The following is a 72,089-nucleotide window of genomic DNA, read 5'->3' on the forward strand; positions in this document are numbered from 1 at the left end:
GCTCACGCTTCATTCGCTTACGCACCGCTTTTTCCCACATACGTACACAATCAAACATATCCTGTCTAGACCTGCGCTGAAACAAACACTGCTCCACGTACTGAACCTTTCGTAAATCAAATTACCCATGCATTGGCCAGCGTAACTCAGGATCCTTTCTGGTGTAACGATGCCATAATGTACTATACATTATGGGAGGAAGTCCAAATTTAACATACATTTCCCTATTAGGTGCCCCCTCTGGGGTAGCCGGCTGTGATTCATTTAGTCGTAAACTGATACCACTACAAAAACAACACATCTTTCGAAATGTGCTGAGAACAGGCATGTCGAAAAAACTATTGCAAAATATGTAATAATATACGTAAAGTAGCACTTAAAGTATTTCACATACCTTGTGCCATTCAAACAAATATACAATCAGAGAAATATCTCCACATTACCTGCCTATGTGAGGTGCACTCCACATATGATACAAAGCATAGATCCAAACGTTAGCTAACGCATACAAATTCAAAAAGCCACAGTAAGTGTCAGTAGACTACCTTACCAATCAAAAGCTTACCGATCATCCCAACCGTCCAGATTCCAACTGCCAAGTTCCCGAATTGACCAAACAGTCACTGCACAGCAACCCAATGATCAAGATCTTAGTCGAGGACCGGCGCCACCTGGAAGGCCAGATCGGAAAGAAAGGGAAAACGCCGTAGATGCCAAGACTCGGGTCTCTACTGGCAGCGATCGCATCCAGGGCGAGTTTCCAATCCTTCGTCTCGACCAGTCCTTCGGGCATCCGAGTCGCCGATGAGTTCCTATTCGGGCGCCAATTTTTTGTATGGAGTTTTAACAAACCTACATACACTGCAAATGACTCACGATACCTTAGAATAGAGGTTGGCACGTAAACTGGAATACAAAAGATACGTTTATTAAGACCCCATGGGGTGGTGGTACATTTGATAGAGCGCGCGAGGTCACCCAGCCAATGATTCCGCCGTTTCCGGCTTCAGGGCCCATATACTTTCAATTCACACTATTCATTGACAGGGCGACTTCACGGGCTGCTACCAATTGTGTGTGTTCCCTACTGTTATCACTCAGTGTACCCGACTTACCATCCACCGACACGGGTACCTATGACCTCAAAGGATCAGGGGCCTAGCTGTAAAAGGAAAGGCAGCAAATGCAAATTCAAATGACATTCAATACTGTTGTAAAATGACCACGGACAACTGGAAGTTTTAAAATGTTTATCTAAAGTTCGTTTCCATCAAGCATCAAACTTACAAGAATAAGGCAATCAATAACCAAGATAATGAAAAGTACATAACTATAGAGAAATAAAGTCAGGGTAATCATTCAAATGCAAATATGAGAGGCAAGGGAAATATGCTATGCATTCAAGGCAAAAACTCTTTAGAAAATTTAAGTAAGGCTGTTCTAGACCATATCAGAAAATGACAAACTGCAATGCAAAATATGATTTCTAAAAGGTAAGATAGCATAGGAACAATTTAAGAAAATATGCAATTGACTTTATGATTCAATAGTTTGCGGCAAAGCATGGAAAATCAACATGTGCAAAGGTGTGTCTTTATTAAAGCAAAAGACAGAAAATAGAAAGGTGCAAGTTTTAAAGAACTTAGAGCAGTATTTACCTAGACTGGTGTGGAAACCAAACCCTGGCCACGGGTCAGTTTAAGGACAGGAAAACCCTCAAGGAAGGATACCCCTCAAAGGACAGCAGGTGCAGAATGGACACCCAGGACAGGACAGGATACCCTCAGATTAGGAATCAGGACAGGACCTCAGGACAGGACAGCAAACCCTCAGGACAGGACCGCTCAGGACAGGACCGCACCCGCAGTTTGGAAGCAACGCCTGCGCTCCACCCTCTCTGCAGCTATCGATCAAGACCCCGATTGGGTCAGCGAACTCCCAGCAAAGTGCTTCGCCAGCACTTTAAGGTTCAGTAGAACCTTAGTCTATGGTCAATTTCGGACAGAGTGCTCCGCAGCGCTCTGTATCTTCAGTCACCTATTGAGTACGATGGGTCAGTGACAGGTCAGCTAAACCAGACAAGTCGGACAATTTCCCTAGGTGAACCCAGGGTAGATATACTGTTTGGGACAGGGTACCACCCCCCAAATGTTGCAAAGTGTCAGAATCCCCAATTTCGATTGGTCCTAAAGTAGGATTTGAGTAACACACCAATCATAACACACTATTTGGATGCTTCATTTACATATCTGGGTACCGCCTAGCAAGATTGGGGTTCCCATGAGAAACTGCATAGAAATACAATAGAGATATTTCATTGTTTCGGAATAAGAACATGTGATTCCGTCCTGCTAGGGTTGCAGGTCAGTTCTCAGGAGCATCTTGCCCATCACTGCCAACTGGCGGTGTTCCATCAGCCAAGGTTGTCGGTGCCCCAGAAAGTCGCACATGCGTAGAAGGGACCTCCAAGATGGCTTTTGGTGCAGTTAGACCCCCATTCCCCGCAGTACATGAAAAGTAAGCGAAAACAAATTAATACATAGAAATAACATTATGAAATCACATCACAGGGCTTGTACTTTCAACTTATCACTATAAAATATACTTATGCAACCTAAATGTTAGCTACATATTAACAGACACAAGAGCAGTGGCACGAGCAGTACCACGTTACTGGCAAAGCTATGTATTACGCATGCGCATAAATTTCCCTCCAACTCTGCAGACACGTCAGGACACGTGAGTGTGACTGACGCATGCGCAGTAACTAAATACAAGCAGCGGCCATGTTAAGTGACTCGAGTGAATTATTTTAGTAAAACACATATGCAAGCATCTAGAAACCTCGTTCAAACATAAAATAACGTTAGTAAAACGTACATGTGATTACCTTGTTACACGTATACGAGGTTCATGAATACGGCAAGTCGCAAAATATGCGAAGCTTTGCTTCATCAATCCCCTCTTTGATGATATTTACAATCATCACAAAATTTTAATGGAACCAGATGCCAACTTTCTTTCACACTTTGTACAACTCTATCTCTTCCAGCAATTTCTCCAGCTTTTCCCTTTCAGTTTTGGTAGGGTGAGAATTCTTCACCTTTTTATAGATCTGATTATTCACTTCCTCCAATTCGAGCTCATCCACACTTCGTTTCACCCCTCTTGCATTCACTTCATGCTTTCTGGTGTGCTTACGGCATTTGCAACAGACAAATATGAAAAATAGGATGAGACCTATAATTCCAATTGGCATCAGTACTTTAAACAATAAGCCTTTACCTATGCTAGCAAAGCAATGACCTACATTTGAGAGATCATCTACCAGTCTCTTCCAGGCACTATCAACCTCGAGTGGTCTGAGTTCCTTTGCCAAATTAGTAATGTTTCTCACATATCTTTTGAGCTGCACACTTTTGTCCGGAATATAAGTGCAACAATGTTGCGCCTTCAACATCCGGCAGACTCCACCCTCTTTCGCCAATAAGGTATCAAGAGCAAGTCGATTCTGCAAAACCATTGATCTGATCGCAACCATTTCGGTATTGACCAGCAGAAATCCATGAGCTGTCTCAGTTGACAACACATCCACTATAGTGGACAATTTGCAAATTCTGTGAGTGTTCAGAACCACTCCCACTCCAGGTATCAGTGCACTGAAAATACTACCCATTATTTCACCTATACTTTCTCTTTTACTACGCACTAAGCCATTAGTATTTTCACTGCTTCCAGCAACTCCATTCACATGGTATATTTTCGGGAAGACAATGCCAAAATAGCAACTTCCATACCAGTGATTCGGCAATTTGAAATAAGCCTTGTCCCCACAAATATAATAAATTCCAGGAAACACAGGCTCTGACCCATTTTTGAAACCCCAACCTCCAATTACCTTGTAATTATGTTCGCATTCACTGGAACCAATGAAAATGTTATTATAATAGCTAGTCTTCTCGCGGTGAAGACATAGCTTGCCTTTCTTTTCAAAATCCAGCAACAGAGCAGGACCCGCCCCACCAGTTGAGGTGCCTTCCATGTTCTCTGCCCACCTTGGCTTTTTCTGACTTTCGTCATTAGCCTTCTTTTGTATTTTAATTCTCCTTTTCTCTGCCATGTTCAGGAACATCTTTTCCTGCTCACGCAAAGAACAAGTCAAGTTATCTCTGTGTGCTTCACCTATGTCAATATCACCAATAGTCAGGAAATAATCTCCCATATATCGTATCACGTCGCTTTTGGTATGTACAGGATTCAAGTTCCCACGTATAGGAAGCTCAGAAAAGATCACGTCATTATTAGAGTAATAGTACTGTAATGGTCCTCTTTTGTAAAATAAACTAGCTAAAATGCTACAGGAAATTCCGTATGTCAGCGGCAAGTGATGGTATGTCACGCCTTCAGCTACAGAGGTAGGTAGCTTCATGCAGACATAGCAATCTTCAATTTCCATAGTCTCTACATAGTGTATTAATAAGTTTGCGAAAACATTTAAGCGTGTCCTGTTTTTAATTCCATGATAATGTAGTTCTCCCTCATCTGATGCTTCTAAGTTTTGTTTTGTTTGTCTCAGTGATCTCTCATGTCTAGCTACACTCTGTGTTGTCAGCTCCTCACTGTCAGTATTTACAATTTCAGTAGGGACAATATTAGTATCTTTGCTTACAGCAAAGGGAATGAAAATTGTTAGTCCTATCCAGAGTAATATCAGGACAACTATACTACAGACAAATACCTTGCAGCAAGTTTTGCAACCGCTGCGACTAGGTCTACCATTCACGTTTGCATCAGACATTTTGGCTCAGTAGAAGTTTTTTTTCGACCCCTCTTTGTGACTTTACACGAGTATCTTACTTTGTGCAAATTCACGGTGGCTCTTCTTCTTCTTCGTCAGAGTACTCAGGGACGGGCTCTCCGTCGCTTACGTCAGTTATATCAAGATCTTCAAGTTCTTCCAACACAAGTGTCCATTCAGGTGACTTGTACTTTTTGTTTTGTCTCTTTATTCGATCACTCCTTCTTTTGGAAGTGTCTTCTGGTTGTTCTGCTATGCGAGCACTTCTCCTTTCTTCTGCACGTTTTTCTTCTACCGTTTTTATTCTCAGTCTCAATTTCTTTACGAATCTAGGCTCAAGATGCTTTCTTTTCTTAAGTCTTTTGGTTGGCACTTGGACTTCGTTTTCTTCTCTTGCCCTCTTATTTTCATTAGCTTGTGGCAATTCTGCTTCAGTTTCTTCTTCTTCTATCTGACTAATTCCAGGGCTAGCATCTGTTTCTTCTGCCTGGGTACTAATCTGGCCTGGTTCAGGTAAATTGTATGTTTGCTCTTCAAGTGTCTCTGACTCTGTTTCCTGAACACGTTCTTCTAATTCTATCTGATCCTGTTCAAGCACTTCGATCTCTGGACTTTCTTCTGTTCGAACTATTACACTATGTCTAGTCTGTCCCTTCCCGATATCAGGTGTCAGTGGAGGAGTATCAATCACTTTCTCTGTATTCCTCACTGGTTCATAATCCTTCACTTGTTCAGTATCGGGCACCGGCTCTGCAGTATTCACTTGTTCTGTATCAATCACGTGCTCTGTCCCTGTCTGACCTTCTCCTTCCTCAGTTTTGATGTGAATCTCAAGAGTCTGAGGTTCTTCGCCTGTGCCTTGCTTTTCCTCTCTAGTCCACTCTCTACCTTCCCAAAGTCGTTCACTTGTTCGAATGGGGTCTTCAGTGAGATCAATCAAGGGAATCCATTCCTCTGGCCATATGCTCGGCAGCTCGTCTTCAGCTACTTCTGGCTCAGCTTCTTTGACCCCTTCAGCAGGCTGGGCTCCTGGTAGTTCGTTGTCAACTATTCTTGGGCCAACGTCTGCTGATTCTGTAGCTCGACTGGTACTGGGCTGTACGTCATCAGCTACTTCTGGTCTGGCTCCTGCAGCGTCCTCTGCGGGACGTCCTTCTGGTTCAGGCACCTCGTCTGGTGGTACCTTCTGGGTGTGGCTGGCGTGTACCCAGCGTGGAACTCCTGCACACTTTACTGCTGTGGTAGTTACCAGGATCACCTGACGTTTTTCTCCCCACCTTGGCTCCAGGCAGCTCTTCCGAGTATGCTTCTTTATCTTCACCCAGTCCCCCGGGACCAGTTTGTGGAGAGGAGTCGTTGGATTGAGGATGGCGTCTTCTCCGATCTGGCGAGAGATAGAACGCACTTGGTCACCCAATCTCTTGCAGTATTCAAGTACCAAATCATCAGTAATACTCAACAGTTTGCTTCCAGGCACCCATGCTTGTCTCATCACTCTTCCCATAATGATTTCATGGGGACTTAGGCCTGTTTTGCGATCAGGAACACTTCTTAGTCCCATCAGGACCAGAGGCAGGGCCTTCACCCAGGTCAATTTAGATGCATCACACAGTTTTGCTAGTCTGTTTTTGATAGTTCCATTTATTTGTTCCACTACTCCAGAAGCCTCTGGACGGTAGGCACAGTGAAGCTTTTGTGAAATTCCAAAGGCCTTACAGAGTTCGTCGATCACTTCATTATGAAAATGTGAGCCTTGATCTGATTCAATAGTGACTGGAACCCCGAACCTAGGTATCAGTTCTTTTAATAAACACTTAGCTACTGTTTTTGCGTCATTTTGTGGAGTAGGGAAAGCTTCCACCCACTTTGAAAATAAACAGACCATGACAAGGACATACCGCTTCCCTTCACAACGGGGCATGGTGATGAAATCAACCTGTATTCTCACAAAGGGACCCCCTGACCTCCCAATTTTTCCCAGTTCAACCACCGTCTTCTTCCCTGGGTTCATCTTTTGACATGTCAGGCACCTCTGGCAGAGGGACTCTGCTACTTTCCTGAACTTTTTACTGTACCAAGTCTGTTGGAACACTAGAATCATGGCGTCCCTACCAATGTGTGATCCTTCATGTATCAATCTCGCCATTGTGCTAAGTAAGTGTCGAGGTAACACAGGCATACCAGTTGGACCTATGATGACACCATCCACATGTCTTGGTCTACACCCATCGTCCTTCCTCTTCTCTCTCTCTTGCCAAGGTGCCGCCTGCTGCCACTCTTTCACTTCATCCCATGTAGGCACTTCTTCAAACACCTGAAGTTGGCAGCTGGTTCCTGGCCCCCCTCGCTTTAGATTTACGATATACCGATCTCTGGCGCACCATTGGGCCACTCGATCAGCAAAATCATTTCCCAGTGATACAGTGTCCAGGTCCTTCTTATGGGCGACACACTTTACCACAGCCAGTTCCTTGGGTAACTGGATTGCCTCTAAAAGGTCTTGAACAACTTTTCCATTTCGAATTGGGGTACCTGATGAAGTCAGGAACTCCCTCTGTAGCCACAACTGGCCAAAGTCATGCACAACCCCATAACAGTACTGACTGTCAGTATACACTGTTATGCGTAGGTTCTTCCCAATTTGGCAAGCTTTTATCATAGCAATCAATTCAGCTACTTGTGCAGACTTTATGTGATATAAATAACCTGCTTCTTCAATTTTGGTTAAGGAGACTACCGCATAGGCAGCACTCAGGCCTCCTTGTTCATGTCTCAGACATGAACCATCCACAAATAATTCCTTGTCATGCACAGGCAATGGTGTTTCTTTAATGTCTGGACGTGGCTTGGTATTGAATTCTGTTAAATCGATGCAATCATGCTCATCATCCACCCCACCTTCCATATCCATTGGGTCGGGGAGTAAGGTGGCAGGGTTCAAAATACTGCACCTAACAATGTTTATGTTTGCAGCACCCACCAGAATCCTCTCGTATTTAGTCAGCCGACTAGGGGTGAGATACTGAGTCTTTGTTCTGGTCAGTAAAATTACCACTCCATGTGGGACATACACAGTTACCGGATGTCCCATGACAATGGACTCACTCTGCTCTAAACTTGCGCAGGTAGCAGCTACTGCTTTCAGACAACCTGGTAATCCAGCAGCCACTGGATCCAGGGTGGCAGAGAAATATGCCACAGGCCTTCTCGTTGTGCCATGATCTTGTGTCAGGACTGATAATGCACAATTATCACGAGTGTCACAGAATAGGGCAAATTCTTTGGAATAGTCTGGCATTCCCAATGCAGGGGCTGTACACAGACAATCTCGCAGTTTCGTGAAGGCTGTTAAGCTTTCATCATCCCATTCTACAACATCTGGTGTTCCTCTCTTGGTCATTTTTATCAAGGGCCTAGCTAGGACTGCAAATCCCAGAATCCACTGTCTGCAGTATCCTATCACTCCCAGGAACATTCTGATCTCTTTCCGAGTACGGGGTAACTGCATCTTTTGAATTATTCTCACTCTTTCTGATGTTACTTTCCTGACCCCTTTCTCTATCTGGTGCCCCAGATATTTCACTGATTTTGCACAAAACTGTAATTTGTCAGGGGCCACTTTATGTCCCTTTTCACTCAGGTGATTCAGTAGGGCAATGGTGTCAATCACACAATCCCTATGACTTTTAGACGCCACCAAGAGGTCGTCTATGTATTGCACTAGGACAGAGTTCCCAGGTAAGACCAAAGTTTCCAAACATTTTTTCAAGATCTGATTAAAGATAGAGGGGCTCTCTGTGTACCCTTGAGGGACCCTGTTCCAGCAATACACGTGACCATTGAAGGCAAATGAGAAAAGAAATTTGCTATCTGGATGCAAGGGAATGGAAAAGAATGCATGACACAGGTCTATCACAGTGAACCACTCAGCATCCCAGGGAATCTGATACAGAATCACTGCTGGGTTCGGGACAATAGGGCAACAGGGGACCACTATCTTGTTGACTTTTCGCAGGTCCTGCACTACCCTGTACTTGCCGCTAGGCTTCTTAATGCCCATAATCGGGGAGTTACATGGGCTACTCATTACTTCCTGTATGATGTTTCCTTCTAGCAATTTCTGTATTTCCAGAGTAACACCAGCTTTCACTTCTGCATTCATTCTGTAGGGTTTAGTATTGGGGTATACTGCATTGTCCTTGATGGCTATCTGTATGGGGTCCACATTTTTCATTAACCCTACATCTTTCCCAGTAAAGTCCCACACCTCTGGCTTCACTGCTTCTTGGAGTTCTTTGGGTAAATCCTGCATGGTCATTCGTTTAATTTCCGAGTCAGGGCGGACTAACATTATTTTATAAATGCCGTCTTCATCTGGGGTCTGAATTTCAACACCCTTTGGTGTGCAAAAGATGGTACAGTTCATTTTGCACAGCAAATCACGTCCCAGCAAGTTCACTGGACTGGTGTCGCAAACGACAAATCTATGCATTTCCTTAAAGTTTCCAATTGAGATCTCCATGGGCTTGGTAACAGGAGTACTAATCAATTGATTAGATACACCTACTACTTGGATGGCTTCTCCCGAGAGGGGTAGGTTTGGAACGTCCACTGTTCTCACAGTAGAACGGGTAGCACCAGTGTCCAACAGAAAAGTGACATCATTTCCGTCAACCTTTCCTTCAATGTATGGTCCGGACTGGTCTACCGGCAAGGAGGCGCCAAGTACGCACTCCTCGTCCTCCCCTCTCAGGCCCCGTCAGTACTGGTCATCACAAAGGAAGGTATCATTTAATAGATACTGCGAAGTTGCTGCATTTCTGTTCTCATTGCTTTCCCAGACTTCTATCTCATCTCCCTCTGTTTGTTTTCCCTTGTATACTTGCTTTGGTGCTCGGGGCACCTGAACTGTTTTTACCTGTGGTTGAGTCTTTCTTGGTCTTTTTTTCTGCGTCTGTGGAGTTAAATCAGGTGTTTTGGGGTTATCATCCGGCAAGTAAGGACACTCGTTACGCCAGTGTCCAATTTCGCCGCACTGATGGCAGGGAAATTTCTTCATAGCCTCCTCCCTGCTCATTTTGGGCCGGGGCTTACCTCCTCCCCCACCCCCAGTACCTTGGTTCTGAGTGTTCTTGACCATGTTACTCAACTGTTTTTCCTGCTGTTCTGCGAGCTTCACCTGAGCCCACATCACCTTCTCCTTGAGAGCCTTTTTCTTTTCTGCCATCTCGTCCTCGCAGTACTTTGCGTACCGCAGGACCTCGTCTACCTTTTTGGTATGCCAACAGATTTTATTATCTTTTATCCACTGACAAATTTCAGGCCTTAAACCGTTTACAAACCTGTAAATGAAATGCGTCATATCCTTCATCTCGATGTTATCTATACCACTGTATGTTTTAAACACCTGCAACAGCCTTTCATAATAGGAGTGCACTGTCTCCTCTCTTTCCTGCGTTGTTCTATCTATCCTGGTCCAATCAGTTTCCTTTGCTGGCACCTTGTTTTTCAAATGCTGAATCACTTGTTCATATTTTTTCATCACTTCAATTGACGGCTCCCCTGTGGCGGAGTCCCTCGGGTACTCCTCACTAGGCCAGCCTATGCCTATTTTACACTCGGTCCATAGATCGACCGGGACCACAATATCGAAAAACCCATCCAGGTCTTTCCACAGGCATTTTTGCACCTTTACGAACCTTTCCACTTGCCGGTACCATTCAACTGGTTTTTCGCGCAACTTCGGGAAATCGTTAGTAAAGGACACAATATCCTGTCTGGACCATGGAACGTGCACATACCTCCCACCTGGCACTTCACGCATGGGGCATAATGTTTCAGGCTTGTCTGCTTCTCTTAAAGGGAACTCAGGGGTAGCTTGTCTGGATCGAGCCTCATCTTTCTTTCTTGCCCACCTGCTTCTCCACCTTTCCACATCTCCCCATTTTTGCAAAACTGCAAGCAACTCTTTAATCTGCACCTTCTTCCCTGACACATTCAGGTTCTCTAAATCCTTGTCTGAGAATTCAGCTCTGTAAGGCTTTTGTAAGGGCTTGGATCTTGAAATATCTACCCCCATACTAGCTGCGGTGTCTGTCAGCTTTTCGTGGAGCACCCTGGTACTTCTGGTAAGGCTTTTACACATGAACAGCAACTCTTCTTCAGAATAGGTGTTTAATCTGTCTAACCCCACATTTCCTGCCATCAATTCCTCTATTTCTACCCTCAGCTTGTAGAGGTCTAAAGGTTTCGTTTGCGGAGCCTGTTTTTCTAAATCACGACTCCAACTTTCAATCTCTTCCGGCGTTACCAAGGAAACACTCCTAGTCCCTGTTGCTGATTCCAATTTAATTTCTTTCGCATCAAAAGGATTATGCCTCTTCTGCACTCCTTTCCCGGTCTGTTTGTTTGGCAGATCCAAGAACACAACTTCGGACTCGCACTCACTGGACTGATCGTCTATCAGTAGGGGCTCTTGCCTCGGCGGGGCCATTATCGGGTTCATAACTGGAGGGTTCGGACTTCCTTGACTATTCCCATACAACGGGACTACTGGTCCGATCGTTACCGGAATAGTCAAAGCTTCAGGACTAGTGTTTAACTGGGAGATTTTCTGAATTATTTCTGTCCTCTGTCTAGCTAGAACTTCTTGCTCCCTCTCTTCCAGTATTCTTCCTAATGTTCGTTCAGGCATTATCTGTGGGGTCAGGTGAGGAGTAAAACTTTGGGCAGTAGGATGCGTTTCACTTGGTCCTCCACCATAATTTGGTTTTGGGAACATAGTTCCTGCACCAAATGACCTGCGCTCTTCCCCATATGGAGGCTGCAAAAAGGGTACTCCTGAACCTACTGGCTTTTCTTCGTTTTCATACAGAGGTCTGGGAAAAAACGTTCTTTCACGGGAATATTTTTCCTCTGAGCTCACGGGCATTCTAGGATATATATCGCGTACCTCTGCGGGTCCGGGGTTCTCAAAATAGGGCAATACCTGGCCACCTCCCCCCTACATAGGGATCTGTCCTCCTCCTTAATAGATGGACGCTGGGGATTCTCTCCTGTACTGGAAGGTCGGGCTCCCTCATTATAAGGGGGTGGACTTCTCGTAAAGATGTCATCTAACAATTCATCGTCTGACTCCCCAAGGGCCCCCCAATGCTTACTCTTTTCTGTCCTTTTCTCTTCCCCAGAAGGGTTACCTGCTGGCATCATGGGAAACAGACCCTCAACAATCATGCTCTGCGTCCACTGTTTCATCCTCTTGTCCCTAGTCTCCTGTTTCAGCCTTGGGTACCACTTGGTCAGACCTTTGTCCATCCGGGGTTTCTCTCTTTCAAAAGCCTCAATCTCCCATTCCTCTAATGCCTCATACTGCGTTAGTCTCGGTCTGGGATGCAATTCATTCATTCGGGTTCTCAAATTAAATAAAATTCTGCCATTGAAAGTACCGTCTAACGGAAAAGCCAATATTCCGTCATCTTTTGTGTACTTTACCCAATTCTCCAACCACACACAGGTATTGTACCCTCGGTCAAACATCATAAATGAGGCGGGAGTATTCGGTGGCGGGATAGTAACGCCCTCTCTAGACTTAATCGGTTTGTCCGTTTTGAAATAATTCTTTACCCTATTTACAAGGGACATCTTTCTCTTAGCTCCGTACATAATATCGTATCTATTAGCTTTCCACTGATCCCTTTCAAACCCTTGGTTTCTTGGATCGGGTCTAGTCTCTGGACAATACGAGTGCCACATATAATTTCTACGCTTAACTCTGTTTACAAAGTCACCTCCAATCAGAACGCGTCTTGCAATTCCGTGCGACCAATGGGTTGCACGCGTTCAAATAATTTCGGCCAATGGGTGCGCGGCCCCTTCGTGAGACTGTCCTCACGCTCCGGCGCTTCACCCCTCCTTTACAATTCCAGCCCCGCTACCCGCCCGCTGCTTCTACCAATCCCAGCGCGGCACGGAGTGACGTCAGAGGCGCTTCGCGACTGACTCCCTCCCTTCACAAGGTAACGGAAACTTTCTTTCCTTTTAAAGTGCTCAGTGCTTAGTTATTTTACAACAAATACACATTCGCCACAGTGCTCAAGTGTCTAGACAGGACAGCATTGTTTTACTGGAAGTAAACTACTTCCATTTACTTTTCACGCGCTGCGGGCAGATCTCTTCCGCCTACCCTTCACTCTAGCATCGGTGCACCTGTTATTCCCCTAAACTCATCCACTTCTCCGGGATATATCCGAGTCTAAGGTTTCCCAGCGGACCCCTCTGCTTTCACCCTAGCTCCGAGGAACCTGCTACTCTTCCGATGTGACCCTTACTAGGTTACGCCACTATGGGAATTTTGCCAATGAACCTCGTTACTGACATTTATTCACACATGTATTCAGAAAACCCTAGTTAGTGCTTCCCGGTTATCCTAACCTGCACCTAACTTTCCTTAAGCCTGTGACCTCAGGACAATGGATTCTATTCACCACTTGCCCTTTCAATTCCCCGGGGAGTTCGGACAACACTGACTGACACGATTTACAAACGCATGGATTAATACATATAACAATATAAGAACAAGAATAATAATGAAAAAACAGTTCATTGATTTTCAGCCGCGTATTCACAAGAGATTGATCGGGTCCCTCGGAACAGCCGCTCTTATAGCAGCATTAATGTACTAGCAGCTACCGACTTAACTAGTCTAACTAGTCCTACCTAACCTTTTGCTAGTCCCTAACCATCCTCTGATCTACCAGAAAACTGATAGAGCGCGCGAGGTCACCCAGCCAATGATTCCGCCGTTTCCGGCTTCAGGGCCCATATACTTTCAATTCACACTATTCATTGACAGGGCGACTTCACGGGCTGCTACCAATTGTGTGTGTTCCCTACTGTTATCACTCAGTGTACCCGACTTACCATCCACCGACACGGGTACCTATGACCTCAACGGATCAGGGGCCTAGCTGTAAAAGGAAAGGCAGCAAATGCAAATTCAAATGACATTCAATACTGTTGTAAAATGACCACGGACAACTGGAAGTTTTAAAATGTTTATCTAAAGTTCGTTTTCATCAGGCATCAAACTTACAAGAATAAGGCAATCAATAACCAAGATAATGAAAAGTACATAACTATAGAGAAATAAAGTCAGGGTAATCATTCAAATGCAAATATGAGAGGCAAGGGAAATATGCTATGCATTCAAGGCAAAAACTCTTTAGAAAATTTAAGTAAGGCTGTTCTAGACCATATCAGAAAATGACAAACTGCAATGCAAAATATGATTTCTAAAAGGTAAGATAGCATAGGAACAATTTAAGAAAATATGCAATTGACTTTATGATTCAATAGTTTGCGGCAAAGCATGGAAAATCAACATGTGCAAAGGTGTGTCTTTATTAAAGCAAAAGACAGAAAATAGAAAGGTGCAAGTTTTAAAGAACTTAGAGCAGTATTTACCTAGACTGGTGTGGAAACCAAACCCTGGCCACGGGTCAGTTTAAGGACAGGAAAACCCTCAAGGAAGGATACCCCTCAAAGGACAGCAGGTGCAGAATGGACACCCAGGACAGGACAGGATACCCTCAGATTAGGAATCAGGACAGGACCTCAGGACAGGACAGCAAACCCTCAGGACAGGACCGCTCAGGACAGGACCACACCCGCAGTTTGGAAGCAACGCCTGCGCTCCACCCTCTCTGCAGCTATCGATCAAGACCCCGATTGGGTCAGCGAACTCCCAGCAAAGTGCTTCGCCAGCACTTTAAGGTTCAGTAGAACCTTAGTCTATGGTCAATTTCGGACAGAGTGCTCCGCAGCGCTCTGTATCTTCAGTCACCTATTGAGTACGATGGGTCAGTGACAGGTCAGCTAAACCAGACAAGTCGGACAATTTCCCTAGGTGAACCCAGGGTAGATATACTGTTTGGGACAGGGTACCACCCCCCAAATGTTGCAAAGTGTCAGAATCCCCAATTTCGATTGGTCCTAAAGTAGGATTTGAGTAACACACCAATCATAACACACTATTTGGATGCTTCATTTACATATCTGGGTACCGCCTAGCAAGATTGGGGTTCCCATGAGAAACTGCATAGAAATACAATAGAGATATTACATTGTTTCGGAATAAGAACATGTGATTCCGTCCTGCTAGGGTTGCAGGTCAGTTCTCAGGAGCATCTTGCCCATCACTGCCAACTGGCGGTGTTCCATCAGCCAAGGTTGTCGGTGCCCCAGAAAGTCGCACATGCGTAGAAGGGACCTCCAAGATGGCTTTTGGTGCAGTTAGACCCCCATTCCCCGCGGTACATGAAAAGTAAGCGAAAACAAATTAATACATAGAAATAACATTATGAAATCACATCACAGGGTTTGTACTTTCAACTTATCACTATAAAATATACTTATGCAACCTAAATGTTAGCTACATATTAACAGACACAAGAGCAGTGGCACGAGCAGTACCACGTTACTGGCAAAGCTATGTATTACGCATGCGCATAAATTTCCCTCCAACTCTGCAGACACGTCAGGACACGTGAGTGTGACTGACGCATGCGCAGTAACTAAATACAAGCAGCGGCCATGTTAAGTGACTCGAGTGAATTATTTTAGTAAAACACATATGCAAGCATCTAGAAACCTCGTTCAAACATAAAATAACGTTAGTAAAACGTACATGTGATTACCTTGTTACACGTATACGAGGTTCATGAATACGGCAAGTCGCAAAATATGCGAAGCTTTGCTTCATCACATTCAAACAGCACCCTTCTGTATTGCAAGAAGTATCACACCAAACAGAAGGCACATGGTCCTTTTATGCCCATACAAGGCTTTGAAAAGTAGGCGGCACACACATGAGACGATTTCATGAGAATGTCAGCAAAGTGCACATATGCCAAAAACCTCGCTTTCAGGTTTCTTTCGAGTACAAACGAGGGTCGACCCAGGTCTGGTGCTAGTTGTTTATTTGATCTGCACACCATCAAGTTGCCATGGCGCGTTTCGGAAGATCCCTTCCTTGATCACAGGACAGCATTACATTCCCTGAAACCCCGTTTTAAAGTGCCGGTACACTTAATTAATACTAAACATAGAAAAAGTACTATGCGATTCATGCATGAATGCATACAATTAACATTGTTTCAAAACAGTCATATATTGGAGTGGAAAGGGTTTACAACTAGAATATTAAAATACCTCATTTTCAATAAAATGGTATCTTAAATTTCTTCCTAGAAGATAAAAACTGGGTTGTTTTCCTATTTCATTTCCATTTTCATATTGTTGAAATTTCTTGCCAAGGTATGTGCAAAGGTATATTGAAGAATGAGTGGGTGTACGAGTGTCTATATGGATGATTTAGTGGGTGCGTGACTGACTGTATAAGTGAGTAATTAAACTAGTCTTAGTGAATGTATGGGCCCTCATGGGGCTACAGTCTCCGAAAGGAGTAACTTCAGTGTGGATTGAATTGAGGAGATTGACAGCCGGCTGTGACAGAGAGGAGCATTGAGAAAAAACAGCCTGTGGCACCATCCCAAACACTTTGAAGTGTCCAGCCTCATGCTATTCCAGGACCAGGATTCACCGTGAAGGTAAGAGTACCAGCATAGTGTGATGGGAGGAAACTGCGTTGGAGGCTGCCCTGTTCCACTGCGAGCATACGCAAATGAATGCCCAACTACATAGGAGTGTGCACCTCGTAAAAGACAAACTAAACTGAACTGGACAAACTGGGCAATTCGCTAGCTAACTAGCTGTTCAACCTCGACCAGCGGTGAACACGGTTGATAGTAGAACTCTCTAACAACAGCCAGGGGAACTCTGCATGAGAGCAGAGTATTCAGGCACCCATCAGGCTTTGAAGTACTGGAACTGGGATACTTTAAGATCCCAACAACAACCTTGAAGATGACAGAGAGCGCAAAGCAGCAGCTCAGACATTGTTTGCACGAGCACCGGGAGCAGGGCGGACCTTACCGGTAGCAACACAGACAGAATCAACCAATATGGAAAAACTGAGAAATTACATAAACAAGAGATGTCTAAGTGGTGGGAAGCAACATCACTCCAAGACTACATAGACAAAGAGATGGTGCCCGAGGCCCAAGAACCTATATAACTCCCTCTTAGGACTCACCAGATCATCACTTGTTGGAAGAAAGGACAGCAATTTCGGCCAACTGTTCGAGGAACATGGTAGAGATTCTAGTGAATTATGCCTGGTCTGACAGGGAGAACATAAAGAAGGAGATTGGGCGAATCAAAGAAGAACTGAACACGCACACAGAACAAGAACTTATCTTCAAATTAATGGAAGTAACTAAAAAACAGATAAAGTAAGTGGAGGATGATATAAAAGCAAGGAAACAATGCAAGAGATTGTGGCAATTACGAATCGGGCAGGATTCTCAGCTATAGCCGAAAATACGACCATCTCTACAATACTGTAAAAACCAGTGACACAGTACCAGCAACATCACAGATGAACCAGGATGAAGAAGCCACTAGCTCAAGCGACACAAACACAGATGTATCGGAATTAACAGGAACATTCGAAAGATCGACATCCGAAGCGGACAGCGCAACTCGTTAAAAAACATTTTTAGACAAGTACTGGCTCATGAGACAGAGCTGTTGTAAATTGGCAGCTATTGGGTTAGCATTCGCTGAAGCTACGTGAGTTTTCATTGTTATGTTGACCGGTTTTTCAGAGGCCATTTCATATTCACTGCCTCCATTTTGAGTATCTACACTACCTCGTGGTCACCATGCTCTTTGTCCTACCTCCTCGCTAGTTGACCGCATGGTCTGCCCAGCAACAGGCTATATTTAGCTTATGGTCAAGGTTCGCGCATGTGCAATCAACCCACATCTGTTACTAATCGATCACTGTTGAAAGATGTTTCCCCAACTGGTCAAGTTGTTGAACTCCTCCCACATGTTGGATGTGTTCTCATGTGACATAGACCCCCTTCCCGCAAGTTGGCTCCGTGATCAGGGAAGTCGCTGGCATCCAGCAGACACAAGCAGGCATCGAGGCTTCGAGCAAGCTGGTGGTAACCCGGAAGCCATCCCAAACGACCCGGAAATGGAATACACGGAGCCCCCTGTTGTGAAGTAATGCTGTCCCATGAAGGAGGACTGCTGTTGTGTAGAGCTCTCTGCGGGAGTGGACACTCGGAAGAAAGGAGCCTCGTGGAGTGGCCACACTACAGCAGCGACCTTCCAAATCAGGTACAGGACGCGTATTAGACTAACAGCAGGTGGGGAGGTGTGCGATCGGAAGTCTGTCCATGGAGCAGGATTGCCTGTGGGGCATTTCCCGAAGGACAATAGTTTCAGACACCAGCACACCATCAGTCTAAATCGTTTCAAAAATACTTAGATGTTGGACATATCCCCAGGGGGTTGTGGATAATGATAGCTCCAAGCTATGATACACCCAACCCCCTGATGATGGCTGAATGGGCACAATGCAACCTGGATTCCTCCCGGCGGCTAGTTGAAATACTAGTGAAATATGCGGACAGTGAGATTTATTAATGAAAATTGATGCCCTGAATAATGAAATAAAAGCTCTGAGTGACCCACAACAACAAAGATCTAAATTTAATGAAGAAATGATGCTTAGGCTCCAAAAGGAGGAAGACAAAATCAAACAACGTAAAATGTATAAGTTCAGGGAGGATAAACAAGACTATGATAACGGGCAAATATTTACATCCTCCCGCAACTACAATACATTTCAGAATGCCACAGCTAGCAAACGTCAACAAGAGGGGAGTCAGTAAGTACACAAATTGCCAGAGAGGAAGCTCCATCTACCTCGGACTTGAGCTCCGCGGTGGAGAGTGAGTCAGACATGGAGGGCCGGGGTGACCAACAGAAACAAAATCCAATCAGGCTTACAATGGGGAAAGAACTCCAGCACCTGAGACGTAGCAGGAGAGAAACTCTACGCCCTAGGAGTCAACCAGCAAAAAAGGGCGCACGAGGAGCAGGAGAGAAAGAAGGAGGGCAGCCAAGCAACATAGACAGCAAGCGGGGAGGTCGGGGATGGGGGTCATAGAGGAACAAGCAGACAAACTGACAGTGACACCCTCCCCATGTCCGGAAAATGCCAATACAATCATCAACCTGGCGAAAATAAATCTAACTGCAGTCGAGGAACAACTGCTTTCCCTGGGGCTAATTTATTAGCCTGAATCAAATTTTATTTTTACCCAAACGTATGCAAATGTGTACCAATTTATCATGAAGTTGAAACTTCGCAAGTTCCATAAGCTTCAGCCACAAACTCAGATAGTTTTGAGGGCAGCTACTACTGCTTCCAGTACATCAGATTTAATAGTTGCAGATTATGATCTATTGGGACACCTACAGGCACTGGAAAGTGGAGCGGAAACTTCACAGCAACATGGACAGCAGGGGCTGGGTACGGAAGAGTATTTAGGACAGGCATCTCAGGGATCTGGAGCTATGACTAGGAGGAAACCGGACACGCCCTTTAAAATCAAGTCCAAATTTACACCAGTTACAGTGAGATACTCAGTAGACGTCTTCAATGAAGTAGTTGTGGCCCAAATAAAGAAACTTAACATCATAACCAACAAAGCAAAAAGAAAAATCACAAATCATGAAAGAAAGTATGGGCAGTTGATGGCCAAACTCAAAAAAGAGGGGAACTCGGTAATCAGAAACTCGGACAAAGCGGGCAATATAGTACTATAGCCCCTAGCAGATTACATGACAGAAGCCTACAGTCAATTAAACAACATTGATTGTTATCGCAAGAGTACCCCCTTAAATACAAAGCAATGCAGGACCAGCTGTATACCAACCTACTGGCATGGAAAAGTTTGGGTTTGCTCCAATTGGAGGAATTTAAATTCTTAAGAAAAGACCACCCCAAAACCCCCATCATCTACTTCATCCCAAAGGTGCATAAGAACATTAAAAGACCACCAGGAAGGCCCATCATCTCAGCCTGTGATGGGCCCTTGGAGAATTTGTCTAGGTATATAGATTTCTTTTTGCAGGAACACGTCCATAGTCTGCAGTCATATATTCAAGATACCAGTGACTTCATACGAAAGATTCCTAATGTGGTATGACAAGAAGGACACCAATTAATTACCTTGGATGTGTCCTCTCTTTATACCTGCATTAGAAACTGTGATGGTATGAAAGCGGTGGAGTATTTTCTAGCCAGAAGACCCATGGAGTACATGCAGCACAATAGAATGTTAATGGACGTGTTGTTTTTTTGATTGGAAAATAACTATTTTTTATTAAAAAAATAAATGTTTCAGCAGGTCCAGGGTGCTACAATGGGGGCCAGCTTCTCCCCAAGCTAAGCGTGTATGTTTATGGGCTGGTGGGAGGAGCTGGTCTGAGGAAGCAATATGAACAAACCCACTGTAGGAAGGTGTTGTCCTGGCTCCAATACATTGATGAGCTGATTATTGTATGGAATGGCACACAGACGGAAGCTTGGGATTTCATTGCTCAAATTAATGTAAATAATGTTAATCTTGAATTTACATCTTATTTCAGCCACAGTAGTGTCACATTTTTGGGTGTAAGGGTTACAGTAGTAAACAAAATCATAACCACTTCCCTATTTCGCAAAGAGACAGGGGGCAACACCTTGCTCCACGCGTCCAGTGCACGCCCCCCTCATTTAATTCACAGCAACCCCATTGAGGAAATGCTGCGGTTATGCAGGATTTTCAGCAATAATCAAGACTTGGAAAAACACCAGTCGGATAGTAAGATACGTTTTCTCTAGCTGGGATATAACATCAAAACCATAGAGGCAGCTATCCGCAAATCCAGGGCTTTGGCTAGCGAAGACCTGTTACAGTATAAAGGCCATTCTCTGAAATCCACTGATGAAAGTCTAGCTGTTTCTACTGAACCAGTATGATTCATCCTGACCTTCTCTAGACAGGAACAACAACTGTGCAAAATCCTTCAGCGCAACTGGCTTATAGTCAGGGAAGATCCCATCATAGGCAGTTCTCTTCCTAGATTTCCTTCAATAAAATACAGGAAATAAGTGTCTATGGAAAACGTTTTAGTGAAGAGCAGTCCGGAGCATAAGGAGGGAGAGGGTTGGCTCACTGCAAGAAAGGGATTTTTGTAATGCTTTAATTGCAAAGCTTGTCTATACGGAAGCAACGGAACATCTTATCTAACTGATTTCAGTGATAAGCCAAAGATGATTAAATACAATCTTACATGTAGTACCGACTTTGCGTTGTATGTGCTAGAATGCAGCTGTAAGCTGGCATACATTGGGAGTACAAAATTGACGGCACACAAAAGGGTCCTACAACACACCAGGGCAATTATAACCAATGACCCAAATTATCCGGTGGCCAAACACTTTAAAGAGCATTATGAGAGCAACCTAATACATCTCAAGTACTACGTCATAGACACCGTTCCACCACAAAGGAGAGGGGGAGACTGAGAAGGGAAGCTAAGACATCTAGAGACTCACTTTATCCTTGAGCTAGATACAATGCAGCCGGGGGGATTAAACATGAGTGAGAACCTGTATACGTATCTATAAATAATCTAGCATAGTATCAGCTTCTTTTAAAACTCATGTTGAAATTTGTCTTTGGATGATATCTTAGCTATCACTCAAAATTTCAAGGGTCTCATGGTCAGGCCTTATGGATTGATTGATATATGACATATGGTGGAATGAGTTTGTTCTGAATCATCAATATTTAGGCATCATTGGATTTTAATTAATGCGTATACCTGTTTCATCTTATGGCTGTACATAACTGACAAATGATTGTGTTCTGAAATTTTGCACATTTCTATTAATTAACATCTTTTTAAGCACTAACAAAGTTTTATTACTGGGTTTTAAGACAAATGAATTGTATTTATAAGACTATATATGTATTTATTTATTACTATTTATTTACATATTTATGGACATATATTTTTATGATTGTGGGAATCATTTGTATCAGTATAGTAAAAATGTGGGCTTATTTCCCTAAGCTCATCATTCGTTGCACATGCTGTCATTTGCACACGTTTTTTAGTGGCCAGAATAGCAAATCAAGAGATAATATACGAACATTGTACTATTTGTGGCAATAGACATGACGTCTCTATTTAGCACTAGCACTTTACACAGTCGGCACTGTTGGGGTATTATCATATTATATTTTATGGAAATTAGGTACTTTTTTTATATTTAATTACTTGATTTAGTACTTACATAGATTATGGTGGAGAGGAAATGAGAAAATAGCATTTAAGCAAGACATTTCAACAATATGAAAATGGAAATGAAATGGGAAAACAACACAGTTTTTATCTTCTAGGAAGAAATTTAAAAATAAGGTATTTTAATATTCTAGTTGTAAACTCTTTCTACTCCAATATATGACTGTATTGAAACATTATTGTATGCATTGATGCATGAATCGCATAGTATTTTTTCTATGTTTAGTATTAATTAACTGCACTAGCACTTTCGAATGGGGTTTTACTTAATGCAATGCTGTCATGTGATCAAGGCAGGGATCTGCCGAAACGAGTCATGGCGACTTGATGGTGTGTTAATCAAATAAACAACCAGCACCAAACTTGGGTCTACGCTTGTTTGTTCTCGAAAGAAAGCTGAAGGCTTGGTTCTTGGATTATATATATATATATATATATATATATATATATATATATATATATATATTAGGCATGGGCGTAAAATCCATTCCGTTCGCGGAATTTGCGGATTTTCTGCAATTTCGCGGTCCGCGAATCTTGCGAAATTGCAGAAAAATCCGCGAAATCGCGTTCGGGGCGGATTTTGGAAAACTGAAGTACATGAAGCCCTTACAGGGTTACGATGATTCAGAAAAGGGGGGGGGTTACAGCAGGTGCCCAAGTTGAAGCTAATTTCTTTGTAACCATTTACAAAATGGTATGAGATGGTATGAGATGGGACATTGTTCAGCAGCAGCAGCTGCATGCGCCTGAACCCACTGAGCAGGATCAGAATGGCTTTGTACCAACACGCGCAGCAGAGCTATCTTGGACATCTGAAGGATTCTGGGGTCCTGTGCCAAACGTATTTTTGCATCCATGAGTTTCCCGAGCACCATCCCCGTGTAGCTCCTGTGACCAGTAGGCTGCTTTCTCCTCATCTGCTGCTCTGCTCGGTCTCTGACCCTTTATAAACAAGATGCATGTGAACTCACATAGAAACCCTGCCTGTTTGGCCCCATCCACTACACACTAGCGGTATGAAACGTCTTCCCGCCCGTCCCCACTATAATGGCCAGCTCACTCAAGGGACCTCGGCGCCTTTTGGCACGCTGGCAAACTTACAGGCACACGTGGTCACATATTTGTGCAAATGACTCAAAAAAATCGCGAACTTGCAGACTTTTTTTGCAATTTCGCACGAATTTGCGGACCCCGAATTCGCAAATTTCGCCCATACTTCATATATATACTATTCCATTTCCTGGCCGTCCAATATTCTTCGCCCAAGGAAGTTTATTGGAATCCATGTCTAAATACGTAATTTCTTAATTTCTTAATTTGCGAATTTTTGATACATTCAAAATCATGCAAAATTACCATTTGCGAGTCGCAAAGGCCGAAATTCTGCGAATTTCAGCCTTTGCGAGTCGCAAAATGGTTAATACGTCTGCCCTATAGTTAGGAATTAGCATTTAAAAACCCTTTGAAGTTCACAAAAAAACCAAAGGTTTCAGGGACGTTATAGTTAATTGGACATTTGACTCATATAAAACCAGCGAAATTCGCCTGTTATAGTTAGTTGAGCTAGCTATAACTAGCGCACCCGCAATGCATTGGTGATAACATCACATATTACATCACACATGACATGGTCAGTGACCTCACTGATGACATCACTGATGACATCATCCACGTGAAAATCTGATGCATATACTGATGCCCTAATATAAACTGTGATACAGACTACTATTTTTGAAACCATACACACAACAATGCCAGATAGTATTTACCACCCACTATTTCCTAGGTCTACACACACATTCAGTCACTTAAACATGCAGTTACTCATCAATACAGTACTATAATATGCACTCATACACCTATACATATAGTAACACTCCACCACTCATCCACAGTTACTCACACACCTAGTCAGTCATGCAAAGAATCAATCACATACCAATTTACTCATGTACACAGTTATACACAGCAACTCCATTATTTATACACACACCACATCAATTATTTATGCAGATACTAACACATACTTACTGTCTTATACAATCACTCATACAAGCATACACTCATTTATACACCCACTCTTCAAATAACTTACTCTCATGTATAGTCATTTATATATTCCAACACTCACATATACTGCCTTAAAACTTATGTAGTTACTCACACATATACCACTGAGACATGCATTCACTCACCAACACACCCATGCACACACTAACTCACCCATACAGCCCTTCCCAGATGCACTTTTGAATCCATACAACCAGTGAATCACCCACCCAGATATCTATACGCAGAGTCACACAACACACAGACACTCAGGCACCCATACAGATACTCAGACAACAAATCAATAACCCAAATAGACACTCATGTAGCTACTCACCAATCCATGCAGCCACTTACACACCAACTGAGAGACTAATGCAGATTTTTACAACGTTCTCTGGTTGTATATGAGTCAAATGTCCAACTAACTATAACGTCCCTGAAACCTATGTTTTTTTTAGTGAATATATATATAATTCCCCAATTCCCCAATTTACAACGCGCCCGGGGGCGTGTTTGCACAGTGATGAAGGGAAGGGGAAGGGATCCAACTAGCCCACCCCGTACCTCCAGTACCTCCGGCACAATCGCAATGTTTTGTATTGTTTTTTCTTTTTAGAAGGGGGACTGTGTGGCCCTCCCTTCTTTTTACTTGTTTTGGGCCCTGGGAACCCCATCCCCCAGGGCCTTAACCCCATTTAAAAAAAAAAAAAATTGAAAGGGAAGGGGGCCGCTTGGGTGCCCCTCCCATGGCCAATTCCAGCCCCGGGGACCTCATCCCCTGGGGCATGTCCACATTATATATATATATGTGATCAAGGGCCAAGGTAGGCCCGAAACGCGTCATGGCTGAGGTGTGGGGTACGATGCACGAATAAAATCAGCACCTTCGAAAATTCTGGGTCTGCTGTCATACTTTTGGATTACATTTCCGAATTGACGTTTCAAACCTATATATATATATATATATATATATTGGAGGGGGCTGCGTGGCCCCCCTCCTGAGGCCTCTATTGGCCCTGAGGACCCCATCTCCCGGGGCCAGCCTTTATTTATATATATATATATATATATATATTGTTTTTGGGGAGGGGGGCTGTGTGGCCCTCCTCTTGGGCCACTTCTGGTCCCAGGGACCCCATTCCCCGGGGCCTGGCCATTGTTTTTTTAATTAATTTTGAGGACGGGCCGTGTGGCCCCCTCCTGAGGCCAATTCCTGCCCGTGGACCCCATCTCCCGGGGCTGGCCTACTTTAAAAAAAAAGAATTGTAGGCGAGGGGGCCGCGTGGCCCCTCTCCCAGGCCACTTCTAGCCCCAGGTACCCCATCCCCCAGGGCTTGCCCTCTCCATCCGTCTTTGCCAGCTCTCCGCCTCCTGCGGGAGACAGTGTTGCTTTTCCACATGGAGAGCTGCTAAGATGCAGCTCCCCGTGTGGAAAAGCAATCTGGTTTGCTTTTTGGAAGAGAGAGCAGGCAAATGCCGCCAGGACCTGGCCAACCCGGGGGCCTCAATTGAATCAAGCGTGGGAGCCTGCGAATCATTCTTAAAAAAAAATGCGGCCAGAGTGAATTTTGCCTAATTGTTATTTAAAAAAATGCTTTTCTGGGCCCTAGGTGTCCTTGTGAGATGCCCTGAGCAGGCCTAGGGGGTCAGGGTGTTTCTATCCTGCCCCCTTTTCTTGTTTTCACATTTGTTTTACTGCTTTCTTGTGCTTTGGTTCTACCAAGGCACAATATGGCTGCCAACACTTCCTGGTTTGAAGTGTTGACAGCCAATGAGAATGTAGCTCGTGATCGTCAGGGTGCGCAGATCCTCCGTGCCTCTATATATTGAAACTTTTATTTTTTGATTTTCCCAGCAACTACTGAATGAATTTACACCATTCAAAAAAGGGCGCCTTCTGAACCAAGCACTACTTTTTTGCCAAATTTAGTGTAATTCCGTTCAGCAGTTCGAGCTGTAGCAGTGTCTAAAGTTTCCTATGGAAATTAACAAGGAGAAAACACATTTTGGGACCCCCTTTTTTCTTGGTCCCCGCTTGCCTAATCACCCCGTAACTTTCAAGATAGAAGCGGACCAGAGCGAGCCACTAGTTTTGAAAATTTCGCGAAGAGACGTCAACCGGGGCCAAAGTTATTAGGAAAAGAAAAAACACTTTTACTGGTGGTCATCAGTAGGTAGTTATAGTTAGGACCTGGTTACCATAGGAAAATGGCAACATTCTATTCCCAATAACTTTGGTGCTGATTGACGAATCTTCGCAAAATTTTAAAAAATTCTTTGTTGACATCAGCTCCTATGTTGAAAGTTTGGGGGTGATTCGTTAAGGGGGAGCCGAGAAGAAAGGGGGTCCCAAAACATGTTTTCTCCATGTTAATTTCCATAGGAAACTTTAGACAAGGCTAAAGGTCAAACTGGTGAATGGAATCACCCCCTAATTTGGCAGGGAGGAGGGTATTGGTCTAGAAAGCACACTTTTGTTTATTTGGTATAAATTAGTTCAGTAGTTTTTGAGAAATATTGAAATTTACAGATATCGATATTTGGGAATTCTGCCTTCTGATTGGCTGAGGCGTTACGAGCATGAGCTTGCTGCTGTTTGGCTGCGAGCGGTGCAAGCGTTTGCAACTAGGAAGTGTTGGCCGCCATTTTGTGATTTCGTTGAAATGCGTAATGGGAAAAAAGGGGGAAAAGTGGGAAACAGGAGCACTAACCTTTGTGGGGTGTTTAAGGTGTGCTATAGAGGGGGTGTGAAGCGAAGTATTCACCCCTACCGGTGTGTAAGTAGTGGGCTACGGAAATTAAGTGAGGTATTGCGTAGAGTCTGATGCGGTTAAGGTGAGCTGGTGCGGGACTCAGGGATTAAAGCGTGAGCCCAAATTGTGTGTCTTATGCTGTGAAGTCATGTGCTGAGGCTGCTGCACTACCGTTGTGGAAGTAGTGTCAACATATGTTTATAACTACTAGGACGAACTAATGACCCATACTGGTCTGAAAGTCCTAGGGTACGGAATATATGTGAGGTATTGTCTAGAGTCTCATGCTCCTAAGCTGAGCTGCTGCCGGAGTCAGGGATTAAAGTGTGAGCCCAAACTGTGTGTCATATGCTGTGAAGTCATGTGCTCTAGCCGCTGGGCTACATCTGTGCAAGTAGTGTCAGCATGTAGTTATTGCTACTTGGAAGTACTTTTGTTTAGAACATTGTAGCTTGTGTATGGTGCTTAGGTGGTGTTGTAACGAATGTGCGAAGGTAAATCAATACAGTATTTTTAAAGCGCAAACTACTCACCCTTGTGGGTGAGTAGAGCTGGGGATCAACACGAGAGGTCTGTGACGCAAAGTGAGATGGTCTGGCTGCTGCGCCACAGCTGTGTGGAGAATACATTTTGGTGAGGGTGCGGGAGTTGCCGTTGTAAGTTGTAAGTTATAGGGTGGCTCTAAAAAGAGCCCATGTGTTCATTAGTTGGAGCTGCGTATAAGTGCTGATGCACAGCTTCAAGTTATTCAGGAAAACTCAGTTTCCCTGATCTATGAAGTGTACTCCATCACTTCTGTATATATCTGCAGTATTCAAACGTATGTTGTTGTTGTAGATGGAGGCCATTTTGTGGTCTCTGAGGTATGCACATACAGCTTTGTTAACTTTTTTCCGAGATTTTTCAATCTGAGGACAAAATTGTTTGCCCCATTTCCACTTCTGTCTTTGGCATGTATTGGAATAAACAAAGACAGTTTGAGGCAAAAGTAACATCAATTGTCCAAAGGTGACCTTCATAAGCATTTCCAAACCTACCTAAGTCAATGTGTGTTGTAACTTATACTGTGGTATTTCCCTTGCCCCATGTTCACCCCTCCTGTTATGCAGTACTTGGTACTGCCCATGTGACAGCCGGCGCTCGCTATGGAATGTTGACATAGCAGCGCGGCTCAAGTGATGACAGCTGACGGCATTCTTTAGTTGATATTCTACTTAATAAAGAACCTACCTTCTTCCTGCAGAGTCCGTTATTTACAACATTCTTGGCGACGAGGATGAGAGGGCCTCAAGACTGGTATCTACTAGTCATGGTGGACTACTTCTCAAGCTGGGTAACATGCAAGATAGTCCACAACGTGAACACCAGAGCGATCATAGAGTTCATGAAAGAGGTGTTCTCAAGAGAAGGGGTGCCGGCGACACTGGTGACAGATAATGGCGTACAGCTAATCTCAGAAGAAATGAAGGAATTTCTCAAGGACTGTTCCATTGTACATGTTCGCACGCCTCTGTACTGCCCCAAAGCAAATGGCAAAGTGGAAAGAGTAAACCGCATGGTGAAAGAGTGCATACAGTTAGCCAAGCAAGCGGGACAGAACGTCGAAGAAGCGATAAGAGACATGTTGTGGGCATACCATACCACGCCAAAGTCTACCACCGGTTGCACGCCTTTCGAGTTACTGAGGGGGAGAAAAGCCGGCACCAAACTCACACCGAGTTGGATGGGAAGAAGACTAGAAGAGGAGGCCAACCCCCAGGAGATCAAGAGAAGGATTGAAGCAAATCAACGCAAATACAAGGAATGGTACGACAAGAAGTGGGGAGTTAAGGAGAGAGGATTCCAGCAAGGACAAAGAGCCTATGTAAAGAAACCTGAGAGACTGAGAATAGGGGGTGACAAGTTTTATGCCCCCGGTACAATCAAGATACGAAACAATAATTCAGTAGTCATGGAGGATGGTAGATTGTGGAGTAATGACAGGGTAGTACCTGCTGGAGGGGAAGAATCCAGGTCTCACACGACCAGATCTGAGAGTGTAGACATCAGTAGGGATACCAGACCTGGCAGGAGGAGTGACAGACCTAGGAACACCCCCCAGTGGCACAAACATTACCAGATGAAATAGCTTCTTGCAGTAGAGCCCTGTTAGTCTAGCAGGTTCCCCGAGGTAACCCCACAGCAGGGACAAGGAGGTTACTGCCCCATTCTTCCTCCCCTTTAGAGGGCTGTTTCCCTTCCCAGTTGCTCCTTCCCCACATTGCTATTAATTCTCATAGGGAGGATGATGTGTTGTAACTTATACTGTGGTATTTCCCTTGCCCCATGTTCACCCCTCCTGCTATGCAGTACTTGGTACTGCCCATGTGACAGCCGGCGCTCGCTATGGAATGTTGACATAGCAGCGCGGCTCAAGTGATGACAGCTGACGGCATTCTTTAGTTGATATTCTACTTAATAAAGAACCTACCTTCTTCCTGCAGAGTCCGTTATTTACAACAATGTGCCTAGGTCGTTTCAACCACAGTGCACAATCATGAGGTCAGGGTGTTGGAGATGCAAACAGGTTTTAACCAAAGGCAACAATTGGTGCACATTCAATCGTCTCTGTCCAAACCATTTAATGTCTACATTTTGTAAACCTAGGTCTAAGTCTGTACGTCTCTGTTCTGCATACCTCTTGCACCAGAAAACATAGCTATGTCCTACGATCCACACTAGCATTTTGAAGGTCTGGCTGGAAGGTACAGAAAGATGTCTGTAGCTCATGCAGTTCCTTCGTAGAATAAGAGATATGTTTAAAGATGGAGAACGAGTTTCTTTTCGCATACAAAACTGTACCTGATTGGGAGATGAAAAGCATTGTTTTTTAAAAGTAGGGTGCTCATTCATTTTGTGGAAAAGTTTATTTGTGATTGGTTAAGAAAAAGCAGTTTGCAAGTGGAGTACATATTATAGGATAAAATTTGCTCAACTCAACCAAACTTGCTACTTGCATTTGGAAGGTACTGTTCGTATTTAACACAATCATGAACTTTTACCTGCACGTGCCGGTAAAAGTTCGAGAAAATGTTGCAAAAAAATATTGTTAGGTTTAAAAAAATTGATGAACTTTTAACCTCCATGTGTTGTAGAATGTTCTAGAAAGTGTGTTGATAGAATACGTTGCATTTCTGACTTCGATGTGTACTTGAATATTAAAAAACCTGTGTTTATGGAAAAGTAGAAAGACAGTAATAGAGAGAAGTTTTGAAAGCTAAAAGAATCAAGGAACTATTGTAATTTGTTCTTGATTACCTACTGGCTGTCGCCAGTTGGTAGTTATCACTGTTACCGGTCTGAAAGTGCAGTGTTGCTCACAGTGGCATGGTGCTGATATGATATGGTGCTAAACTTGGGAATGAAACCGAGAATCTTAACCGTGAGGTCATTGCTGTAAAGTGATGTGGTCTGGTGTTTGTAGCATACGTGTGCAAGTAGTGTTAGTAGGTGTTTATACCATACAGGGAGTGGGAAGCGAACTACTGACCGCTACCGTGCGTTGATAGCATAACGGAAGCAGGAAGTGAAGTAGTTACGCCTACCAATGTGAAGACTTGGGGATGAAACCGAGCTGATTGCTGGAAAGTGATGGGCTCTGGGCGCTGTAGCATACTAGCCGCTGTAGTATAAGTGTGTAAGTAGTGTTAGTATGCGTTTATAATATATAGGGAGTGGGAAGCAAACTACTTACCCCTACTGATGTGAAGACTTGGGGATTACACCGTGAGCCTAAATTGTGAGCTCATTGCAGTAAAGTGATGTGCTCTGGGCACTGTAGCATACCTGTGGAAGAAGTGTTAGTTTACGTTTATACAATATAGGATAGTGGGCAGCGAAATACTTAACCCTACCGGTCCCAAGACTCGTGGGTGAAACTATGAGCTCATTGCTGTAAAGTCATGTGCTCTGTGTACTATTCCAATGTAAGTCATAGTAGAATGTTAGTATGTATTTCTACTAGAATCTATGTATGTAATGTTAGAATGTAGGGCTGTCATGAGGGGAACCTTGTGGAGTTCGTACACAGTGCTGGATTAGACGGTCGCTTTGCTGTTTGCTCCTGTTGGTGGTTATTTCATGTATTTTGTTTTCTTGTAATAAATCTACTTATTGGATGCACTGCTGTCTGCCTCTTCACCACATAAATTTGGCGACAAGCGGGAGAAGGTAAAAAGAAGGCACCACTTACCAATATTTCAAAATTTCTTGCGTTGTGCTGAAGACACGTTTTCTTTGAGTAGCTGTTTCAACTCATGCCAGGGTCGTCGGCTCAGTGAACTATGTCATCCGACTTCTGGTAGGATTTATATTTTTATATTTTGTGCTTACTCTGCTTCTTCACTACATTCTGGTCTCTGTACAACACGTGTGTAAGTAGTGTTAAAATGCATTTATACTAACAAATGCATCATGGTCCTAGGGAGTGCCTCTCAGTCGCAGCTCATACAATTTCCTGAGGTGTGCATTTGTGGGACATTTGTGTTTGCTATTAGAGGGTGGTGCATGGCTTCCACCCTGTGATAGCAAATACTTGTTTGACTACTTGAAGTGAGAGGAGGAAAATCTCTTATTGCTGTAATAGAGGGGATGCAAATGGTAAAAAGGGAGAGAAAAGAAGAAACAAAAAAAAAGTGGGGTCTCACCCAATCTTTTAAATGAGGCCCCTGGTGGGTAATGTTCCATGGCCAATCCAATTATTATATTGCGGGGTCTTATATTGCGGGGTCTCAGTAGGACTGGGGATCTTAATGTCACATGTAAATTAGGCGTGGAAGGGCACAGAGACGTTTTACAGCCTAGGGGAGCGCCACCTTCCCGGGTATTGTTTAGTAATTTTTCGGGGGGTTCGAGGCGAACTGAAGTCCGGGGATCGCCACACTCCAGGTGTTTATTTAACTATGCAGGGTGGGCCTCGGCAGTCCCTGAGGCCTCAGTGGTACTAGGCAGTGCCTTATTTGTTCTGTAATCACACGGGCAGTACTTATGGTGTTATAAAGTGATACACTCATAGAACTCTTGCAGTTGTACAATTACCCAGGCTTCATTTGCTAATAGTCAGTTAGATTAGGTTTGGTAGGTGGACTATAATATTGAATAATTTTGTCCTTAAACTCTCCTATAAACAGATGATTTTCAAATAAATAATAGACAAGTGTTGTCAGAAAAAGAAGACCTATATACTCAGTTATTTATTTGAAAAAAGTAACCATTATTAAAACACAAATAAATAGAAATGTGACTTTATTAGAAACAGTATAATAAAAAAAACGTGAGTTGGACTCGAGTGGAAGCAGCGTAGGAAACATGCAAGACAAAAATCAAACATAAGTATGTGTGCTATGTGAAAGAGGTAAAGAAAGGTAGTCCGAATGAAAGGACCATAGTGAGAATGGAAGGGAGGGGGAGTGGGTGGAAGGGAGAAGGGGAGGAAGAGTCAAAAGAAGAGAGGGAGGAGGAGACAGAGCATCAGCTTATTGCACCCAGCCCTTAGTGTTTACCCTCCCGTCACCCATTTGTCTAGGATGCTGGGGTCTGTGAGAAAGAGTGTAGTGCAGCAAGTCCTTAAATTAAACACATGAGGCCAGAAATTATGGGCCATATTATCAAGGAAGGGAGATAACATTATTGAAACTTCCGCTAAACTTGAGATAAGGGGTTGATAATATGTCCTTGTGAATTCCCATAGAAGCCCAGGTTCTGGTGTGAACCTGGGCTTCCATGGGAATTCACAAGGGCATATTTTCAACCCTTTATCGCCACTTTAGTGGTGCTAATGTTCTCGCCGTTCTTTGATACTATAGTACTACATTATAAGCAACGGGAAAATCACTTACATGCACCTGTGCACCCAGGGTGCTGCACCCCAGCCCCTTCCTCCACACTGTGCTCAATAGTAGGTCTTGCACACCGAGGCTTCAATGCTCACCTGTCACCACTGGTGTGTCCCATGATGTGTTGCTGCAAGCTCCTCGTACGGGGTACATTTGTACGGTAGACCAGGTGTTCAGTCGGGGACCGTGTCTTGATACCACGATGAAAGGTGTCAGTTCCCGCTCCGCCCTTCTTGAGGCAATCAATGGAATGTCTGAAAGGGAGAAATAATTTAATGGTGGAAATGTCTGGAGGTAAATGAAGGTTTATTTCAAGCTTGATAGAAAATAGGAGTTGAGTGCATCCTTTGTTTTTGAAGTACGATCTACCAACTGTTAGTGGTAATCGTAGTTCAAAGAGGAGTTGGAGTGCACGAGAATACACAAGCTGAAATAATAATATGTTATACCAGCGTTCACATACAAAGGAACAGAGCGCATGCTAGAAGCATAACGTGCGCGTGTAATGCAGTGGCAGGAGCCTGTGTGCATGTACATTTAGTAAGGAGCTCACTACAGTGTCCTAAAAGCCAACGCCAAGTGTCTGTAGGGCAGAGCTGCCTGCTGGCTCAGGCCTACAGTACGGTCCAGCAGATCCTTAAAATGCGACCGATGTGACTGAATGAGGTCAGAGATCACATCATTACGCACGACAACATCGCATTTTCGCACCTGGGCACTCAAGGTGATTCACCCCAGCCCTCCCGCAGCATCGCGCTCAACAGGTGTCTGTATGGCAGTGGTGCCCGTAGCCTCAGGTCTACCTTATGGTACAGCAGGTCTTTAAAATGAGACAGAGATGTGACTGAATGAGATCAGAGATCACATCATAACACATGGCAATATCACTTATTCGCACGTGCACAATCTGGCTGATGCATCCCACCCCTCACGCGCTCAAGAGGTTTATTTTATTTTAGAGTTTTCTATAGCGCGAACCAGACCCAAGGTAGGGTATCAGAGCGCTTTACATAATGAGCAAAATATTAGATATCACATATAGTAAACACGTGGCATACAAAAAAACATGTGGAAAACAACACTGGGTGTGGGCTCCACACAGTAAGGCCAAGCCACAAACTAACTAGAAAACTATACAAGTGCCAATGCTGATATATTTAATCGACCTTCTTGAGTTCTTCACTATAAGAATCAAACTTTATGTGAGTATACAACTTGAAAATCAGTCTGAATGAATCACTTTTTATTCATATTTTTAGAACATTTGTTTGTTAATTTTCACCAAATTTCTACAGTCATCATACAAAAGCTAATTCACAATAAAAACAATGAAAAAACGTCATCCTTCACTTTCACACTTCGTTGATCAACAGTACACATTCCATTCTTACACTCTCACACACATCCAACAACCATACTTTATTTACAAATCGATATACAATAATGCAACTTATTATACCATAGACAACAATTTGTTCACTTTTTAGAGCATTTCAATACAATTAAATGTATTTAGAAGATCTTATGGTGACCGCTTGTTCTACACCATAAGATCTTCTAAATACATTTAATTGTATTGAAATGCTCTAAAAATGAACAAATTGTTGTCTATGGTATAATAAGTTGCATTATTGTATATCGATTTGTAAATAAAGTATGGTTGTTGGATGTGTGTGAGAGTATAAGAATGTAATGTGTACTGTTGATCAACGAAGTGTGAAAGGGAAGGATGAAGTTTTTTCATTGTTTTTATTGTGAAATAGCTTTTGTATGATCACTGTAAAAATTTGGTGAAATTTAACCAACAAATGTTCTAAAAATATTAATAAAAAGTGATCCATTCAGACTGATTTTCAAGTCGTATACTCACATAAAGTTTGATTCTTATACTGAAGAACTCAAGAAGGTCGATTAAATATATCAGTATAGGCACTTGTATAGTTTTCTACACAAAAAAACATGTTATTAAAAAGTGGTCAACACAGCATAATTTAGTTCAGGGAAAAAGCAGAAAAGAAAGTTATTCTGAGCGATAAAAGTCAACTCGAGACTGTGCGAGTCTTATTTTCTAAATATCTGTTGACGGAGAGTGTAGTCAAGATTTGGGGTTGTGAGTTAGTGTGGTGATTGTGCAGATTTAAGTGAGGAATTTGTTCCTTAAGAATAGTTTTGCTTCCTTTTTGAAGAGAGGTATTGGAACTATTTTTCTGGTGGATGGCGGAAGCGAGTTCCAGATTCTTGGTGCCGCTCCCGAAAATGCTCTGTTGGAGGTTTTAGTCTTGTTGAACCACGAGGGTTTCAGGAGTAGGTTGTCTGCACTTCTAGAGTGTCTGTTTCCTCCAGATAAGGTAAGTTTCTGGGCTAGGTATTGGCAGGTGTTGTGGAGTAATGCCTTGTGAGTGATGCAAGCCATATTTAAGTGAATGCGAGCTTCATATGGTAGCCAATTGAGTGTCTTTAGGTGTGGCGATATGTGGTCAAATTTCTTAAATCCTGTTATAAGTCTTGCCGTGGCATTGAGACAGGCTTTTAGAGGGGTGGGTGAGATTTTGGGAAGCTATGTGAAGGTAGAACATCCATATTCCAGCCTTGATATGACTAAGGACTGGACTGCCGTGTTGAGGTCCGGGTTTTCGATGAATGGCTTCATTTTTCTGAGATAGCTGAGTTAAAAGCGTGCATTTTTAGCCATCAGGTTGATGTGAGTTTGCATGTTAAGGTTCTTATCCAGTGTGATTTCAAGCGATATTGTAGAGTCCACCAATGTTGGTGTACAGTTCAGAGCAGTGATCATTTTGGTCCATTCCTTTGTTTCCCAGGAGTTGTTGGGGGGGGGGGGAGAGGGGATTAGAAGAAATTCAGTTTTTTGTGAGTTTAGCTTGAGGAAGTTGGTTGCTAACAATTGGACTGTTTTTTTCAGAGCTAGATTCATTGTCTTTATTTCTTCGATGGAGGTGATCCTAGTGTACAGTTGAGTGTCTTCTGCCTACATGTGGTAGGAGATGTTCGCCTGCTGTAGTAGATCGGTAAGTGGTTTGACGTATAAGTTGAATAGTGTGGGGGATAGGGTGGAGCCTTGTGGTACTCCTAGTAGGTTAGGTGAGGAGAGTTAAAGAATCTTGTTGGACATGAATGATTGTGTTCTGTTTTCCAGAAAGGATTTGAACCATAGCAGGACTGTGCCAGATAGACCCATCCTGTTTTCTAGTCTTCTTAGGAGTTTGTCATGATTGACTGTGTCCAAGGCTGAGGAGAGGTCGAGCAGGACTAATAGGCAGTTTGTATTGCTGTCAAGAGCTAAGAGGGCGTTGTCTACTATATGCAGGATGGCTGTTTCAGTGCTATGACCAGGTCTGAAACCTGACTGGTGGATGTTTAGTAGATTGAAATTTGTGATGTGTTGGTTCAGTTGATGCTGAACATATTTTTCCAAGACCTTAGCTTGCATGCAAATGTTGGTTATTGGTCGGAAGTTGTTGGGGTCTGAGGTGTTAGCTATCGGTTTTTTGATGATAGGAGTGACTTGCCCAGTTTTTAGGCAGTCCGGGATGTGAACTTTTGTTAACGAGGCATTGATGATTTTGGTCCATAGAGGGCTGATAATATGGTAGGTGTGCGGTAGGCAATTTGACGGGACAGGGTTATTGAAGTGGTTGTTGAGTTTGGTAGTCGTTAGAATTTTGATGATGTCATGGAGATCGTAAAGTTTGAAAGTAGACCAGTGAGAGTTATTCTTGGGTAGGGTTAGCTCATGTTGTACCAGGTTGATGGCTAGAGTGATCTTTGGGGAGGCTGTGTTGATTGCCGCCGTACTAAGTTCGAGTATGAGGGAATTTGTTTTTGCTGTGAAGAATGAGGACATTTCTTCACTACTTGGATGTGAGGTTGATGTGAGTGAGGATTTAGCCAATTTGTGCGATTGTTGCTTCAGAATTTCGAAGAGTTTTTTTGGTCTATTTTTGGCATTCTCTAGTTCTGATTTGAAGAAGTCTCTTTTGAATGTAGAACACTTTTATTGTATGAGTTTGTGGCTTTCCTGAGTAGTTTAAGATGGAGGGGGAAGGATGTTGCTTCCATTTCTGTTCCATTGATCTGAGTTTGCGTCTCTATTCATTCAGGGCTCTGCTCTGTAGGGCAGCGCTGCCCACTGGCTCAGGTCTACAGCTATCCTGGCTGAAGATGGCTGATAGCCAGAAACCGGTCCTAGGATGCTTGATTCCATTCCAGGAAAGACATGGCTTGGCAGTTCGGGCTGCACTGTTCCCATGAGGCACAGGGTCAAGGCTGATTCGCATATGGCCATGTCTGAACTGGGGTGGTGTGGTGAACAAAACAACGATTGATTTAGGCCAAGATCTCAGTACTGGGGTGAATGTATGACATTTTTCTGCATTCTGTCCATCAACTGTTGTTTTTGCATTTGTCACCCCGAGTGGGACGGGTATGCTCAGACGTGAGTCCCGTGCTCTCCACACCACCGGAGTCAAGCTATCCTGGCTGAAGACGGCTGATAGCCAGAAACCAGTCCTAGGATGCTTGATTTCAGTCCAGGGAAGACATGGCTTGGCAGTTCGGGCTGGACTGTTAACATGCGGCACAGGGTCAAGGCTGATTTGCATATGGCCATGTCTGAACTGGAGTGGTGTGGTGAGCAAAAAAACAATGGATTTAGGCCCAGATCTCTGTACTGGGGTGAATGTGTGACATTGTTCTGCAGTCTGTCCATCAACTGTTGTTTTTGCATTGGTCACCCCGAGTGGGACGGGTATGCTCAGACGTGAGTCCCATGCTATCCACACCACTGAAGTCAAGCTATCCTGGCTGAAGACGGCTGATAGCCGGAAACCAGTCCTAGGAGGTTTGATTCTGGGCCAGGGAAGACATGGCTTGGAAGTTCGGGCTGGAATGTTCCCATGAGGCACAGGGTCAAGTCTGATTTGCATATGTCCATGTCTGAACTGGGGTGGTGTGGTTAGCAAACATAGATGGATTTAGGTCCAGATCTCTGTACTGGCATGAATGTATGACATTGTTCTGCATTCGGTCCATCAACTGCTGTTTTTGCATTTGTCACCCTGAGTGGGACGGGTATGCTCAGACGTGAGTCCCGTGCTATCCACACCACTGGAGTCAAGCTATCCTGGCTGAAGGCGGCAGATAACCAGAAACGGGTCCTAGGATGCTTGATTCCGGTCCAAGGAAGACATGTCTTGGCAGTTCAGGCTGGACTGTTCCCATAAGGCACAGGGTCAAGGCCGATTTGCATATGGCCATGTCTGAACTGGGGTGGTGTGGTGAGCAACAAAATGATGGATTTAGGCCCAGTTCTCTGTACTGGGGTGAATGTATGACATTGTTCCGCATTCTGTCCATCAACTGTTGTTTTTGCATTTGTCACCCCGAGTGGGACGGGTATTATGCTCAGACATGAGTCCCGTGCTCTCCACACCACTGGAGTCAAGCTATCCTGGCTGAAGACGGCTGATAGCCAGAAACCAGTCCTAGGATGCTTGATTCCGGTCCAGGGAAGACATGGCTTGGCAGTTCGGGCTGGACTGTTCCCATGAGGCACAGGGTCAAGGCTGATTTGCATATGGCCATATCTGAACTGGGGTGGTGTGGTGAGCTAAAAACAATGGATTTAGGCCCAGATCTATGTACTGGGGTGAATGTATGACATTGTTCTGCATTCTGTCCATCAACTGTTGTTTTTGCATTTGTCACCCCGAGTGGGACGGGTATACTCAGACATGAGTCCCGTGCTCTCCACACCACTGCTAGTGGTGTGGAGAGCATCCTGGCTAAAGACGGCTGATAGCCAGAAACCGTGAGCTGGGCTTGCGCACGCCAGTCCTACGTAGGGTTGTGAATAATTATTCTGGGGTCCTGGGCTTTGTTAATTTCTTATGAGTGTTTGTTTTGTAGTTTTGACCTCGCAGAGTGTGCAATTTAGATTAGTTTAGAAAAGTGTCAGGAGGGCGGAAACTATCGTTAATGAGATGGTGTTTGAAAAGATTGAATGGCGAACATTACATGTCATTGTCAAGGTTGTGGATATGTGCAGGCACACATGTCAATGGTGTGCGGTATTGTTGAAAGTGTTGCTGTCGCGAAGTGTACACATCTGAATGTGCTCGGATGGAGGAAAGATCCTCAGTGAGGCTACGTCATACACAGTAATAATGATCATTACAGTCAAGCAATGTATGACAAACATGAATCTGAAAGTCTCACATATGACACACTACTATACTGGTAAAGCCTGACAACAGAGCGTACAGCAATATAAATCTATACATTACCGTTTACTGCCTGTTACATGTGATCTAGGATGTGCAGTCCGCCCGTGGCTGATGATACTCCTTAGAGCCACCAATACCCAGGCCAAAAGGCAGCACAATAATGTGCACACACACACACACACACACCAGGGGCATTGTGTAACAAATATTTGTTTTTTGATGGAACGTTTGAGATGCATGGCAATCACATGTGGAAGGGTAATGTACAGCGCATGAATATTGATCAAGAAGATCATTGCATGTTGTGGTAGTATAGGATATGAGTATACAGGAAAACACGTTTCAAAAAAGCTATCTAAGTAGAAGAGGTGTCTCTCATCAAATGCTGTAGAGAGAACGAGTAAAATGGGTTGGGTCATCCAACTGTTACAATGGGAAATGTTATGAACCAATCAAATTATTTTTTTAAGGTCACATGGCAATCGCGCACTGAGCGGGCAAGGAGGCCGCACCCAATGCAATATTTATCATAATATAAGTGTATTACAGTTAGAAATATATAAATGTTTAAATTAATTTAGATTTTCGCGTGCTCTCATATACTGTTTAAAGTTATTTAGATATACTTTTGAGACAAAAAAAATGGAATGGTGTACCCGGTGTGATACTATACGTCTGTGATGTAACACAGGGCCTGGCAGCGTGTACTCGTTGCATACGCAAAGTGCAGTGGGCGCGACCCCATACATACATGACGTAATGCGTGGCTTGGTACTGCGTACCCGTCAGATACCAAAGTAGCACCTGGGGTGACTTCATGCGTATATGATGTTACGCGGGACACAAACCTGTTGGATACGAAACGCGCATTATTTCCGAGTTTAGCAATATGGCGGATAGGATTCGTGTGGTGCTGAACCATGGTGCGCTACTGGTATGGGGGTGCAGTTTTCTGCCCCAAAAATGGGAAGATATAAAACATTACATAATTTTTAAAGTAAAAAAAAGAAGTGTAATAGAGTTACAAATTATTTAAAAATATAATAGAAAAAATATAGGTTTTATAAACAATAAAATATGAAATTAACATGTAAAAAACTTTGAAATTCACAGAAAAAAACATAGGTTTTACAGGCATTATAGTTAGGAATTAGCATTTAAAAAACCTTTGAAAATCACTAAAAAAACATAGGTTTCAGGGACATTATAGTTCGTTGAACTTTCGACTCATATAAAACCAAAAAAATTCACCTGTTGTAGTTAGTTGAGCTAACTATAACTCGCACGCCCGCAATGCACTGCTGATGATGTCACATATTACATCACTCATGACATGGTCAGTGACATCACTGATGACATCACTGATAACTTCTCAAATTACATCACTCATGACATCACTCATGACATCATCCATGTGACAATCTGATGCCCATACTGATGCTCTAATATAAACTTTGATACACACATTCTAAAATGCAGACTACTATTTTTTAAACCATACAGAGAAGAATGCCATATACTACATAGCACTCACTATTTCCTAGGTCTACACATACATCCAATCACTTATACATGTAGTTACTCATCAATACAGGACTATATTATGCACTCATACATCTACACATGCGGTCACACTCTGCCAGTCATCCATAGAGTTACTCACACACCTAACCAGTAATGCAAAGAATCAGTCATATACCCATTTAATCATGTATACAGTTATACACACCAACTCCGTTATTTATAGACATACCACATCACTTATTTATACAGATACTAACACATATTTACTGTCTTATACAATCACTGATAGAAGCAGATACTTATTTAAACACCCACTCTTCAAATAACGTACTCTCACGTATACTGATTTATATATTCCAAAACTCACATATAGTGGCTTAAAACATATGTTATTAGTCACAGATATGCCACTGACACATGTATTCACTCATCAACACACCCATAGACTCACTAACTCACCCATACAGCCCTTCCCAGATTCACTTTTTAATCCATAGAACCACTGAATCACACAGTCAGACATCTATGCACAGACTCATACACCCACACACTCAGGGACCCATACAGATACTCAGACAACAAATCAATAACCTATATAGACACTCATGTAGCTATTCAGCAACCCATGCAGTTGCTTGCACACCAATGGAGAGACTAATACAGACTTTCACACAATTTAGTCACTAACCCATGCATTCAGCTCACTTATACAGTCAGTCACGCACCTACAAAATAATTCCTTTGGGCACTTGTAAATTTATTCATTTTTCAATACACCTTGGCATATATATATATAAAACATATTTAAACTCTACAGAAACACACATTCACTGGATGAAGTCATCAGTGATGTCACCAGTGATGTCATTTGAGATGTCTTCAGTGATGTCATCAGTGATGTCACTGACCATGTCATGAGTGATGTAAAATGTGACATCCTCAGCAGTGCATTGCAGGCGCGCAAGTTATAGTTAGCTCAACTAACTATAAGTGGCAAATTTCTCTGGTTTTATATGAGTCAAATGTTCAACTTACTATAACGTCCCTGAAACCTATGTTTTTTTTAGTGAATATATATATATATATATTTAGAGCTAAATCTAAGTATAGACCCAGAGACACCAAGGGATAACATTGATGTCTTTCACGAGATGGTGAACCAGCTTCTAAAAAAAACAGTGACACACTCTAACTTAACTAGGGCACAAAGAGTGACCATAAGAGGTCTCCAAAATGATGAACAAATCATTATAAAGCCATCAGACAAAGGCGGAAATATTGTCTTATGGGACAAAAAGAAGTATGTGTAGGAAGCTATGAGACAATTAAACAACACTACCTGCTATATCAGGGTTGATAGATCGTATCTGACCAAACTACAAGCCAGATTATCCGATCTTTTAAAGGGGTGGGCAGGCAAGAAGCTTCTTAGCTGGGATGAACAGAAAATTCTCACCAATGACACACCCACCATACCCACATTCTACCTTCTACCGAAGGTGCATAAGGTTCCCACACAACCACCAGGCCAACCCATACTGTCATCTAAAAATAGTTTATTTGAAAATGTGTCCATCTTTGTGGATTACATTTTAGCAAACTATGTTAAAGACTTGTCATTACACATGAGGGACATGAAAGATTTTCTACAAAAGATCGAGAACATAAATTGGGAGAGAAAATACTGGCTTGTATGTTTAGATGTGGAAAGCTTATATACGAGCATAAGGCAGAGGGACGGATTGAAAGCGTGTGAACACTTTCTTAGATCTAGGAGTATACACTTAGCAGCACATACAAGGATGCTACTGCAGATGATTGAGATATGCCTCATGGAAAACATCTTCACATTCAACGGGGTACTCTATAAGCAGATCAGGGGAATTCGATGGGCACCTGCTTCGCCCGCAGCTACGCCAACCTCTTGGTAGGCTGGTGGGAGGAGCAGATGCTCTGGGGTGAACCCATGGAATCTTGGACACAGAAGGTTTAAATCTGGCTTAGATTTATTGATGATGTGTTTTTTGTATGGGAAGGAGAGGAAAGAGAACTGAGTTTGTAAAGGAATTAAATAACAATGCACTCAATTTGCAGTTTACTATGCAGCACAGTCAAAACACTGTGGATTTCCTAGACATTAGACTCACGGTAAACGGAAACACCCTAGAAACTGATCTTTTTAGAAAGAGTACTGCTGGCAACTCAGTGCTGCATTCGGCAAGTTGTCATTTCCCGAATTTTAGGTGGAGCATACCTTTTGCGGAGTATCTCAGGGCCAAGAGGAACTGCAGCTCAGAAGAAACATACATCAAGAATGAAACAGAGATGTCGCAGAGGTTTAGAGCCAGATGATACCCCCCTTAATGTTGAATATGGCTGAGAAAAAAGCTGATAAAATAAAAAGGAATGAAGCCTATATAAACCAGCAAAGATTAAACAATCAGAAGCAGTATGTTCAGTAAGATAGTACAGAAGAGATGGGACATCCTGACACAGGATAAAATCCTAAGAGAGAAATTGGGCTAATTTCCAGCCATAACATACAAGAAGGGCCCATCTATCAAAGACAAAGTTGTAAGAAGCCACATGAGTAACCAGAATCTGACATGGTTAGACAGAGTAGGAGGGTTTACCCGGTGTAGCAAATGCAAAGCCTGCAGTCACAGTGAGAACGTGAGAGAAGTCACTCTGCAGAGAACTAAGAGAAAGTGGTATATTCGCAAAAATATACAATGCAGCACTGACTATGTAATTTATGTTATCACTTGTCCGTGCGGCAAGTGGTACATAGATTCAACCACCTTTCCGGTCAAAAAAGAATACTTGAGCATTGGCGTGCAGTCACTAATAAAGACTTTAGTTATAGCACGGCCAAAAATTTCCACCAGGAACATGAGGGGGACTGGACAAAAGCAACATTTTTTGAACTTGATACCATCCCTAAAAACCCAAGAGCTGGAAATCGATTACAAGCATTACGCAGAACAGAATCCAGATTTATTTTGCAAGCTGGGAGTGTAGCGCCCTTTGTGATGAATAACGATGAAGAAATGCATGTGCACTTATAATTTTCAGGGGAACTAAGCCAGATGTCAATATGTTAACTTTTATGAAGTTATTGTCACTTACCCCATCCCCTAACATAATTTGACTTTCTGTATTCCCCCACATTAACATAACAGTACTTTGGATGTGTTAGAATGGCGCTGCTAGCAATGTGGTTGTATTCTTTACTTCCATCTGATTATGTTTAACTGTGTAGACTGTACATTGGACACAGCAAAAATAACTTAATGTTCTATATTGAGTCATATTGATTGGTGCACTAATGTCTCTTTATGTTTGATTGTTTCTCCTAGATTGGACGTATGGAACGTGTGATGCATCGTCACTACCGATAAGAATTATGAGCAGGGAGTCTTAGGTGATTGTTACTATGACCACAAACTCCTTACTTAGACAATTTTGTGGAAAACGACACTCATGTTATAATCATGTGATCAACACTTTATTTTGAGTTCTTATTTCTGTTACAAGTTCAGGATGTACAGTTTTTTTTGTTGTTGTTTTTTTTAAAAACCTTTATTGTACAGAAAGCGCTCACAGATACGGGCCTACAACCCATCGGGCCGGCCACCACAATGAAAGAAGCATATCAAGCAATACAGAAGCACCAAGAGGATATCACAGCAATCCATACAAAAAGCAAAGGCAAAAAGCCACTGAGCAAACATCACGAACAGCATGAGAGAAGGTTGATTTTATAATAGAAGAAAGGGTGTCGCAGAATAATGGTAATCCGTAAAGTCCAGAGGGCCGTGGTGGGCCGCGAACAAGCAGAAGTATCAAACACAGGAAAATTAAAAAAGAACAGATACATTTTGGTAAAGGCAGAACGTGAGTCCCACAATAATAAGCAATTGCAACCGCTGCCCAGCGCCCTCCCACCACTACGAAAACACACAATAATACACAAAACTAAAATTAGACTTGCAAAAACAAAGAGCCCTCTGTTACAACAACCCAGGGAAGGAAAGAAAAAAGGGGGAGAGGAGAAAAAAAAAAGGGGGGGGAAAAGACATAGGAAAAAAAGGGGGGAAGAAGTAAGAACGCGGCATCACTGTACGCGCCCCACGGCTAACGAAGCACTCGAGAATAGACCGGTACATGGAACTAATGGTAACAGGAGGAATGAATGCGCAGTAAACAGTGACGGCAGAAATACCAGAAGGCCCATGCTAGCAAACACACCCCAGGGGGCCACACGCCGACACCGCATCTCGAAAAAAGGGGTAATACATAAGAGCCATAGAACCAAAAAGAATGAGGGGAAAACACAACACAACAGACCCCCCCCACCCCGCACATCCCACCCTGCACCCCTGCAGAAGGCTATGGCCTACCCCCCGGCAGCGTGCCTGTCGCCCTAATCAGAACCCAAAATATAGAAGAAATAAGTAAGAAAGAACCACAAAGACAAAAAGAAGAAGGGAAAACAGGGAAGGAACAACGGGAGAGGAGCCATATTATCAAAACCCCATCAGCTCCCTCCCCCCGTCCGAAAATACTCAGAGCCCACGGGAAAATAGTAAGCACAAGGATAAACTCCAGGAACATGAAGGAGAATCGAACATAGTCATACAATTACAAACAGATCATCCAACCATACCGCAAGATAATAGTCCACCGAGGCAAGTTCATCTCATCCCTGTCCTTGTTTATCACAAGCTGTAGTCGTCCAACACACAAGGAACCAAATCATGCGAAACAGGAGGCGAACAACAGGGAGTCCGATCGGCAAGCCACACAAGCCACACCGAGTGCGACCCGGAGGAACAGGAAGGGACGGCAACCACATCAGGCAAAGCAGGCACAGTTCCGGCGACAATATGAGGAAAGCCGATCCGGCGGAGCAACCACAGGATCTTCGTTCGGCCACTCGAGGCAAAAAAGGAAAGGGAGATCCAACGAGGACGGTCCGGACGGGACCCGGCCGGCGAACCCCCGGCACAGGGGGGAGCTCAGGATGAAGGCGGGCAGCAGAGATCCGTACACCCACTCCGACGGCGGCCGCCGGGCCCACGACCTCCAGGAAAGTTCCAGCAGCACACAACAGAGATGAAGCCGCACCAACCAAGGGGGGCCCAGCAGGCCCGGCAAAATGATCCTCCTCCAGGTCAATGATAGGTGCGGCCATGGGAGCGCCCCAGGAGCGCAAGGCGGCGAGGATGTCGCCAAGCGTAGGATCACCTTTACGGTATTCAGCAAACGTGCCATGCGGCGGACCAGCATCGCCAGTCTCGGCCAGGCCGAGAGACATGGGGCCGGCCGCCATCTTAGAAGCCCGGCGGGGCCGCGGCAAACTCCGACCCCCGTCCGGGCACCAGCAGGGCAAACAGGATACAGCCGACCACCAGCAGAGGCACCACCAGAGCAGGAAGGGGGGCCACCAGAAGAAGGCGAGTCGCCGGCTCCCCACACGCCACCGGCTCCGTTCTCCGAGTCCGGGCGGAGGGACTCAAAATGGCCGGACCGGAGAACAAAGGGGAGACGAGCCACATATACGGTCAACCCCGTCCATGGAAGGCAGCGCCCCAACACCAGGCCGCAGGACCGCCGGACCAGGCCCGGATAGCGTTACCGGTCTAATTGCACATCGGCCTCTCCGACCGAGCCCACACCGCCACTCGAGAGACAACAGGAGGCCAAAACAAAGGGCTAAATGACCATAAGGGGGCATAGCAGATCCTCCCTGACCCCCTAGGTTTGATGTGGAGGCTTTAAGAGGGCCCCGCGGGGCAAAAAAAAAAATTTTTTTTTTTCATTTTTTTCGCATGGGGAGCGCCCGGTACGCGCACCGGGAAGCGGTCCGGGGAGCATAATATAAGGAAAAAAGAATGATAGACTTTTAAAATATTGTATGTTTATTGATTGTTCGTTTTGTTGTTTTTTTTTCGTTTTTTTATTTAAGTAGCAATATGTAGGTACCAATGCAGAGTCAAAAAATTAATATACACCGTCTCCTTTGTAGATATGTTGCATGTTGTTTCAGAAGTAATTGTGGAATATGGAATTCATACCATAGTGTGTCAGGAAAGCAGAAACAATATGGAGGCAGGAGATGATAAAGAGATGTTAAATACACATTGGAGATAATATAAAGTTGCACAGTATACTATAAGTCTGACTTTACATTATAATCAATTTGGTACTAGTTTATGAATTAGATATAAAAATGATTAAAGACTCGAACAATTTTTGATTATTAAATATACATTTATTTTTCTGATTCTTTTTCAAAATTTAATAGAACGTCTAACATTTGACTGTTCGATATGTCTTCTTTTTGACTGAACATAACTTCCCACATTTGACCGTCCTCATATTGAAGTAAGAAATCCACAGATTCTACACATTGTAGAAGTTCATGGTCTTGTGATTCATCCATGAATTCCAAGTCAGTGGGTTCAATGATTTCCTCATTGTTCATCTCTAGGACAATTTCAAAGGAAACGTTCTGTTCTCCTTCCATTTTTGTTCTAAAATTTGCATAAAAAATAAATATATCAGTAGAGATAGGGCATTGTTGGGTTTAAGTTCAGACAGGTACTTTTGAGGCGTGAAGTAGTACTATTAAAAAGTGCCTGTGAAAAAGCCTAGGTAAATTCATAATTATACCACAGAAACCTAAATCAATCCATAATTATAATAAACAAGCCTTTCTCAATGTCTAACTCTTACAGAGGGATAGTATATAACTATCTGAAAATGTTTTCAAATTTATAAAATAACATCTTACCTTTTAAAAACAAGTTTAAGTTGTGAGTGAAAATGATCTTGCAATGTAGTTCAGGAAGTAGTAGTCAAAATGGCTGTGTTTCTCTCTCTTTCTTTATATATATTCAGGTACATAACCAATCAAATGTCAGGTAAAAAATGTAGAAAATGAAAGTAACATTTTAATTGGTTGTCAATTCCAACACTTCAGATGTGTTTTGTGAAGTAATTTACCTCAGGGTATTTAGAGAGGTCTACAGGCTAAATGGCTAAATGGAATTCCAACCAAATTTTTGAAAATGGTAGGGATTGGTATGTAGTATGAGCTAATCTATATTTGGTGAAAGTGTCTCCAGTGGTTTTTCTGTATATTACTTTCCCACCTTTTTTGAGCGAGCGCTTCCCGGTGCGCGCCCCGGTACGCAAACCGGCAGCGTTACGGGAGTCCTCCATTTTGTGTTTTGGTAGAATTGAGATACAAGATGGAGGGCAAATAATGTTGAAAATGGGTGGAAGGGGGCACGGTAGACGTATCCTGACCCCCTAGGTTTTCTGAGGGTGGCTGAGGAGGCCCATATGTGCGAGAAAAAAATTCGCGCGGTTAGCGCCCGGTGCGCGTACCGGGTAGCGCTCCGGTGAGCGTACTTTGGTGAAAATTAGTGAAAAAAGTTAGAGTAAAATAATAATTGTGAGTGATCAGATGTAGGGTAGCTCTGAAAAGAGCTTTTGGGTCCTGTGGCTGATTTAGGTACCTACAAGTAGGTACCAATGCACAGTCTTAAATTGAGGATGAAAATTCTGTTCCCCTCATCTGAGAAGTGAACTCCATCTGCTCTGTAGATATCTTGCATGTAGTAACGCAAGTTATTGTTGTAGATGGAGCCCATTCCAAACAGATTTATTTACATGCTTCCTCGATTTCTCAATTTGTGGACAAAATTGGTTTGACCACCTCCATTTCTGTCTTTGGCATATATTTGAATATACCAAGGCAGTTTGAGGAAATAGTGCCATCAATTGCTCAAAGGTGTCCTTTAAAAGCATTTCCAGACCTACCCCAGTCAAAGTACCCAAGTCATTTCCTCCACAGTGCACAATTAACAGGTCAGGTTTCGGCAAATGCAAAAAGGTTTTCACCAATGGTATCAATTGGTGACATCTTAATCCTCTGTGGCCAATCCAGTTGATTTCCACATTGAGGTTGTGTAAATTTCTGTTATCAGCATACCTTTGAGCCCAGTGGATATAACTATGTCCAACAATCCAGACAGAAAACATGGTGAGAGGAGGTTCTGCTGCAGTCAGATGAAGTGTGGTAATGAAATGGCAGTTGAAACAGTAGGAGTATGTAATGAAAAAAACTGTGGAGTTTCTGTGGTAATTAATCAGTAGCAGTGATTGGTGGATTTTGATTGCTGAAAACAGAAAGTTAGGGTGCATGGATGAGTTCTTTGAAAGATGTCATTTGAATGGTCAAGAAAAAATCATTTTATGAAAGATTGCACTGGATACGCAGGTGTACTGAGAGTTCAGAGTTCAATTGAAACATTGTTGTGTGAACTTGCAAACATGAGAGGTCTTTCAGGAGGTGGTTGCTATGGAAAAAAGGCAGAAAGGGCAGAGGGGGGAAGGGTGTTGATTTCAAATAAAGTGAGGGAAGAGATTTGATTGGGTGACATGAGAGATATGTGTGATGAATTACAGCATTTCTGTGCCATTGTTGGTTGCAGCCTCTGGAGTGCATACCTTTTGTTCTGCTGAAGACAAATTGGTGTGTGTCTGAGACTGTTTTGAAACTCAAAAAGTATTTGCTAAGGTGAGAAAAAATTCATTTAATTTAGATAGAGAATAGTATGCTTTAAGGAGAAAATTATGAAGAAAGTTGTGTATTTAAAATGTTGCTTTGTTTCATAGGTTGCTTGGGGCATATTTACAAGGCCTTTGAGTCCCTTTGATGTTATTTTCCCCATTTTAATTTAAGACATTTCCCCGTGGTGCAAGGTCCTTGTTAATACGCCCCCATGTGTGCTTGGCAAATTTAGATTTTGTTTCTTTGAGTTACATAGCCATGTTAAAAGTGATGGAAAAATGGTGCAAGGGCCTTCAAAATACGCTTTCATGTGTGTTAGGGCATTTTAAGTCACTTCCCCTTGAATGTAGTTGAATAACTGCTTTAGTTGATGTGTTTAAAAACGTTTATTGAAGTCATTTAAGTTTCTTGATATGTACTGCTAGAGTTTCATAGGCTGCTTGGGGCATATTTAAAAGGCCTTTCAGTCCCTTTGATGTTATTTTCCCCATTTTAGTTTGAGTTATTTCCCTGTGGTGTAAGGTCCTTGTAAATACGCCCCCATGTGTGCTTGGCTAATTTAAGTACTGATAGGATGTGCTTCTACATAGCACCTGTGTTGTGTTTCCAAATTATGACCAGAAAATCTTTTTTTTTTTTATACGCTTTTCACATTTATGAGAAGGTCATATTTTGTGTGCTTCTTTAAATAAATATTGAGCTGAGAAATATTAAACTGAGGCTTCTGTAAGTGTCAAAGGAGGTGAGTAATGTACATTGCTCTGTTGGATACAGTCCTCATCCTCTGCGTACTCTTGGATATGCTAGACTAAATCTGCTCAATGAGATAACTAAGCTGAGGAAACACAGGTTATGTGATTCTGAAATGAGGAAAAGAAATTCCACATTTTTCAATTACATCACCTGTGTTTCCTAACTTTACGAATCACAGTGTGCAGATGAGGTTTAGGCCTGTCCACAGACACAGAAGAGGTCTGGCCTTTGTTCAAGAGTGAAGTGGACATGACTCACTTCATCGGTAGGCCTGCACATGTATTATCTCCTCTGTACTCTTTAACAAGCCTAAATTTCATCTGCAACCCTGAGTAGGCCTCACCTCAAACAAACCTCCTGATAGGCCACACCTTATCGTCATCCTGAATCAATCATTTAAAATGTTAGGGGCAGATTTATGATGGCCGTGTGTCTCTTTTGCGCCACTGTGCGTCACTTTTGTGACGCAGCGGCGGTGCAAAAGATTTGCTATGTTGCGACATATTTACAACTTGATGCATCTAGGCAGATGTGTCATGCTGTAAAGTCCTGTGCCACATGAAACCGATGCAGCAGTGATGCAAAAGATGCACCATGTTGCAAGACAGGCCTCACTTCATCTCCAACAAGATACCGTCAGTTTAAACTGTAAACATTTAGGACTGTGTAGGGGGCATGGAGAAGCTGAATCTTCTGTAAATGTCAAAATTGTTGTATACAGTGCTCAAGTTCTGTGTACTCTTTGATATGCTAAACTCCATCTGCACAATGAGATACCTAAGCAAAGGAAAGACAGGTGATGTGATTGTGAAATGAGGAAAAGAAATTCCACATTTTTCAATTACATCACCTGTGTTTCCTAACTTTACGAATCACATTGTGCAGATGAGGTTTAGGCCTGTCCACGGACACAAAAGAGGTCTGGCCTTTGTTCAAGAGTGAAGTGGACATGACTCACTTCATTGGTAGGCCTGAACATGTATTATCTCCTCTGTACTCTTCAACAAGCCTAAATTTCATCTGCAACCCTGAGTAGGCCTGACCTCAAACAAACCTCTGGATAGGCCACACCTTATCATCATCCTGAATCAATCATTTAAAATGTTAGGGACAGATTTATGATAGCCGTGTGCCTCTTTTGCGCCACTGTGCGTCACTTTTGTGACGCAGCGGCGGTGCAAAAAATTTGCTATGTTGCGACATATTTACAACTTGATGCATCTAGGCAGATGTGTCATGCTGTAAAGTCCTGTGCCACATGAAATCTGCGTCAGATTTCATGTGAGCGTTTTGTTGTAGGGTGGCCAATCATTTGCATGAAAGCCCTGTAAAACTAACACAGTAAAATTAAGAAGATTTCACTGAGTCACATTTATGGCATTGCTCAATCAAATCCTTACGCCTGTTTGAAACAGGCATAAGGAGTGATGCACCATGCAATGTGTGGCTTGCCCCTGTGCATTGCAGTAGACATGTCGCGCTTACGACGTGATTCGTGCAATGCGCCGTTTTTGTGGAACAGATGCGTGACGCATCTGTGCTGTTTTTGCTCAATGGTGGTCTGCATTGTAAATGCGGCACATCATGGGTGGCAGAGCAGATGCGCCAGTTAACATAAATCTGCTCCTTTAAATTTAAGTATTAGCAGGGGACACAGTGTTGGTGAGGCGTATCCAAGGTTAAGAAGAGATGAGTCCTGTTCACTGAAAAATTGGACATAGGCCTCACCTCCTCAGCATCGCTGGATATGGTTAAATAATATCTGCAAAATGTTACTCTTGTTAAACAATTTTACAATTATAGTCTCTGAGATTTGTCTCTTACTCTGCAACCTCTCATTGTTGTTCTCTTTCTTTAAAGATAACGACAACATCAAGCATGAGTGATAATGAGCAATCTGTTGATCTCGATATTATCATTGAAATTGTGATTGAAACATCAGTGGAAGTAGATCCCTTGGATGATTTAAATCCTGAGGATGATGAAGAACATGATGAGGATGCCGATTTGTCAGAATTGTATGACATAGGGTGGGAAGCTGACCTGCTTGAGCCTATGGAACTATAAACATTTATTTTTAAAAGTTACTGGAAATGAAAAGTAAACATGTAAACCGTTTCATTTAAAATTAAACACAACTTCAAAAACAGCTTGTGTGTAGTGTCTTTAATAAAATAGTCAAATATGCTCATAAAATTAGTTCAGATTCACATATAAAAGAGCACAGGTCAAATGTAGAAGCATTCAATTTCTTTGCTACTATTTGTGACTACTAAATTTGCCAATGCACTAAAAATTATTGTATGTAAAATTGACAAGTAGTGTGTAAAATTTTTGACGACTGTTATTGATTTACTGTTTGGTAATAGTGGTTAATAACATTTTTTATTATATTTTACCACAGATTCAACTGCAGATCATTTCAAAAGTACATAATGCCATCTAAAGAACGAAACCGAAAGGCTACAAAACGTCAAAGACAGCATATTACTAAATGCTTGCAGCAGTCCTCTACAATAAAAACTCGTCAAGTCACCAAGAAAGCTCCGGGTAAGACAACGAAATCATTCCTAAGAAACATTTGTAGAAAAAAAAGTAGTACTACAGAAAATGTTTTAGTCCAGAAAAAGAGAACTAATTTAAACGGAAAGGAAAGGCCAATCAAAAATGTTACTGCTAGAGCAGGAGATAACTCTGTGCATGGTAGTAGAAGGAAAAATCAGTTTATGGACATTCGTTGACGAATGTTCGGCAACAGGATAATTGGCAATTTGTTAAAAAATATTAAGAAAGGTCAACAGAAAGTGGTTTTTTATAAGAGAAAAAAAAAAGTTGAGAAAATTATTGATCAGGCATTTGAAATTAAGCGAAAGTTATTTGTTTTGATAATCAATAGAATTAGGAAGCTAAACAAGGCAATTTATGATTTCAAAAGAAATAGTAGATGGAAGAGAACAGTTAATCGTAGTAATTTTTGTGAAGTTTTTTCAGGAGAATGGATGCATAGTTCAAGTTGTGAGGCATTTTTTTAATGAGGAGAGTTATTTCCAGGATAATGATTTGGTGCATGCAGTTGACACCAGTGGTCGAGCTTATGAGGTGAAAGATGGTTGTCCAGTTGAAAAAGAAAAACTTGTGACAACAGAGGCAGAAGAGGTGTTAGGTAATGAGGTTTTAGGAAGACGTCCTAAGGGACCAGTGTATACCTGGAAGTGTAGTAGTATTTGCAGTGTGCGACAGGATTCCATCAATTTGCTTTGTGATGTTGTACGGACATTTAATAAGAAAACTTTAAAACAGAAAATGAAGTTGTTGCAAGAATTAGATCCTTGCAGAGTGAGAGAAGTGACAGGTTTGCATGGTCATTCACTGGCTTGTCTTTCCAGGAGAGTATGCCCGAGTGTTTTTCATCATTTCAGGATGCTAGCAGTGCATCATAATAAAGTGAGGAAATTAGTTAGAATGTTGTATTATGCTAAGAGTCCAGCAATTATGCTTAAACAATTATGCACTGCTCTTTTGCATGGTTCTGAAGTAGATGTGAAGAATATTTGTGAAGAAATTGAGTTTTGTTACTTTGCAAGTAAAGAGGAGAATGTTGAAATTGACCCAGAAGAAGAAGGTAATGTGGAAGATAGTGTACAGGTTTCCAGTACAGATAATTTTCAGAAAGAAATTGCCACGTTTCAGGTGAAATCAAGTGAGAGGCCTAATTTTACTTGTGTGTCTTGTCGACGCACTTATTATAAGAATCAGACTAAGTTAGTGGATTTAAATTGCGAAAAGTGAAAGTGAAAATAATAGTGAATGGAAGGATTTTGCAACATACTTGATGGTAGAAAATTGTTTTGATTTGGGATTGGATCAACGTGTGTGTACTTATTGTTGTAACAAATTAAATCAAAACCGGATGCCTGCTAGAGCGGTTCATAATAATCTGGAATTGGTTGAGATTCCTTCTGAATTGAAGGATTTAAATACTTATGAATCTATTTTGATTCAAAGTATCCATCCCTTTCAGGCTATTGTACGAATGGAGCCAAAGACAGAGAAATTGCCTCCATCAGATTTACAGAGAGGATTAAAGGGAAGAGTTGTTTATTTGCCTCTAGATTTGAAGAAAAACATTAATACAATTGGAGTAGAGAAAGTGGAAGAGGAACCTCTGGTTATCTTAGTTAATGGGGTACCGACAAAGAGTAAGAAAATCTGGCAAGATTTAATGGATGTTAGGAAAGTCAAAAAGGCAACATTGTATTTGAAGAAAAACAATAAGTACTACAAGAATGTATATGTTGCAGAAGAGGAAGTAAGTGAAGAAGAGGATAGCGATTTGTGTGCTAGTCAAATTGAGAAAGTAGAAGCCTCTAAAAATGAAGAAATATATGAACATTATAGTGTTCATCCTTTGCATTCCAAGGAAGTCATGGGGAATGCTATTGAGTTGTTTCAAATGAAACAAGCCAAAGGAAGTCCCATTAGTGTTTGGGAGGAAAGTTTGGAAGCTCGGTGTTTCCCACAGCTATTTCCAACAGGTCAAGGAGGAAGATATGATGAGCGACCTGATCAAATTCCTGCTTCTGAATACCGGACTTTACGATTGTATGCAGAAGATCCTAGGTTTCGTCAATGCATTCCCTATTTGTTTCATCTACTGTTTGAAAGCGATCTGTCTGGACTGTCATATGCAGTGAACCACATCTTGAAAAGTGGTGTACAGATGCAAAATATCTCGGCAAGTGACTTTATGGATAAAGTCAATGTGCAAGACAGTATTTTGGATTCTCACCTGATTAATCTCATGGCGTGTCAGCGTGGTACTAATGAGTACTTGTACCGTCGTCATGGTGATTTAAAATGTATGCTGAGGAACTTAGGAACTCCCACATGGTTCCTCACTCTCAGCTGTGCCGAGTATGGCTGGGAAGATTTACTTGGATTTCTACGAGAGGCAAATGGAAACATTGAAAATATCGAATTCAAGACACCCGGAGAACGGTGCTCCTTGGATCCAGTGACTGTATGCAGGTACTTCAATCATAGATTTGAAGCTATGATGTCTTTCATCATGAACAAGAAAAATCCACCTCTTGGAGAGGTGTTGGATTTCTTCTGGAGAAAGGAGTACCAAGCAAGAGGTGCTCCTCATATACATATGCTGCTGTGGATCAAAGATGCACCCAATTTTGGAACAGATCCGGATGACTTAGTGATGAGTTTCATAGAACAGTATTCTACATGTGCTGTTCCAAAGGCAAAGGAACACAAAAGCCTAAGAGAACAAGTTTTACGCTTCCAAAGCCATCGTTGTGGAAAGTACTGTCGTCGTTAATTCAGAAACAAGGACAAGTTCTACACAAAATGTCGTTTCGCCTTTCCACGACCGGTGATTTCTAAAGGAAGAGTGAACAGTTTGATGTCTTCACTGCGACATAATGTGATGAAGAAATCACACAAAAATACGTACAATTTGAAAAGGAACGAAGAGTCCAAGTACATCAACGACTACAACCCAGTGATTTTGTCCATGTGGAATGCTAACATGGATATACAGTTTGTGGCTGATGACTGTATGGCTGTGGCTCGGTATGTGACATCTTACATCACCAAAAAAGAAAAGACAGAATTGAAGGATATGTGGGAGGACATTTCCCATGAAAAGAGCCTCAGTAAGAAGTTGTACAGTTTCAGTCTGAAGATGTTGTCGCATCGAGAAATCGGAGCTTACGAATGTTCTGACCGGTTGTCTTCAGCAAGTCTCTATGCCAAATCCAGGAGTATCATTTGGGCGAGTCTTGGTCTTGCTGCAACGCGTAATCGAGTTCTGAAACCTGTACGGGAAATTGAGTATTTGGCGGAAAAGGAGCCAAACAGTACAGATATTTTGAAGACCAACATGTTGGATACATATTATCCAAATAGAAGCAGTCACCTCGAGAATGTTTGTCTGTATGAGGTTCTACAAAATTACATATTCAAGAGGAACATCAAAGAAGATATTGATAAAGGAGTGTATGCTGTAATTGGAAGTGAGGGATGTCTGGTCAAGCAAAGAAAATGCCACTTGGTAAACCATCGAAAATTGAGTGGCGAATCTCCTGAAAGAAAAGAGTTTTTCTATTTAGCACTTTTGCAACTTTTCAAGCCTTGGCGTGCAGAAGAGGAACTGCTTGGAGATTTCCTCTGTTACAAAGACTCTTTCAATGCCGCCAAGGAGACCATAGAATGTCCTGTTTTTCCCAAATATCTAGAAATGTTGAATGCGGAAATCGAGCAGGAAGCAACGGTTGCAGCCGAGATTGCTAGAGACAGTTCTCAGGACAGTCAGAGTTCTGTTTCATTGAGTCAGGATCCACTAGGAGGACCAGTTATCGAAAATGAAGCTGCCACTGCCATGATTGAAGTGGAAAGAGCCATGGCACATGCTCAGGAGGATGCGGTTAACTTAGAAGACTCGGAAAGACAACTCAACGTTGAGCAGAGGAAAATATATGACGAAGTTACCAACCAAATAGATCATGGATTAAGTCATGAGAAGAAAGAGTGCTCATGTACGTCGTTGAAGCCTGTCCGACTGTACGTGAGTGGAGAAGCGGGAACTGGAAAAAGTTTCCTCATTAAAGCAATTTCATGTTATTTGCAGAAAAGGACTGAGTCATCGCTGTCTTGTGTTGTCACCGCTCCAACTGGACTGGCAGCACATAACATTAAAGGTATTACTTTGCATCATCTACTGATGCTGCCAGTGGAGCATGATAACAAATTACAATACCACAAGTTATCTGGAGATGCTTGTTGTGAAGTTTCAAGAGTCTTGAGGAAAATGAAACTTCTTATCATTGACGAAGTAAGCATGGTTTCCTATGTCATGCTTGCCTTTGTGCATTTGAGAATGCAAGAAGTTCTCAAAACAGAGTATGATGTGTTATTTGGTGGCAAACACATCATTGTTTTCGGTGATCTTCTGCAGCTGACACCAGTGAAAGGACAACCTGGGTTCAAAATGCTCACGCATGAAGATACCAGGAAGTGCCTAGGGAGTATTGGCAACGTCAATATATGGTTAAACTTCAATTATGCTGAACTGCGTGAAAATATGCGTCAAGCGAAGGATGAAGATTATAAGAATATTCTACAAGATGTTAGAATCGGAAAAGTGACCGAGCATGGGAAAGAAGCTTTACATGCACGATTACTGTCAAATTTGTATCCAGAAGAAGACGTTGTGCCTGAGAATATTTTTCAGAAAATTACTGAGAAGAAATCTGGAATATGTTTGATGCCAACTCTTGCAGAATGTGCCATCTTCAACAACAAAATGTTGCATTTAGAAAACCAAGAGATTGTGAAACTGGAAGCTATTGACTGAGTAGAGCATATGGGAACAACAATTATTTTGTCTGAGAATTTGAAATCAAAATTGGATTCATTAGAGAAGACTATATCTAAAACTGCTGGTTTTGAAAAGACTCTGAATGTGTGCTTAAATTGCCGTATAGTTTTAAGAAGGAATTTACATGTTGAAAGAGGTCTGGTAAATGGATCAATGGGTAATGTTGTTGATTTTGAGAAATACAGAAATAGAGATGGAATTGAATTTTTAAAAATTAAATTTGATGGCATTGAGGAAGTACAGCTAATTGGTCGTTGCTCTGCTAGGTTTTTGCTTGTAAAAGACTTATATGTTCGCCGTAAGCAGTTTCCTGTTTGCTTGGCATATGCGGTGACAATCCATAAATCGCAAGGTTTAAGTGTAGACAGTGCATTGGTGAATATTGGCAGTTCTGTGTTCAAGGAGGGGAGGGTATGGCATATGTGGCATTGTCACGACTCAGAACTTTATCGGGATTGTACTTGATTGAGTGTGATGTCACAAACATTTGTGCGGATCTAGATTGTGTTAAGGAATACAATAGGTTAAGATGGGAGTATGCGCCACATTTGCCTCAATATCCTTTGTTTGAGAAACGTGTGGTAGGCCGGAAACGAAGAAATGTGACCAATAGTAGAGAGGTTGTAGCAAAAAGACGAAAAGTCGATGAACCAGAAATTATAAGCAGAAAGAAAAAGGATTTTGTTGAAGATGTTGTTGGTTTTCAATTTGAAAACAGTTCTGGTGTCAACTGCTATGCTAATGTAGTGGTTAATATTCTGTTTTCTCTAGAAAATTTAAAAGAAGAGATTGTGGTCAATTCGGATCAAAGATTTTGCAGTTTGTTGAATTCTGTGTTAGAGAAATGTAGCACTGATAGAACAAAAATAGAAAGAGTGTCTGAAATTCGAAATCTGTTAGACAAATGTTCAGGTCAAACGCAATTCTCTCAAAATATTCAGCAAGCTTGTCAGGAGTTTTTAATGTATATGCTTGATGTATTGCAAGATGAAGGTGTAGATGTAGATCACCTGTTTTGCCTTTCTTATCAATGGCAGCATGACTGCGAGAACTGTAGGGTATCAAGTACTACTAGTGTAGACTCAGAAAAATTCATATATTTAACTTTGCCAGACAGTAAATCAGTGTCCTTTAATAAGCTAGTAAAAGCAGCCGATCACAACATGGAGTGTAGCCAATGTAAGTCTGAAATGTTGTCCACATTATTTATACGAACATATGGCCAGTATGTCATTTTAATGTTCCAACGATGTAGGCCTGATGGAACAAAATTGACAACTTTAATAAAAAAATGTGTGGCTTCGCAGTTGTCAATATCAGGAAGGACTTTTGTAACTGCAGCAATTATATATCATGACGGTCCTTCAACAACATCAGGACATTACACAGCTTATTTGAAGTCTAGAAACGGCTGGTCATTCTGCAATGATTCTGTTTTAACTTTAAAAAAAAAATTGCCTTTTGACCTTAAAAATTCTTACCTGGTGTTTTTACAACCAAAATTTTAGGGAAAGAATCTCGGGATTTGCTCTGAGGAATTTCAAGAGGTTCTAATGACTCAAACACTATTTGGCCTTGAGGATAAGTGTAGTACAGAGTCAAAAGTTATTTTTCAGTTTTAAGTAGTTCCTGAAAAAAAAGAAGGTTTTCTTACAGAAAGTGGTGGGCACGGATTAGTTAAAGTACAACAGAGTATTTCCCAAAGCAAACGGTGTTCTTACCATAACACTTGACGTCATGGAAAAATAACAGCACTTTGAATGAGTTCAGAAAAACTGTTTCTTTTAATAAGCTAATTCAAGCAGCAGGAGTAGAGGTAATGTAAGTCTGCAATGCTGTCGACATATTTTGAACAAACTTTTGGTTATAATGTCATTTAAAAATTCCAACTATATAAACCTGATGAAAATAAGTTTTCAACTTTAATTTCTAATGTTGTGGCTACACACTCATTGATTTTAGAAAAAAAATTCTAACTGCAGCTATTATATGACATGATGGTCCTTTGACAACATCCACTTATTACACATCTTATTAAAAATATTCTTACTTTCTGTTTTCAGAAGAAAGAATTTAGGGTAGGTAACAGGCCTATAATGATTCTAGGAGTTGATATAATTTTATGTACTGTTTTAAATTGCTTTGTGATTAAAAGTGATGTAGAGAATTAAATAATTGTAGTAGTCATAGAGGTAGTGTAAGTGTGCCTCATAGTAAGCAGTATCAGTGTCATAGGAAATGTGGAACATGAGTGAGCAAGAAGGGTAAAATATTACTAGTACAGGATTGTGAAAGTGATCTTGAACGTTTTCTTTCTGAAAGTTGCGGAAAAAGAAAATGACGGGATTTGCTTAGAAGAATTCCAAGAGTTATAAATGGCTCTTACACGATTTTGCCTTGAGGAGAAGTGCGGTAGAGAGCGAGAAGTCATTTATTGTATGTCAAAACGATGGAGCTTTTCTTTCAGAAAGTGGCGGGCTGAAAATAATAACAGCACAACAGAGTGTAAGCTGTTCATAGGATATCCTTCGACGTCATGGAAAGTAAGTTAATTTTAAGGAGTTCTGATTTTTGATTGGTTATGTTATATGGGTTTTTTAAACACAATCATTTTGATTGTGTTTTTTTTTCCCCGCTGTTATATGATGAATACCTTCAAGTCAGTGTTTTTAGTGAAATTTGATATATTCTGAGAACAGCAAAAATAAACCATTTAACATGTATAATTAATTCTGTACTTTTTGTATTTATGATATACATTTAGAACTGTGTAGGAGGCATGGAGAAGCTGAGGCTTCTGTAAGTGTCAAAGTTGTTGCATACAGTGCTCACCTTCTGCGTAGTCTTTCATATGATAGACTACATCTGCACAATGAGATACCTAAGCAAAGGAAACACAGGTGATGTGATTGTGGAATGAGCAAAAAAAATTGCACGTTTTTCAATTACATTACCTGTGTTTCCTAACATTACGCATCACATTGTGTAGATGAGGTTTAGGCCTGTTCCAGGAGACAGAGGAGGTCTGACGTTTGTTCAAGAGTGCAGTGGACATGACTCACTTCATTGGTAGGCCTGAACATGTATTATCTCCTCTGTACTCTTCAACAAGCCTAAATTTCATCTGCAACCCTGAGTAGGACTCACCTGAAACAAATCTGTGGATATGCCACACCTTATCAGCATCTAGAAACAATCATTTAAAATGTTAAGGGCAGATTTATGATGGCTGTGCGCCTCTTTTGCGCCGCTGTTCTGTCACTTTTGTGACGCAGCAGCAGTGTAAAAGATGCACCATGTTGCAAGATAGGCCTCACTTCATCTCCAACAAGATACCGTCAGTTTATTATGTATATAATTAGGACTGTGTAGGGGGCATGGAGAAGCTGAGGCTTCAGTAAGTGTCAAAGTTGTTGCATGCAGTGCTGAACTTCTGCGTACTCTTTCATACTCTGGACTACATCTGCACAATGAGATACCTAAGCAAAGGAAACACAAGTGATGTGATTGTGAAATGAGCAAAAGAAATTGCACGTTTTTCAATTACATCACCTGTGTTTCCTAACATTACGAATCACATTGTGCAGATCAGGTTTAGGCCTGTCCAGGGAGACAGAGGAGGTCTGGCCTTTGTTAAAGAGTGCAGTGGACATGACTCACTTCATTGGTAGGCATGGACATGTATTATCTCCTCTGTACTCTTCAACAAGTCTAAATTTCATCTGTAACCCTGAGTAGGCCTCACCTCAAACAAACCCCTGGATAGGCCACACCTTATCGGCATCCTGAATCAATCATTTAAAATGTTAGGGGCAGATTTATGATGGCCGTGCGCCTCTTTTGTGCCGCTGTTGCATCACTTATGTGATGCAGCAGTGATGCAAAAGATGCACCATGTTGCAAGATAGGCCTCACTTCATCTGCAACAAGATACTGTTAGTTTCAAATGTATATATTTAGGACTGTGTAGGGGGCATGGAGAAGCAGAGGCTTCTGTAAGTGTCAAAGTTGTTGAAAAACTGTTTGTCCTTCAATCTTTTCCCTTGTCTTTTCTAATTTTTAAATACATGTTTTAATATTTTTCAAATTTTTGTTCTTTCTTTCACAGATTGAAAGTATAAAAATAACAAGTGACTAAGTTAACGACAATTATAAGGTAAATGTTTTGTACTCTTTTCATTACATTTCTATCACATTTAACTTCTATTAGTTCCACTGCTTCATTTCTTTAACCCTCAGTTTCCTGCCTTTGCTACTTCTCTCATTCCTTTCTCTATTACTTACTTACTAGACTCCTTCCACTCCTTTTCTCAGTCCCTCTGTTCTCATAGTTCCTCACTCCTGTTCACTCACTCCGTCTCTATTACTCTCACTGTCTCTGACTGATCACTCTTTCACTAATAGTTCATTATGCCTTCTCCCTGTAGTTCAAGCACACTAAGGGGCATATTATCAACACAGGCAATAAAATTATCGCTGCTTTTATCGGCAGAAAACTGCTCCAAAAGCGGCTTTAGCGGCAGATTTCTGCCGATAAAAGCAGCGATAATTTTATCACCTATGTTGATAATATGCCCCTATGTTATTTACATTTCTTTGCTGTTTCAATCATTCCTTTTCTGTTACTTCTTCTTTTCTGCTTTCTGTTTTTTCTATCTGTTATTCCACATGTTTTAATCTTATTTTGAACATTCACTCACATTCTCTAAGAAACTCTTGTTTATTATTCTTCTACTCTCCTTTTTTTCTTTCACTTCCTTATCTATTTTGTTTTTCACAATTATACCCTCTTCCATCTTTTCTTCGGTAAATAGATCTATTAAAAAGTATCTCTGTGTTACTCCCTATAGCTGTCTTTCTTTTAACATTACTCTGTGTTTCCTTCCCTTATACTTACTTTTCTTTTTTTTTTTTTTTTTTTTTCTGGTTTGCTTCCGGTTCGCGTACCGGCGCGCGAACCGGGAAGCGAATCAAAAGAAATAGAGGTTGCCAGAGTGCTAAACATTCTAGCAATTTTTTATAAAGGGGAGGTAGTACTGAAAAGAACTTTTTTTTATTATTTTTGTTGTTTTATATTTTTTTTATTTTTTTTCTGAACATTTTTTTACTTTTTTTGTATTTTTTGAACGATTTTACATTTGTTTTTTTTTTTTGAGGGGGAACAACGAAAAACAGGCATTAGAAAGGGCTCAACAGGAGCAAAAAAAATTTTTATTATTTTTGGGGGCGTTTTGAGCACTTGTGGTTTTCAAATGCTCTGTTTATCAAATTGATACTCATATTTGCACATGAGAGTAGGTCACCACAATAAAGGCACACTATCTTCATGTGCACAAAATTCTGTTGGATGTTTGGGACCGTTTCCCTCGCCTCTGGTCCTGACAGAGTTACCTGTGCCGATGTACTGGCCACAGGAGTTGGTGGGTTGTCTTGGAGGTGACGCATCTCTGCAACGCTGTAATTCAGTGGATGCCACCTCTGCATATGACGGTGCATAGTATAGTTACCATAACTATACTTTTTGTCTGTACCTCTAGATAAAACATCTTTACAAATGAGGCATGTCACATGTCGGGCATTCACTTTTTTTGGCCTCGAGGAAAAGAATAAAACTGCCAAATAAAACTATCTTTGTGGTGGGATTTCCGGGGCTCTTCACGTAAGAACTGCCTCCTCTCTACCTCCTCTTCCTCTTCTTCATCCTCTTCCTCCTCTGGGTTGGGAAGGAACTGTGGAGGTGGTCCTTCCTTCCTAGGTGGTTGTGGTGGTGGTGGGGGTCCACCAGCTGCAGCTACTACAGATGCCATTATTTTAATAAGCAAAAACAGGTCTTCCTCTCACAAAGATGAAAGTCAGAGTGAGGAAAGAAGGTGGGGGCTTTCATCATTTGGGGAAAAAAATGTTCTAAACCAATAAAAAGTGTTATTTTTAGGTCACATGACCTAGCCTTACATCATTAGGAAACCAAAAGTGAAATGAACTAATAGAAAGTTTTATTAACAAGTCACATGACCTGTTACGCTTACGTTACGCGCTCCGCGCCGCGCCCCGGATCGCTTCCGGGAAGCTGCGCTTCGCGCCTCGCTTCGCGGACCGGAGCGCTTCCGGGTGCGCTAACGCGTCGCGTCATATGACGCATTACGCGACAACGCGATACGTCGCGCTTACGCGACGCGTCACGATGTTGTTTTCTAACGCGGTAGTTGCGCAAACGGAACGTTTACCGGTTCGCGGACCGAGTCGCGGCACCAAATTGAGCTAACGGGAAGCTCAACGGTTCGCGTACCGGGAGCGAAACAAAAAAAATAATTAAAAAAAATACATAATTTTTTTTATTAAAAACATATAAAATATATTTTTCGATTTAAAGAAGAATACATTTTAAAGGTTTTGATATTTGCTATTAAAAAACCATAAAATTCACTGAAAAAAACATAGGTTATAGACCATATATAGTTAGGAATTAGCATTTACAAAACCTTGAAAATTCACTGAAAAAACCATAGGTTAGAGACCATATATAGTTAGCTGGACATTTTATTGACATAAAACCAATGAAATTCCATATATAGTTAGTTGCACTAACTATATATCGCGCACCCGCAATCCACTGCTGATGATGTCACATATTACATCATTCATGACATGGTCAGTGACATCACTGATGACATCACTGATGACATCTCAAATGACATCACTGATGACATCACTGATGACATCATCCAGTGACTGTGTGTTTCTGTAAAGTTTAAATATGTTTTACATATTGAAGAATGAGAGGATATATAAGTGTCTGGATGAAAGATTCAGTAGGTGCGTGACTGACTGTATGATTGAGTGATTAAATGTGTCTTACTGAATGCATGGGTTAGTGACTAAACTGTCTGAATGTGGGCAACAGTATGTCTGGTGTGTAAGCTACTGCATGTGTTGATCAGTAGCTATACGACAGGCTATATGTGTTATTGATTGGTTGCCCGAGTATTTGTATGGGAGACTGAGTGTCTGTGTAGGTAGCTGGCATATATAAATGACTATACATAAGAGCCACTAATTGTGCGAGTGGCTGTATGGATCATTGTGTACTTGTATCAGTAATTGTATACCAAAGTAAGTATATATTAGTATATGTTTGAATAAGTAAGGTGTTTTGTGTATAACTGTATAGTTGAGGAAATAGAAGTGTGATTGAATCTTTGCATGACTGACTAGATGTGTTAGTAACTCAATGGATGAGTGGCAGAATGTGAGTGTCTGTATAGGTGTTTGAGTGCAGATGATAGTGTTGTATTGATGAGTGACTATATGTATGAGTAATTTATGGGTAAATGAGTGGTTGTGTGTATAGACCTAGGAATCAGTGTGTGCATATGTAGTAACTGGTATTGGTGTGTCAATGACTTCAAGAATGGTTGTCTGTGTTTAACACTGGGTGTATCAAAGGTAATATTAGAGTGTGAGGACGTGCATCGTATTATCACATGAATGATATCATCAGTGTTGTGATCAGTGATGTCAATTGAGATGTCATCAGTGATGTCATCAGTGATGTCATTTGAGATGTCATCAGTGATGTCACTGACCATGTCATGAATGATGTAATATGTGACATCATCAGCAGTGGATTGCGGGTGCGCGATATATAGTTAGTGCAACTAACTATATACGGAATTTCATTGGTTTTATGTCAATAAAATGTCCAGCTAACTATATATGGTCTCTAACCTATGGTTTTTTCAGTGAATTTTCAAGGTTTTGTAAATGCTAACTCCTAACTATATATGGTCTATAACCTATGGTTTTTTCAGTGAATATATATATATATATATATATATATATATATATATATATACTCTCAACATTACATATACTATACGATTATATGTTTTTATATATATATATAATATATATATATATATAAAATATCCCCTGAGCACATATTAATTTCGCACTTTATCTACACGTTGTAGCACAATTTCACAAAAGTGCCATCGGGCTTCATCAGAAAGGCAAACTCATAAAAAAAGATAAGGGGATAAGAAATCAGTTGTGATAAAGGGATCCCCAAAAATTATAACTAACTCACTGGAGGGTTGTTATCAAATAATAACAAACAACAGTAGAGTCTACATTATGATCACAAAACCCAGAACTCAATAAAACTGCCCACGGGAGGGCGTGATAATGGAATATAACAGACCATGGATCTAAAGAATGCAATATGGCCATTGCAAACCCATTTGAAGGCTACAAATAAAAATCAATGATCAAAGAGTACAAATCGAGACTAGAATACCTAGAAATCAATGCCAGTGTTTGCTGAAGGACATGTATGTATGTATATGTATGTATGTATGTATAAACCATTTTGTAACGCGCTCTGTTACTTGGGAGTATCCTGGCGCGGTAGGGAAGAGGCAGAAGAAGACAGAGAAGAATCAGCTTAGATCACATTCCTAAACAGATGGGTTTTAAGATTTTTCTTAAACTGGGCCACCCCTTGCGTAGATCGTAAGAAAAGAGGGAGTGCATTCCAGGCGCGAGCAGCCACAATGGTTATAGACTGGCCCCCAAGTCTAGTTCTCTTAAAGCGAGGAAGAGCCATTCTAAACATGGTAGATGATCTGAGAGCTCGTGAAGGGGCATAGAAAGTGAATCTCTTTTTTAAGTAAGCAGGTCCTTGATCATGGGTTGCTCTGAACGAGAGCACTAAGGCTTTGAACAGAATGCGTTGAGATACTGGTAGCCAGTGGAGATTGAACAGATGGGAACCCACACTCTTCCATCTCGGGACATTAAAAATGAGACGGACCGCGGCATTCTGAATGACCTGCAGGCGTTTGACCAGGTAGGCTGGAATACCGCTAAACAAAACGTTCGCGTAATCCAGCCTTGCTAGAATGAGTGCGCGGGCAACCGTCTCTTTAGCTTCTCTAGGAAGCAGAGGAAAAAATCTGCGCAACATTCTCAGCGTGGCAAAGCACGTCCCGGAGAGCTTCTTTATGTGATCCTCAAATCGAATGTCCTCGCCAAACCAAATGCCCAGATTTTTTGCAGGACCACCCATCACCTTGGAGCTAGGAATGTTTGAGGGCCACAGCAGATTCCTAAAATTAGAGGGGAAAGAACCATAAAAAAGCACCTCAGATTTGTACTCATTGCATTCCAGCTGAGCCAGAGATAGCCAGTGAAAAACTGAGGACAAACACAACTGAACAGATGAGGTATCTAGATGATCGTCAGGCCAGGTAAACAGCAGCTGAGTATCGTCAGCATACCCTATAACCTTAGCCCCGTACTGCTCCGCTAGACACACCAGGGGGGGTGATGTAAATGTTGAACAGTAGGGGACTAAGGGTAGACCCCTGGGGGACCCCGGTGAGAAGAGGCTTAGGTTCCGAGGCATGGGGCAGCATCCAGACCTGTTGTGACCTGTCAGATAGAAATGAGGACAACCAGGCTAGGACACCTCCTCCAACGCCTATAGCAGACAGCCTGGCAAGAAGGTGCTTATGGGGAACGGTATCGAACGCGGCAGAGAGGTCCAATAAAATCAGGACCGCTCTGCCGCCTCCGTCAAGACATTCCAGAATCGATTCCGCCATCTCCACCAGAGCTGTCTCCGTGCTATAGGCCGCTCGAAAGCCCGATTGAGCTGGATGGAGAGCATTAGAGGACTCCACAAAGCTCTCTAATTGAAGAAAAGCCACTTTCTCACATATTTTTCCCAAAGCGGGCAGAAGAGATATGGGGCGATAATTCCCAGGGACAGTAGCATCCAGCCCAGGTTTTTTCAGAAGCGGCAGAAGTTTTGCCTGCTTCCAATCACGAGGGACCTCAGCAGAAGATAGGGAGCAATTCACAATCTGGGTAACCTCACTGCAAACAATGTCTGCCACCTCCGAAAGCACCCGGGCAGGGCAAGGGTCAGAGGGGGAGCCTGACTTAAGAGATTGAAGGAGGGGCAGTACATCACAGTCCGTAACCAGCGAAAAGTCTGTGAACTGTTGCACGTCGCAGGGACGAGGCGTAAAGGAAGGGCCATCCACAGAGCAGTCCGCTGGTAACGCTGAGAGTAAATCCTGTTGGATCTTAGTTATTTTATTGATAAAAAAATCAGACAGGTCCTCACACCATTGTGCCGAAGAAGGGAGTATGGCGGAATCCGCAACAGGGGACACAAAACTTTTTACAATAGAGAAAATCTCTCTACTGTTGTTTTCCGCTTTGGCAATTCTCCCTGCAGAATAGTTCCCTTTAGCTATCTTGATAGTGGCATAGTAGTCTTTTTGGGCTGTGCGTAGGGCGGACTTTGACTCCGAGCTGTACTCAAGTCTCAAGGCACGCTCCAGCTTCTTGCACCTTTTTTTCAACTCCCTTAATTCAGGTGAAAACCAGGGCTGGGAGGGGGTGTATCAGAGCCTGGACACCGTAGTACGTTTCGTAGAAACATTAGCCGCCTGCAGCACCCACCCATTAAAAGTACTAAGTGCCTCCCCAACCACAGAAGTAAGCTTAGGGCGAGCTCTAGAAAGAGCCTGGCCGAACGCGACCAGATTAATCTTCTGGGTATGGCTCGAGGGGAAGTTGGATGCAAGTCGCCTTACACCCTCCACCATCCACGAGAACCTAACAAGAACATGATCAGACCACGTTACCTTTTCTAAGCTAAGAGTCTCGAAAGGAAAGTTGGAACAAACTACATCCAACAGGTGACCCCCAGCATGAGTAGGCAAGGTCACCCATTGTTTGAGCTGAGCAAGATCCAAGATTTCTCCCAGCCGGCGGGCTTCATGGGAGTCAGAGACATCAACAAGAATGTTAAGATCGCCGAGCAGAAGAAATTTTGGAAAGCTTAAGGCTCGAGGCACTATGCATTTCTCCAGAGTGTCAATAAAGTGAATGGCAGGGCCAGGAGGCCTATAAAGCAGTGAGCCCCCCAAGGTAAAGTGAGGCGTAATAGCGAGAGAGAAGTGGAGAACTTCACCGTCAACCCCAGCAGCGAGTTGCTCAAAGGCAAAGTGCCACCCCTCTTTAAAAATAACAGCTAGACCGCCTCCTCTACACAGGGGCCTGTCAGCCCTGGCAATCTTAAAACCCCTAGGAACAGCAAGCTCCACAATCGGGGCACAAGAGTTGGTCAGCCACGTCTCTGTTATGAAAAGAACCTCAAGCTGACCATCCACCAGCAACTCAAAAATGTCAGCGGCATGTTTCACAACAGATCTAGCATTGATCAACCCGGCTCTAACTATCGGGGGGCTAAACTCGGCAGCTAAGCGCGGTGGTAAAAAGGGTTGGGGGGAGAAGCCACAGCTCGAACACTTTATAGCAGCGCTGTCGCACCCCGCTTGCAGGCAAACCCCCCTACCAGCGGGGCGGTTCAACCTCATTAGGCCATTACGAGAATACCTGACCCTATCAAGGCAGATCCGACCAAGAGGGCGACGGATGAGAGGATAAAGTGGAAAAAGTGAATCCATGAAGCAAAGATGATCATTTCTGGATTATGGCCGTGAAATTCAGCCAATATAATTACCTGAGCTAACAAAATTTACAGCCAGCTATACACTGTTTATGACTGCACATATTACATCACTCATGACATGGTTAGTGACATCACCCATGACATCACTGATGACATTATCCAGTAAGTTTAAGGGTGATAGCATTTTGCATATATATATTTCATCTGAGTGGCTGTGAGACTCTCTAAATCTGACTGTAAGTGGCCGAAGAAGTGACATAAAGTGAGTGTAAGTGTGTTTAAGCATTTATGGATATTAAACATAGATACTAACTACTACAAAAGATAAATTAGCATACTAGAAGCACTACTACTGAGTGATACTACTTCTAACATATATTTAGTGAGTGGCTGTGTGGCTGTATGTATCTTTGTGTGTATGGGTATGTAAGTGCCTGTGTGGTTATATAAGTGGGTTTGTGAGTATCTGTGTGGGTGAGTGAGATGGTGTGTTAATGTCTGTATTGGTGCGTGAGTGAGTCTGTCAGTGGCAGTATGGGCGAGTAAGTGGCATTATGAGTAGCACTTGGGTTTGTACTGACAGTATGAGTTAGTGGGTGTCCGAATGAGTATATGAGTGAGTGACCGGGTGTGTAAATGGCTGTATTCGTGAGTGAGTTGCTCTTTGAGTGGGTGTTTGGTTGAATGAGTTGGTGTGTGGAGTGGCTGTATTGGAGAGTAAGTGTCTGTGTGAATGACTGTATGGATGAGTGAGCATATATGTGAGTGCTTGCTTGTATGGATGTATAAATGGGTATGTGAGTACTTGTGTAGATGTGACTGAGTGTGTGAGTGCTTGTATGGGTAAGTGAGTGGCTGTCTTGAGAGGTTGTATGGGTGAGTGAGTGGGTCTGTCACCGAATGTGTAGGTAAATAAGTAGGTGTGATGGTAGCTGTATGGGTCACTGTGTGGTTATGTGAATGGCTGTATGGTTGAGTGACTGGTTGTATAAGTGGTTATATGGGTTATTAATTGGTTGCATGAGTGGCTGTACAAGTGAGTGAGTGGGGATGTGAGTGCTTCTATGGAGAAGTGAGTCAGTGTGTGAGTACTGGTATGGGTCTGTGAATGGGTTCTGTGGATTATGTAATTTGAGATGTCATCAGTGATGTCACTGACCCTGTCATGAGTGATAAATTATATATGGGGTCATACCAGGGAGGTGGTAGTCCCCAGGGCTGTGGGGCCCCCGCAGTCCCCCCGCATCACATTTTGGCAATGCCCCCAGAACCTGGCCCACCCGGGGGCTTCATTCCCACTGGTTTTCAGGGCCCTCAGGGTGACTGTGGGACCCCCTGAGGTTCTGTAAATTACGAATTTGTTCGTGCTCAGCCTCCATTTTGTATTCGCCGCCATTTTGTTGCCCTCACTCAGGCAGCGCGGCAAACGCAATGTTTTTGTCGTTTCTGCATTTACATGTAAGGTGGTTTCTTTGCCCGTGTTTACTAACTAGTGTCAGGGTCTGGCCGAGTACACTAATCCCTGTCTGAGCTGATTAATCCCCGTCTGGACTATTTGTTGGTTCACACCATTCTTTCCTCTGAGTTATCTTATCTGCTATCCTTCGCAACATGTCTCTTGCATTCTCCCGTTTCACGACTGTCCTTCTACAACATGCAGCTGTGTTTTCTTTACTCGTAAATTGAATTGTGTGGATTCACTTGTAATTTACTCAAGGGGTCGAGTGACAAACATAACCGGGAAACTTGAGTTGCATTAGACTTAAAGTATTGTTTATAACGTTTGTCCATGTCTCATTCTCTTGTGTGATTGCATTTTGCATTGTATTGTACCGTATATAAACCTGTGCGCCACGGAGTTAAGTGGCAGTCTCTTTTGAACCTCGTTTTTACCAACGACTTCTAAGACCACTGTACTAGCTGCAGCTAATAAATACTACCTTCTACGCCAGACGAAGAGTCCGTGTCTCTGTTTCTGACAAGGCAGGTGAATCCAGGGGATTTCAGGCATACCCTGCGCCGCCGAGCCTTAAGGCTACGGTTCTCCACCCCTAGGCAGGTCTAGGGGGTCAGGGTGTTTCTACCCTGCCCACTTTTCTTTTTTTTACTGTTTTTCTTCTGACTCGGTTCAACCAAGTCACAAAATGGCAGGCTGCCAACACTTATTGGTTGGAAGTGTTGGCAGCCAATTAGAGTCAAGCCCGAGATCGGGAGGGTTCGCGGATCCACTACGGTCACCAGATACTAATATTTCCAAATACATTTATTTCTCAGGAACAACTGAACAGATTTCCACCATTTAAAAAAGGTTGCTTTCTAAACCAAGAGCTACCTTTTTGCCAAATTTGGTGTAATTCCGTTCAACAGTTCAGGCTGTAGCCCTGTCTAAAGTATCCTACAGAGAAAAGGTGTTTTGGAACCCCACTTTTTTATCAGCCCCCGCTTGAAGAATCACCCATAAACTCTCTAGACAGACGTTGACCAGAGCGCTGTATTAGTTTTGAAAGTTTAGCAAAGATTTGCTGAAAGGCCGCAAAAGAAAAAACACTTTTTCAATAGAAACAAGGTCCTAACTAGAACTACCTACTGGCGACAGCCAGTAGGTCATATTCACTGAAAAACTCAAGGTTACAAGGATGTTATAGTTCAGCTCAGACTACACTCGTACAAAACCAGTAAAATTTGGCAGTTATAGTTACCTCAGCAAACTATAACTTACACAACCAATGCACTGCTTATACAGCCACTCACACATACCCACTCACTGACTCACACAGCCTTTGAACATAGCCACTTCCTCACACATTCGCTCACATACCCACAAAACCACTTACATACCCATTCACACATCCATATAAGCACTCCCACATACTCACTCAGCCACACAGCCACTGATGTCATCAGTGATGTCATTTGAGATGTCATCAGTGATGTCACTGACCATGTCATGAATTAGGTAATATGTGACATCATCACCAGTGGATTGCGGGCGCGCGAGTTACAGCTAGTACAACTAACTATAACGAAGGAATTTCAATCGTTTTGTATGATTGTAAAGTCCAGCTAACTATAACATCCTTGAAACCTATGGTTTTTTCAGTGAATTTCTAAGGTTTTTTAAATGCTAATTCCTAAATATAACATACTTGAAAGCTATGGTTTTTTTCAGTGAATTTCAAAGGTATTTTAAATCCTAATTTCTTATTATAATGTTCATTAAGCATATCTGTTTTTTTCTATCTTTTTTAATTATCGTCCCCATTCTCAACCTAGTAAAAACTGTAAATATCACCACTCTTTAGTTTATTCCTTCTGCCAACAAAATCGCCACAAATAGAACCACATCTAA

The sequence above is a fragment of the Lissotriton helveticus genome, chromosome 1_1 (assembly GCF_964261635.1).
Source record: "Lissotriton helveticus chromosome 1_1, aLisHel1.1, whole genome shotgun sequence".
Classification (NCBI taxonomy): domain Eukaryota; kingdom Metazoa; phylum Chordata; class Amphibia; order Caudata; family Salamandridae; genus Lissotriton; species Lissotriton helveticus.